Source organism: Lycium barbarum, chromosome 4 (assembly GCF_019175385.1).
Source record: "Lycium barbarum isolate Lr01 chromosome 4, ASM1917538v2, whole genome shotgun sequence".
In the NCBI taxonomy this organism is placed as follows: domain Eukaryota; kingdom Viridiplantae; phylum Streptophyta; class Magnoliopsida; order Solanales; family Solanaceae; genus Lycium; species Lycium barbarum.
Genome location: NC_083340.1, coordinates 12,249,036 through 12,313,524, shown reverse-complemented (window position 1 = coordinate 12,313,524; position 64,489 = coordinate 12,249,036). Strand labels below are relative to the sequence as shown.

Here is a 64,489-nt window from a genome sequence, read left to right as displayed (position 1 = left end):
TCATCAGGAAAATTGTCATAAGTTCATTTCGTCTCTATTGAAAATAATTTTTTTATTTGTTTCACAAACTAGATATCTTGTTTTCTTTGCATTGTATTTATAATCAGGGAGAATCGAAGAGAAACTCTCTCTATTGAAGAAGAGAAGTAATTGGCAAAAAAGAGAAACTCCCTATAGCGTGAACTGACCGGATTCACACTCTCTTTACTTATTTAACGCGGTGGTAGTTTTTAGCACCTAGATAACTTCCTTCAAGTTTATATCCTCTAATTAAATGGGTTGGGTCAGTCCACATAGACGACCACGACCCAAATCGAATATTCAACATTTCGACGTACACTATTTTTCCTTAAGAAATTGTTAGAGAACAGATTCCTTTGTTAATTGTTACAGGGAGTCCAATACATGTTGTTGGTCACATTGCTAAGATGGTTACAAAGCATATTCTGAATGCATCAAACATTAAGATATTTGGTTCGCGCATAATTATTGCTAGTAGGAACAGGCCAAGGCCAACTAATATAAGGACAAGAAGAAATCATAATATAGGAGTTTTCCAAGATTCAATATTGTATTAACCACTTTTGATTGTGTAGGAGGTTTGGTAGGCCGTTTCTCTTCTCGCCGACCTCTTGTATATTCTTGTTAAAGTTTCAAGAAGTGGGTAGTTTAATTCTAATTAATTTGAAACAAAGTGACGTTGTAGTACTGGTGTCACCATATGTAACGTCAGTTTGTGACAATATATGAATTTAGGGAAAGATATGAAGAGATACAAATGTCAATAAAAAATCTCACTTTTTTGGTGCTTTAATTTGGTGAAAGTCAATCCACCAGACCCAGTAATTATCAAGTGTGGGAATGCATTGGTCTTCTTCCTGGTTGTCATTACGGCTTGTATTTTTCGTCTTTTGCATCCTTGGAAGTTGGAATATAATTATTTTCTATAGGAATCTTTTTACGAGTCAGATTCAGAATTGTCTTTTTAGGAGTACCTAAGTTTTAGGAGTCGTGCCTCTTTTTCCCAACCCTTTTCACATACTAATATTTTACCTTTAACATTTATATGCGAAAAAATAAAATACTATCATTCTGATGGGATTATCTTTTCGATTTTCTGTTTTTCCAGTGAAAGCATTTTATCTATTGATTCATTGAGGATATAATACGTTCAAAGGAACGCATAACATTATTTACGACCTAACCCATAAATTCATTGTAGGAATAATTACATGACATAGCAAACATATAGTGGGTATTAATATTTAATAGCTATAATTTAACTTAATTACTTCTCATAGCAAACATTTGTGTATTGATACATTTAGTAACTATATATATGCACACACAACATAGAATACTCATCACACTATTCACTCCCAATCCATCCCTCCCATCTCCCCCCCCCCCCCCCCTCTTCTTCCCACTGCTCCGCCGCCGGCCACCGCCGCCGGAGCTCCGGCGAAATGCCATGCCCCTTCACTACCGTCACTGCCAAGGAAATCTAGAATGTGAATAGCACCACCGTAAGTACCAAGTGCAATCATTCGTCTTCCACTGCCTCCCATCAGTTGATACTTAAGCCTTTTGGATTATGTCATCTGTCTTTTGATACGTAAGTACCAAGTGCAATCATTCGTCTTCCACTGCGATTGTACACTGCCTCCCATCCGTTGATACTTAAGCCTTGGTTCATATTCATCTTCTTCTATTTCTTCTTCATCGGAATATCCATCTCTTTCATCGTCAGATCTGAAAAAACTAAGATCTATGCCGGAGAAGATGAAAAAAACTCAGATCTACGTTGGAAAAAAAAAGTCCAGATTTTCATCATATTCACCGGAATTTTTTCCGGTCAGATCTGGAAAAAATCCAGATTTTCGCTTTATTTTGTTGTATATTTACCGTGTATACAATGTTTTTCGCTTGTATTTGTTGTATACATACCGGAAAATATGGCGTATTTGTTAATTTTTTGGTGTATCTATGTTGTATACAGTATTTTTCGCCTGTATTTGTTGTATACATACCGGACAATATGGCATATTTGTTAATTTTTTGGTGTATGAATGTTTTATACTGTATTTTTTGCCTGTATCTGTTGTATACATACCAGAAAATATGATGTATTTGTGTAATTATTGGTGTATATGTATTCTGTTTTTACTCGTTGTATTCATGAATACAATCAAGCCAATTTATGAATACAGATAGTTATTTTATGAATACAGTGGAAAAAAATTGTTGTATTCATGAATACAGCTAAAAAAAAAATTGAATACACACGTGGGAGCTAGGCTGATTTGCTACAGAACGTAAATATTGAAACATTAGCCATGCAGTTTGATTAAACCCCAAATATTTGCTATTTATGTAAAATGCCCTTAATTGTATTTTCCAAGAAAAATTATGTACTAGAGAAATCGAAAACTTAGCTAAGTTATAAGTAACAAAACTAAAAGTCCTAGCTAGGAATATGTACAAAAACAACTTGATCTAAGTACAAGGACATGTTTCAAATATATTTACAGATTACATTCACATCCCAATTTAGTATTCACATTTTTTTTTTTTTTTCAACCAGTCTACTACACCTTGCACATAAAAAAAGTTTAAAAAAAATTCTCCCACCATAACGTATTTTTTTCAATGCTTCAACAATCATGAACCAACCAACGAACAGAATTAGAGATCCATGGGCATGAAGTATTAACCCTGTTGTCGCCTGTCCATAGCAAACAAATCAATGCTCCTTCGACCTTCGTTGTTCAACATGCGTGTAGCCTTGCACTAACAGATATTCATCTTCCAGCATTGTTAGTGAAGGTTCTTTTTTGTTTTTTGTAAATTATTATTCGAGGAATTGCAACCAATTTTTCAAGATATCCATTATATTGTGATAAAGTTTTTGCCACAATATCCGGGGAATTAATTAAGTCACTATTAAAGAGCATCAAATATTTCTAGACTTCCGAATATATTAAATTGACATTATAGTCAAATTCAACACATTAACAAAATTACAAATAAATTTCTTCCCGTCGCATTAATTTTTCTATCGACAAATTTGTACCTTTAGAACCGGTCTCCCTGTTTTTTAAGGTCGGCAGCCATTTGAGCTACAATGAATGGGGTGTACAACGGGTGGCTTAAAAAAACAAAGGTCCACTATGTAATTACATTTGGATATAGTCAATAGCCACCTTATGTATTCAACTTGTTATACTTATAATTGTTACACTTACAAAAGGAAGCTAAGGTTGTAGGTGAACTTGAATAAACAATATTAAATTTGTTTATCGTCTCCATAAACCATTTTTGAATGCAGTAACAAATAATTAAAAAATTACTTTGTAATTAATCATAAGAAACTTCGTAATAGTAAACTACTAAATGGATGGACTAGTCATGTGTTTGGTTGATCCTACGTGTTATTATTTTACTAAATACAGTACCAAGCGACTCACGGTTTTGCTCTTCCTTACTAATTAAACAACTTAAGTAAAATTAAAACTATTAATTTAAGATGTCGATCGGAAGTAGGGGTGTACATGGATCGAGTTGGTTCGGATTTTTAAAATACCAAATCAAACCAATTGTGTCGGGTTTTTAAATTTATACGCCAAACTAAACCGAAAAAATTTGGGTTTTCAACCTCGGGTTATTCAGTTTTCTCGGGGTTTTCGGGTTTTTTCCCGGAAAAGTCTTCATACAAAACATATAACTTTTACTTCAAATATTTCTTTAATTCTAGTAAGATACAACTATATAATTAAGGTGTTTCTTAAGAAAATAACACAAAATGTGAGATGAGTGATGACATTGTATTAAAATATTCAATAAAAAAGATAATAAATTCGGTTAAGATAAATATTGCTAATGAATAAGCCATAAAGAAAATGGCCATAATCTAAAAATTCTACGTTATGCTAAAATAAGTACGACTAATAAGTTTTAATTACAAGACAAAAAAAAATTAAGTTATGTATTTTCACTCTCTAAACCAATTATGCAAAACTAAAGAATAGATATCCAACATTATTGTCATTCCTAGTCGTAGAATTGAATTTCTTTTGTTAGCATTAGTGTTGAGTTGGTTTTGTTTTAGACTTTCTTTGAGTTACTAACATTCATGGGATATAAAACTTATTGACATTCAAAATTCTAAGTTCAAGCTTGAAATAATATGATAATACACAAAAAACTATGAAAAATTTAAGAAATATTTATAAATTACATTACAAATAAATATTTTAATATATAAAATATTTTAAAAATTGAATAAATATAATGTCAGGTTGGTTTAGTTCGGTTTGACTTTTTTAAACTAAAATCAAACCAAACCAATTATGGTCGGATGTTTTTTTTCAACACCAAACCAAGTCAAACCAAACCACTAGTCGGGTTTTTTCTAAGTTTGACTCGATTCATCGGTTTGATTCAGTTTATCGGTTTACTTTTTACACTCCTAATCAGAAGCACGAAACCCGTGGCAAAACTAAAGCTTAGTGTGTACCCAACAGTGGCAAATTGAAATTTTCATCATTTCTAGCTTTAAAAAATGTGACTTGCATTTAGTAAGCAAAATAAATAAATAAAATATGGGAGCATATCAATCTTGTTGGTAGCTATTAGAGAAAAAGATAAACTTAAAATAATAAATTAAAACGGTTAAATTACTGGAACATGACATGTTAGCAATGACCTCACCAAATGTATCGGTCACCTCACGTGGCAATTAGTTAACGAAGGAGATTTTTATAATGCAGTGCCCAAAATTCTTACTCCCTCCGTCCTATAATAAGTATCATCTTAGCAAAAAACACGCATATGTTGGCTTTCCCAAAAAGACCCCTATTGGCTAAGGTGACACTTAGGGCCTGTTTGGAAAGCCATCCAAGTAATTGGAATTGGGTGTAATTGCTGTAATTACACAATTTGGTCTGTTTGTTTGACCAGGTAATTACACAGTTAGGTGAGAATTAGGTGTAATTGAGAGGGTGTAATTACATTCTCTATTCTCAAGGGAGGGCTGAGAATTGAGTGTAATTATACCTTGTAATTACAGAGTTACTTTTTAGTTTATTTCTTTTTAATTTCTTTTCTTTTCTTTTTTAATTTATTTTTATTTCTATTATTTAATTTCTTATTTTATTTTATTTTAATTTAATTTCTTTTCTTTTATAATTTATTTTCTATTTCTATTATTTAATTTCTTTTTTATTTTTACTTTTTAATTATTTGTATTTTTTAAAATATATTTTTCTTTTTATAGAATTTATATTTTATTTCCTTTCTTCTCATTCCCAACCTTTACTTCTTGTGGTTCCATGTAGTTGCTCGTATTTTTTTTAGTTTTTTATTTTATTCATTTAGCATAACCGTGTTAATATTTTAATTTTTGAAACTACATCTCTTAATATTAAAAAGAACGAGTCATTAGCAAACTTAGCATATAAAAAGTGAAGTTATTAAAGTAGAATTTCGTTGTGAACGAGGTTATTGACTTATATTTTCCCTTTCTTTTGAATTATAGGAGTATTTATTATGTTACGTTGAAACTTACTTATGTAACGTTAGAATTTGACATAAGAGTATTATGTTAAAAATATTCTTTCGGATTTTGAATTTAGGTTATATTTTCAATTTTAAAAAGATTTGCTTTAGTACTATTGACTTGTTATTTCACATTGCATGTTATTTACTTTTCACTTACAGTTGATTTATTATTATCAAACATTTGAATAGTGTTATAGTATTATATTTATAAATATTCTTTTTTTGTCAAGCATCCAATCCCATGATGTTCTCACAAAAAAGGTATGCTATTAATTTTTATAATCAATTAAAATTAAAATATTATTAATTTGAAATTATATATCAATTATTTTTTACAATATTAGTTACAAATATATGATTATTAATTAACATATTTTCAAGAAACAGTGTATTATTAAATAACTAATTTAATATCATGTATAAATGCACACATTTTTTAAAATATTAATTTTAATTTTTTTATAATTAAATTTTATTTTTAAATTAAACTAACTGTGTAATTACACTTGTGCAACCAAACATCACGCTTGTAATTACAGTGTAATTACATTATGAAAAACAAACAGGTCGTTGTAATTACAATACTGTGTAATTACTAGGCTGTGTAATTACTAGGGTAGTAATTACACCAATTCCAATTACCAGGTAGCTTTCCAAACAGGCTCTTAATTGAGTTAATTAAGATAGATCAATTTAGGCTAGACGAATATTCAGCAAATGTTGATACTCCTAATCGGTTGGGAAATTAAATTAACGAAAGATACTTTTATAATGCAACCCCTGGATTCTTACTTTTAATTGGTGCTTTCACCATTGTGAAGGTCAATCTACTTAATTATAATTATCGCGCATGAGGTGTCTGATCTTTTTATTAATTGTTATTTTATCCTAAATTTTTTTGCCTTTTGCATCCTTGTTCAGTTGTTTTCAAATTTTCGTAGTGCAATTATAAAATATGTTGTTTTTCTCTTTTTTTTTTGACAGAGGCACTTGTGCTTGTGTTAGGCTTCTACATTGAACTGATGGTCAGGGTAGAGTTAGAATGTAGGAAGCGGGTTCAATAAAATCTAATGATTTTGTGTCAAATTATGCATTTGTCTTTAAAAAATTGTTTAATATATATTAATTTAAAATCCAATAACTTACAAGACTAAATTTTCAAACTCATAGTTTTCGACTCCGGTCTCCAAATCTACTTATAGATCCACCTAGATTAGTGAATTTCACACTTTTTAAACTTTGGAGTAGTAGGTTAGCGTTATTTCATTTTATTAGTTCTCATATTAGTTCTCAAAACTAACTGTCACCATATTAGAACTATCAATATTTTTGCCTTTCACTTTTTTTCTTTTTTTTGGTTATATTAGATGCCCCTCTATAAGTTAATTAGATACATCTATTGAGAATGTTGTCTTTAAAAAAAAAAAAGAATTGATTTTTATTAATCAAATGCTAGTCATTCGTACAAAGCAGTAGAAAGCCTCATTGACAATTCAAGATGGGAAGTTTTCACGCCAAGGGACTTCATCAAATAGTGATAAAGAAAACACAGCTAATCTATGACTACAAGTACTAGCACGTCTACTTATGTAGGTAAAGGTTACATCATCCAGATAAAGTCAGAGATGCCAAATATCCTCACAAATAGTAATCACATCCCGAGAAAGAGCTATTCTCCTATTTAGCATTTGAGTCATTGTTGATGAGTCTGACAATATTTGTATGTTCCTCCATCTTGCTACACCGCAATTTGGATTGCTTTCCAAATTGCTATTGCTTAAGTTATCACGGCTTTTCCAACAAAATAAATTAGACTGCCATAGGCATGAAGCACATGACCATTAGCCTTCAAAGCTACCATCGCAATACTCGCTTTTCGAGTATTTAGAACCAAACTTGCATCAACATAAAGGAACACATTTATTCAAGGAAAAGTCAGTGAAGTTGGGCCATTCACAACATGTCTCTCCTGGCGGATAGGGTTTGCACCATTTATTTCATCTGTAAACTCATTAAAATTAGATAAAGCTTTTGATAAAATATCAGCATCACTCCACAATAAGGAACTAAACACATAATCATTTCTAGCTTTCCAAATCATCCATAAAATAGATATTGACAATTGCAACAAAACATTTGTATCTGAAAATTTTTTAGTATCCAAATATAGTTTATACCACCATGCAGAAAAATTTGAAATGAGGTGCAAGTCTGGCCAATGAATAGGACTACTTTTTCACACCTTAATTGATCTCGATCATTTAAAAACCATGTGCTCTAGTGTTTCAAGTTCCATACCACACATAGGACAAGTTGAATCTGTGGTCCTAATTCTTCTTGTAATAATATTTCTAACAGGTATAATATTTAAGATACGTTTTCGTAAAAAGTGTTTCAACTTGTTTTTAATTTTAAAGGACCAAAGATGATTCCAGAAGGATTGAGGAAAACATTAAGAACAACTTTCCGGTGGACTGGCCAAATTTTTGTCATTTGATAAGACTAATTCTGCAAGACGATAACCGGATTTCACTTCATAGTTACTAGAGTTTGTAAAGTGCCAGATAAGTCTATCATTGCTTCCCCTAATAGATATAGGAATGGCTAGAATTGTTTGGACATCATCCTCATTAAATAAAATATTCAGGAGTTGGGAGTTCCATGATTTAGAATTATCGTCTATCAAATCTGCAACTTTTAAGTTTTGGTCAACACTACTTATCATACTAAACAGGTAAAAAAAGCTTTCTCTAGGCAGCCATGGATCCTTCCACACTCTCACGGATGCACCATTTGAGACGTTCCATCTAACACCTTTAAGTAATATATCATGTCCCCATAAGATGCTTTTCCAAAACCAGGAGGTATACCTATGAGACTGTACGTGTAACAAAAGCCTCATTGGAAAATACTTATTCTTTGGCACTTGGGAAATTAGCAAGTTAGGTTCAGTCAAAATTCTCCAAGCTAATATGGCTAGAAGAGCCATATTAAAAGCTTTTAAATCTCGGAATCCTAAACCACCTCTAAATTTTGGTTCACATAACTTTTCCGATCTTTCAAGATGAATTTTACACTTCTCATCATTTTGACCCCACCAAATTTAAAAAAAAATACTAGTAATTTCCTCGCGCGAGCATTTGAAAACAGGATAACACATAAGAAGGGATAGCTGCTAAAATAGATTTTAATAAGACCTCCTTCCCAGGCTGACTCAAAAACTTTCCTTTCCAACTCTTTATTTTAGACAAAATTCTCTCTTTTATCAAAGACAACATTTCTATTTTTGATCTACCTACGACAATAGGCAATCCTAAATAAGTGCCCCTTGTACACAATCTAATATTACCAAGTGAGGAGCACATTCTTGATTTTTCCTCCTCTGTAGTATTCTTACTAAAAAACGCGACAGCTTTCTCAAAATTAATCACTTGTCCCGAGCATCTTGCATAAGTATCTAAAATAGAGTTAATTTGAGAAATACTACTGATATCAGCTTTACCAAAGATGAATAAGTCATCCGCGAAGAACAAATGTGAAACTGAAGGTTCACTTCTTCCTAACCTCTGGGCTTTTAAAGTCCCTTGTCGCTCAGTTGAATGCGACAATGCTGATACCCCTTCCGTCCAAATAAGAATCAAAGATTTCTAGACTTCCGAATATATTAAATTGAAATTATAGTCAAATTCAACACAATAACAAAGTTAGAATAAATTTCTTCCCGTCACATTATTTTTTCTATCGACAAATTTGTACCTTTAGAACCGGTCTCCCTGTTTTTTAAGGTCGGCAGCCATTTGAGCTACAATGAATGGGGTGTATAACGGGTGGCTTAAAAAAACAAAGGTCCACTATGTAATTACATTTGGATATAGTCAATAGCCACCTTATGAATGCAAATTGTTATACTTATAATTGCTGTACTTACGAAAGGAAGCTAAGGTGGTAGGTGAACTTGAATAAACAATATTAAATTTGTTTATCGTCTCCATAAACCATTATTGAATGCAGTAAGAAATAATTAGAAGTATTACCTTGTAATCTATATATAATATAAAGTTAAGCATAAATAAGGTGATGTGGCACCTCTCTATGGCTAGCATTCTTATTTATCTTTTTTCTCCTTTTTTTACATTTTTTGGTTCATTTTTGTACATAATCTACTAAGTAAATGGACTAGTAAAAGCTTCATAAAATTATTGAAATCATACCCACATAGCAAATAACCAAGGCTATCATAAATCTTTGCAATAAATCCAATTTACCGTTTGTATAAATCAGCCCACGTAGGAACAATAAAACCCACGTATAGGAGCACTATAACATGACCGTAATGGCAATTAAATTACTATTGATGCATTACATAAATTTTGCATATTGCAAGTGCTATATGTATATCTATATTCAACAACACACTTTTAGGAGTAAACTGCAATTTAGATGAACATAAATTTTCTACTCTCTTCCTTTTCTTGTAGAACAAACTTTCTTTCAATTGAAGATGTTGTTTCAATACATTTCAATTGAAAATCGGTTTTGATATGAAAATAGCAGCATGAGGTTTAAAGAGACCTTAATCAACTACACAAATCATCCGGCTTACAAATTTTGCAAAAGGATTGAGAGTATAAGATGCTACAACAATTTGGAAATCATTCTTTGATTTCTTATTCCTTCTTGAGCATCAGATATTGTAAATTAATATTTTTTATTTCACGAGACTCTATCTAAAGTTGTCCTTTCATTTTATATTTGAAGTAGCAATGTCGTTATATTTATTACAGTATTATTCATGCTTTAATTTGACTTGAAGAAGAAGAAGACTCTTGAATGGGGATCAGCTTGTGGTAGTGGATATCGACAAGAACTCGAAAAGAAATTATGTATTAATTTCAATTTTCTTCTTCTATTTTTAATGATTAAGGTCGTAACAATGATGTGAGTATTGTATTGTTTTCTTCTTTATATATCTTTTCCGTATGTTCTCTTTGTGATTCCTCTTTAGCTTGATTTGTATATGAATTTTTTATTATCGTAAGTGTATAATTTCTTTTGGTTCAAAATAATTACTTATGATTTTTTTGGAATGCTGCTAACTACTAACTAAATTTTTCCTCTATGGAATCAATTGTACATCAGCGTATTTATATAGAAATGGCCAAGTGAGTGATTTTTTTTTCCTATTTTACATTCTTTTTATGTAAGGAGAAACTTTCGAAAAGTATTTAAGAAACTTGACTTAGATACATATATATTAAATATATATTATTACATAAGAACATTATTACTTATATAAAAAAGGACATATTTTTCTTCAAACTTTAAGAAAGATAAGTGATTAATATCAACTTTAAAAATATAATCCATTTTTATAAAAGCCGGGCATTTGTATGCTTTTATAGACAACTTTTAAGACATAATAGCTCTTAAAGCATGAAAATTGTCACCAAATTACAGAAAGCGCTTTATATTTTCGATTTAGCTATTATAAACAAATTATATTATCTATATATTATAAATACCTCTTCTATCTGTATTATATATAATAAATTATCGGTGTTTTTTATCACTACGCGAAGCGCGGACAAATTCACTAGTTAACCATAAGAAACTTCGTTATAGTAAACTACTAAACGTATGGACTAATCGTGTGTTTGATTGATCCTACGTGTTATTTTAATAAATACTGTACTAAGCGACTCATGATTTTACTCTTCCTTAATTATTAAACAAGTTAAATTAAATTAAACTATTAATTTAAGGTGTCGATCGGAAGCACGAAACCTTTGGCAAAACCAAGCTTAGTGTGTACCCAACTATGGCAAGTTGAAATTTTCATCATTTCTAGCTTTAAAAAATGTGACTTTCATTTAGTAAGCGAAATAAATAAATAAAATATGGGAACATATCAATCTTGTTAGTAGCTATTAAAGTCTTTAATTAGAGAAAAAGATAAAATAATAAACTAAAACGGTTAAATTAGTAGAACATGACATGTTAGCAATGACCTCACCAAATGTATTGGCCAGGTCAAGTGGCAATTGTATTGTTGACAGGCTACAACTCCCTTCATTTAGAAGGAGAATCATACATGACCCCTTCTCTGTATATAGGAACATTGCTAGATTCTATACTTTTGATGTCCCTTAACTTGTTTTAGGGTAGAGAGGTGAAGTATCTTTACATAGTATATACCATTTTTTGAGAGCTAATCCTACATCTTGTGAATGGAGAGTGTCCCATTTGGTAGGTATTTAGGCAGTTAATACCCCTTTTGTGTACTCTACTTTGATTAATAAAAGGTCTTGATACTTTGATTTTTTTTATTTTTATTTTTAAAAAAGGTCACGTGGCAATTAAGTTAATGAAGAACATTTTTATAAGGGAAAAGGGTCAAATATACCCCTTTACTTTATTTTATTAGTCAATTTTGCCCTTCATTAGTGAAAGTAGTTAAACATAACCCTGTGTTAGCCAAAGTGTACACATGTACCCTTAAGTGGATGGAAATTCCCAATTCAACTAAAATTAATCATTTAACTAAAACTACCCATGCCCCAACAGTTGACCCGCCCCGATCCATCACCCAATAAGTTGACCCAACCCTAATATAGCCCTCTACGGTTAGACTTACTGGGGGACTTATAATTTTGGATTTGGAGAGCACATAGAAAATACAAACATCAAGGGTAACATCATACTTGTCCACAAACTTACTAGTTTCTCTACTAAATAGGCTCATAACTCTCGAACAAATTGGCGATACAGAGTCCCTGTAGTACTCGCTAACATTGTTTACCCCGAATTTGGATAATCAATTAAATTTATGAGTGAGGTATAGGATATGTGGTTGAACTTTGATCTATTTTGGTTGAGAGAAAATAGAGTAGGATCAGCTATAAATAATCTAAATAATAATTGATGATTTATACTAAACGTGTATGCCAATATATTGAGTATCGTTTGATTGAACAAATCTAAAGAGGAACACAATAAATCTGGACCAAAATCAGATGTTAAGAGGGAGAGATTTATATATTTTTGCTATTACAAATCTTCTAGAACTCAAGAAGTGACCCTTAAAAGTAGGGTAATGATCCCTATTTATAGTTTTTGCCTCATGGGCCTCATACAATATAAGCCCTTTTGAATAAAGAAAAACCCTAAAAAGGATAAGGTTGGGTCGTACGGTCTGACACCTGTACGATTGATAGTACAATGTGGCAGAACGGTATTGACGCGTGGCAATTATGTAACGGATCATCCGGACTAACGGCCACGATCAACCGGACCAACGGCCACAATCAACCGGGCTAACGGCCAGGATCAGCTCGGCTATGGAGAAACCGGACCAAACGATGTCCTTCGCTTTCTTCGGATCAAGCACTCCTCCGGTCCCAAAAGAAAGTCTTTATGCTCGTGCTTGTTTCTTTCTTCGCTCGGTCTCCGGTCTCACCGGTCTAGTATATATCCGATTTTTACCGTATACAGATAGTCCCCACACTTTCCGGACCGTAGTTTTACCGGAGTAACGGGAAGTGGATGAATCAAGAAACCGGTGGCTCCATTTGTCCGTTGTTATCTTTTCATTTTGGCGGGAACAGTTGCGTCATGTCCCTCTGTCATCGGCCACGTGTCTCATCCCGGATGGTCAATTCTGACAACCGCCGTAATGCACGTCGTTTCAAGTCATTTCTTATTAATTATGGGACACGTGGCATCCTCCTGTTGGCTGGGGTTTGAAACCGCCTCGATCCCATATCTATATAACGCCATTTTCCTCCTCATTTTTACATTTTACATTTTTCATTTCACTCCTTCTCTGCTTCATTTCTTCATTTCATCACTTCCAATCATCCTTCATCCGAAGTTTGTTGCTGATTCAACCATTTATACCCTTTGATCCATCGCTTATATTACGTGAAAGGGAACAACTCTACCAACTTCTTCACTAGCTGTTCTTGTTTTAGAGTGCGTTGCTGCTGCTTCCTCTCGTTCTTTACCATTTTTGAATTCTTTCTTGACTGTTCCCTTCTCCTTTTAACTTCTTTTTCGAATTCACCCAATCTCCTCTTCCATATTTTCAAATGTCTGCTAACACCGAAACCTTCTCCCACGATGTTCCCTCGGTTTCTTCTCAAGGAACCGAGCAAACTTCTCAACCCAAGGGGAAGGTCACCTTCGAACCGACTGCTTTGGACATTGTACCGTCTAAACCTAACTACAACAAAGATTTCGAGGTCGAGAAACCTTCTCTGGTTTCCGATAGAGGGTTTGACGTAAGGCGGTATCCCTCGTCCATTATTAAGGACAAACTCGATTTAGTCCGGACCGATTGCGGATGGGATAACCGTCCGGTTCACGTTTTCACCCCCGGACCAGATGAGTCAGTCACCGACCATCGGGAGGGATTTTTGTACGTTTATACTTATCCTTTCACCCCCAAGCTCAACCCTCCGGTCGATCCGGTCATTTTAGATATATGCCGGACTTATAATGTAACCTTGGCCCAGATTGGTCCGATTGTTTGGAGGACCGTGGCTTGCCTCCGACTGTTGTCCAATAATACGAAAAAAGAGTTCACACTGGCCCACTTAATACGGTTACACTCCCCGAGGTTGTTCCGGGGTGGTGTAATAAAACTCGCTAAGCGTAGCCGGAATCTAATTTTTTCAAAAATGGACGAAGATAGAGACCGGGGCTGGTTGGAGCGTTACGTCCGGGTGAGAACCACAGACATTATTCTGGACTACTACATGCCCTTTCCGGAGAGGTAGAATGATAATCGTAAGTCTCAGCTCTTTTAATAATTGCTTTTGTATGCTTTGCCAAACACATTCTTCCACATTCTCACTACTTGTCCTCTTATTTATACTAGTTGTGGGTTGGATACCTCCGGCTGTCCGGAACCTCAACGAATGGGTTACTGCTCTCCTCAGCCAACATAGCCACGACGATCGGACATGGGGACTCCTTTATCGAGGCCGATGGGTCGCTCAAAACCACGGTAATATTTTGCTTCTATTGGTGTTCATGACATTTTCTACCTCTCCTTTGTGTAACATCTTCGGCTTTCAGGTTTGCCTAAGGGTACGGTGGACCCGAGACCGAAATTAGTAGCTGAACCTGCTACGTTGGCACCCGAGTTCGACTCAGCGGGTACATCTTGTATCCTTGCTGCCGCCAACAAAAGAAAAAAGCCCTCGGACAAAGGGCAGAAACCGAAGAAAAGGGCGAGGAGCGTCGTTAGGACTTTAAGGGATGAAACAGAGCCCGAGCTCCTCGTTCGGAGGATCAGTGTGGCCCCTTCCGTGGCTCCCATTCTGGAGGAGAGTATCACTGTTTCACCATTTCCTTCAGCCGGGAAGGACCTTCAGCTCCAGCATTACACGCAGGTGGGGAAGAAATTCATTACTCGACTCCTCTAAGGTCGATTGAATTCGTTGATATTTCAGGTGATGCTTCTTCCGAAGAAACCCCCCTGCAAAGGACAAGAAGATCCGGGAAGGCAGCTGCTGCTGAAGCTGGTCAAAGAACTGAGCCGGTCCTCGAGATCGAAGTTCCAATGGCCGTTGGCCCGCTGCCCGACTATGAGACTGCTGCAACTGCGGAGATCCCTCCCTTTGCCGAAGCTGCTGAGGTCGCTCCGAGTTCTCCAACTCCGACTTCGAGGTCGGATGAGTTTGAGGACATGTTCTCGGACACTCCTCCTGCAACCGGCGAAGCTGCTGGTTTAGGACATCTCCCGATCCCTCGAGCCACGAGGGCGGCCAGCCGGACCACCGAGACTGGAGCTAGGGATAGCCTGGTGCGTGTCTTCCCTGCCCCAAGCATGGAGCCCCGGAGGACCAGATCGGTCGTAATCACCGTTCCCGAGGATTGTAGCTTTTTGTCTCGCTCGGTGGAAGTAGCAAGCTACCTAAGGCCGCTCGTGTCTGACTCAGATAAATGAAAGATGAATGGAGTCCCCTGGCAGTGTCTCATTAACGAGGGCATGCACGCGGGCAATCGAGTAAGTTAATCACAGTCCATTCTTTGCATAATTCATTGAGAATTTTAGTTTCTCGCTTATCCGAGTTTTAACTTGCTTCTTTTACAGAGTGTGGTGCTCGTTAACGAAGCCTTTGTCCGTGATCAACAAGAGGTTGACGATCTCAAGGGCCAACTGGATGACCAAGGTCGAGAAACGGAGAAGTTTCAGCACCTTCTACAGGTGAAGGAGGATGAGCTGAACTGAGCAGTTACTTTTTCCAACCTCTAACCTGAGCTCGATGCGACGAAGGCCGAAAACCTTCGATTAAAGGATCAGCTGGCCGAGATGGTCGAAAAGAACCGGCTACTAGAAGCGGACAAAGTCAGCCTTAGCCAGGACAATGCTCGTCTTTCCTCAAGGCTTGGTGAGCTCAAACCCACCATCTCTCAACTCCGGGGGAAGCTGGATTCGGTCAAGTCCGATGCTACGAGCATGGCCGAGAGGCATCGGTTGCTTGAATCTGAGAGTGCCCGGTACAAAGAGCGTATGAAGGTGTTTGAGGAGAAGGCAGAGAAAAGGGCCCGGATATGTGATGAGCTAAAAACCGAGCTCGAGGAGACGACTGATGCTAATGACCTTCTCAAGGCAGAGCTCGAGTCGGCCACTCAAATGCAAAAGGTCCTCGAAGAAGATCGGGACGTACTGGTGGCAAAGTTAGCCCAGGCCGAAGCCGATTTGGAAGAAGCCCTTAAGAGTGTGGAGGTCGTCGAGGCTCATACTATTATTGCTGTGGAGTATGAAAAGTGAAAGTCTCGGAGGATCACCCTTGAGCAAGCCGGGCATGGCTTTACGGATCTTTCGGCCCTGATACTCGAAGCTAAAAGGGTCGAGGAAGAGGCTAAGGGATCCCTCAGGGCTGACTCCGAGCGGACAGTGTCCGAACACTCTGGATCCAGCCATACCGGATAGACCAGGGCCTGTACTTAGCCTTTTGTTTTTTGCCTTTGTAGGGGTTTCCGATGTAAAAAACCTTCGTATAAATGGAACATGTATTTTTCTTGATTTTCTTTATTCTTTTGTTTGAATGTTAGTTATGACTTTTGCCCAAATTGTCGGTCCGTTTTAAGGACAAGCAGATTCGGGGTCATTATTCCGCACTGTGCCTGAATTTTGGCTTTTTCTCTTCGTCCGGTACGATTTGTCCGGGGATTTGATCGAGTTTTTGCCCATGGGACTTATCCTATGCTTTGTGAATTCAGACGTCTCCGAATCACGATAGGCATTTTTAGGGCCGGTATTTTTCGACTATTTTTTAGGGCCGATGTTTTTCGGACACCTGGATCCCAGCCTTGGCAAAATATGATATAGCAGTTCCCACTCGAGGGAGTTTAAAGACTTTAGCTCGGTTCATTGTGACCTTGTTGCCCTTGTCAAATTTTGACCGTAGTGCCCGGAATAGGGTATATGAATGAAGTAATGCCAAAATACAGCGATAATCACAGGGGTAGGGTGTTTTAGCAAGAAAACATCCGAAATACCGTAATCCGAACTTTCGATAATTTTTGTATTGCAAGTATTTGTACATACATGATATGAGAATTTGATTGCCTTCTGCTTTTGCCGCAGCAAATACTTAATGGACACGATTCATTCTGTCGTTTGGTCCTTACATCGAAACCTAATGCAGAAGGTCCGGTCTTGGTTTTGCCATAGCAAATACTGAGTGGACACGATTCATTCTGATCGTTTGGTCCTTACATCGAACCCTAATATAGAAGGTCCGGTTTTGATTTGTTGAGCTCCTCCGTTCTCCACTAATCGGGGTAAACCTCGATGTGGGTATAATAGTCCCCTAGTGCTTGTCCGAGCTGCAAGGTCGGGCAAGCGCTATTAAGCCCCTACTCGTAGGCCGTGACCCCGTGTTTCCGGGCGTTTGTCCTTATTTTTGTCAAGTAACACGTTGTACTTGTTGCCTCATTAAAAACCTTATCGGAAAACCTATTTTGGGACAAAACCGTACTAAGGAAAAGAGTGCAACACGTGTTTTCAGACCTAGATTCTAACTTTATCCGGTACTTGACTTCCTGCAAAAAAGAAAGGGTTAATAATAAAACACGAGATGCCCATAACTTAGCAGTAGTATCTCTTCAAATGGGCCACATTCCAGTTATTGCGCAACCGTTGTCCGTCCATCGATTCTAGCTGATACGATCCTTTGCCCGTTATCTCGGTTATCTTGTACGGTCCTTCCTAGTTCGGACCTAGTTTCCCTTCGTTTAGGTTCCTGGTGTTCAAGGTAACTTTCCGAAGCACCAAGTCCTCAATTTGGAAATGTCGAAAATTGGCTCTCCGATTATAGTATCTTTCCATTCTCTACTTCTGGGCTGCAATACGGACCAATGCGTTTTCGCGAAGTTCATCCGTGAGATCGAGTTTTATGGCCATGGCCTCCTCGTTTGACTCTTCGGTGGTATACCTGAACCGGAGACTCCGTTGACCAACTTTAAACGGGGATGAGGGCTTCGGCCCCGTAGACCAACGAGAAAGGTGTTTCCCTCGTGCTTGATTTCGATGTGGTTCTGTAAGCCCACAATATCTCCGGTAGTATTTCCTTCCAGTGATGCTTCGACGCTTCAAGTCTTTTCCTCAGATTTTGAATTATTGTATTATTCGTGGATTCCGCCTGTCCGTTCGCACACGGGTGGTATGGAGTTGATACGATTTTCTTGATTTTCAACCCTTCGATAAAATCATTGACTTTGCCGCCCACGAACTGAGGACCATTATCACAAGTTATCTCGGCCGGGATGCCGAAACGACAAAGGATGTGGTCCCATATGAAGTCAATGACTTCCTTCTCTCTAATTTTTTCGAAGGCCTGCGCTTCAACCCATTTGGAGAAGTAGTCAGTCATAAACAAAATAAAACGGGCTTTACCTGGTGCCCATGGCAGTGGACCAACAATGTCCATTCCCCACTTCATGAAAGGCCAAGGTGACACCACCGAATGCTGCAACTCCCTGGGTTGATGAATCATCGGGGCATGTCTTTGACACCCATCTCATTTCCGGACAAAATTATTCAAATCTTCCTCCATCCGGTTCCAGTAATAACCAACCGTGATAATCTTTCGGACCAGGGCTTCAGCACCGGAGTGGTTGCCGCAGGTTCCATCGTGCACCTCTCTCATCACATACTCCGTTTCTCCGGGACCTAAACACTTGGCCAGGGGTTCGAAGAAAGACCGTTGATATAATTGGTCGTCTACCAAGTAGAAACACGCAACTTTTGTCCTTAGTGACTGTGATTCTTTTGGGTCACTCGGGAGCCTTCCATCTCGCAAGTAGTCGATGTACTTGTTGTGCCAATCCCAAGTTAAACCCATTGTGTTTATTTCAGCATGTCCGTTTTCTATCGCCGAATTCATCAAGTGCACCATAGTCCCGGGGTTGATCTCTTCCCCTTCGACTGAAGATCCCAAATTGGCCAATGCATCGGCTTCGCTGTTCTGCTCCCTCGGTACATGCTGCATGGTCCACTTTTTAAACCGGTGTAGTATCACTTGAATTTTTTCCAGATACCTTTGCATCCGTTCGTCATTGACCTCGAAGACGCCATTCACCTAGTTGATGACCAAAAGAGAATCGCACTTTGCCTCGATTATTTTAGCCCCCATACTCTGGGCTAACTCCAAACCTGCAATTATAGCCTTGATAAGTTGGTATTTTACCAACTTATTTCTTCTTTAAGCTTAGAATTTTGCAATGTTTGATTGATAAAATAGTGCATTTAATATCGTTTACATCTATTTTACAGGTTTTATGTGATTTAGAAGTGATCGGAAGAAACCAAGTGAAAATTAAGTCAAAAAGAGGCCAAATGGGACAGTTTTGCAAAACTGTCAAAACTGGGACAGATTTGCAAATCTGAAAATATGGGCTGTTTTGGTCATATTTTAATGTGGGAATATTGGGAGCTATAAGAGGATGACTTGGGAGAAAATATCATTATCTTTGGCCATTTTCATACAAGCTTGGAGGCTAGGGTTTCATCAACACTATTGGAGGAGAAGATTGGAGCACCTTAATGAGATATTTCTTAAACCTTTCTTCAATTCCTTGTTTTGTATTGAATATTTAAGTGTGTAGTATTTTCTTCTTTCACTTGAATCTTGTTTATGATATTATTCATTATCAAGTGTTGGATGAAACTGTTATGCTTATGTATTGAATGATTTTTATTTCCAATGAAGTGGGTTTATTGTTTCTCTATTAACTCTTCAACCTTTAATGTCCTTTAATGGTGTACAACATTATTTGTGCCTAAATACCCATACTTTGCTTGGAAAAGAAAGTAGAGGTTAGGAAAAGAGTTAATAGCAAGAATTTGGGGCATAACCCTCATCTAATAACTTGAGCTAGGAATAGAAAAGTTACTTGAGATTCAATTGGTTGTGCTTGATACCACACTCTAAGGCTTGGAAAAGCTTAGAGTGAAATTCATTGATTTGGTTGGAAGACTTTCAATGAGATTTTAGAAACCATTATCTATTAACATAAACCCACTCATAGTTGTAAAATCATAAACTACATTGGATCGTTACTTGAGAGTAATTTCCCTTGTATCCACGCTTGTGGCCATTGATCATTTTACTTGTTTTCTAGGTTAGTTTATATTTTTGCATTAGTTATAATTTTATCAAAACCAAAATATTATCAAGTGTTTGGCTTAGTGTAGAAAGTGAAAATTCCTTACTTGCTTGATCGCCTAGTATATTATTCCTTGTGGGATTCGACCCAGACTCATAATTGGGTAATTATATTGCATACGACCGTGTACACTTTCTCTTTGAGGAGTGGATTTAGACGTTATCAAGCCTCATACTCGGCTTCATTGTTAGTCAATTTAACAGTTCTAATGGATTGTCGAACGGCATCCCCGACCGGGGTTCTAAGGACGATTCCTAGCCCAGAACCTTTGAGGTTCGAGGCTCCATCCGTGTATAGCGACCAAATACCTGAAGCTTTTCCCGAGGTTAGCAGAAGTTCTTTCTCAACCTCGGGGACCATAGCCGGGGTGAAGTCCGCCACAAAATCGGCCAAGATCTGGGACTTGACGGCCGTCCGAGGCTTGTATTCGATATCATATCCGCTAATTTCTACGGCCCATTTAGTTACTCTACCAGATAATTCCGGTTTATGCATGATGTTTTTTAGGGGTTAAGTAGTCACTATACATATCAGAAGACATTGAAAGTAGGGCTTGAGCTTTCTAGAAGCACTTACCAATGCCAATTTTTTCCAAGTAGGGATAACGGGTCTCTGCATCCCCCAAAGTTCTACTTACATAATATATAGGGAATTGTGTGCCTGATTCTTCGCGGACCAAAACGCCACTTACCGCTACCTCGGAGACAGAAAGGTAGAGAAAAAGCTGCTCGTCCGCTTTCGGTGTGTGCAACAGCGGTGGGCTAGACAAGTATATTTTTAATTCTTGTAAAGCTATTTGACACTCCGGTGTCCGAACGAAATCGTTCTTCTTCCTCAGTAAGGAGAAGAAGCGGTGACTCTTGTCCAAGGACCTCGATATGAAACGACTCAGTGTCGCTATCCTTCCGGTGAGCCTCTGCACTCATTTGACGTTATTCACCACCTCAATATCCTCGATGGCCTTGATCTTGTCCGGGTTGATTTCAATCCCCCGATTTGACACCATAAAACCCAAAAATTTACCAGACCAGACACCGAAGGCATATTTTTCAGGGTTGAGCCTCATGTTATACTTGCAGAGCACATCGAAGGTTTCCTGCAAATGCTTTAAATGGTCCTCTGTTTCCAGGGACTTGACCACCATGTCGTCAATGTAAACTTCTATTGTTTTCCCTATTTTTTCTTCGAACATCCCATTAACTAGGCGTTAGTAAGTTGCACCGGCATTTTTTAATCCAAAAGGCATGACATTGTAACAGTAAGTCCCATATCGGGTAATAAAGGATGTTTTCTCTTGATCCTCTGGGTGCATCTGGATTTGGTTATACCCGGAGTAAGCGTCGAGAAAACTTAACATCTCATGCCCGGTCGTCGCATCGATCATTCTATCGATGTGAGGCAATGGAAATGAATCCTTCGGGCATACTTTGTTCAAATCCTTATAATCAACGCACATTCGATATTTATTACCTTTTTTCGGCACCACTACTACGTTAGCTAGCCAGTCCGGGTATTTTACCTCCTGGATAGAGCCAATTTTACGAAGGCGTGTTTTGCCTCTGCCATAGGCCTTCTCTTCTGCTTCACCGGGGGAAACCTCCCGTCTAAGATGAGCTTGTGAGTTGTTACTTCTGGTGGCACACCTGTCATATCTATATGGGACCATGCGAAGCAATCGACATTAGCTCGAAGAAATTAAATTAACTTGTTCCTGAGCTCCGAGGTTAACCCCGTGCCCAGGTATACCTTTCTGTCCGGTAGATATTTGAACAAGATGATCTGCTCCAGCTCCTCTACTGTTGACTTGGTTGCATCCGAGTCATCAGGCATGACGAATGATATGGGTACACCGAAATCATCCTCTTCATACCCCGGTTCCAACCCCGAGTGCTTTGATTGCTATTTGGTGTCCTTTCATCCGGTTGAATCTTCTTCCTTTTGATCCGATTTTTTGGGCTGAGGTGTCGTTTCCTCAACCGCGAACATCTCCCTTGTAGCGAGCTGTACACTTCAGATGGTTTTTATCCCCTCCGGAGTCGGGAATTTCAGCAGCTGATGCAATGTCGACGGCACGGACTTTATGCTATGTATCCAAGGTCTACCCAGCAATGCATTATACTTCATATCTCCTTCGATTACATAAAACACCGTTTGCTGGATAGTGCCGTCAATGCTTACCGGCAATGAGATCTCCCCCTTTGTGGTTTCACTCGCTATGTTGAACCCGCTAAGTACCCGGGCTACCGGCACGATCTGATCGAGTAGCCTTAGTTATTCGACCACTCTCCACCGGATGATGTTGGCCGAGCTACCTGGGTCAATCAAAATACGTTTAGTTTGAGTTTTAAAAATAAGTATGGAGATTACCAATGCATCATTGTGCAATTGGATGATGCCTTCTGCATCCTCGTTGCTGAAAGAGATGGAACCCTCGGGTAAATAATCCCGGCTGCGCTTCTCACGCACAATAGAAACGTTGGTCCGTTTCATCATCGGCCCTCATGGGGTATCGGTACCCCCGATTATCATGTTGATTATATGCTGAGGTTCCACTGGTTCTGCCCGTTTATGAGTCTCTCTTTCCTTGTAGTGACTTTTGGCTCGTTCACTTAGCAATTCTCGGAGATGGTCATTCTTCAATAATCGAGCTACCTCCTCTCTTAGCTGGCGACAATCCTCAGTTCTGTATCCATGGGTCCCATGATATTCACACATCACGTTTGGGTCCCGTTGACCCGGGTTTGACCTTAGTGGTCTCGGCCATCTTACATCCGTGATACGGCCAATAACCGAGACGAGGTCTGGAGTGTTGACGTTGAAGTTGTACTCTGATATCCTCGGCAAGTCTTTGTTGCCGGCCGATCTTCCGGCATCGCTCCTGATTGAGAGACCTCGACTGTTCGATGGGCATTCGACCCGTTTATCACCCCGACCAGAGAAATGACTCGGGCCAACCCTTGATTTTTCCGACCTGAAGCTTGGTTTTTCCGAATGAGAATATGGCCGATACCTTTCCCTTGACGATCTGGCCTCCGGTTCGTAATTTTTCCTTGGTCTCTCCAAACTTTTGTTCATATTTATTGGCCGTGGGGGAAGCTCAAGTTGGTCATCCTCCACCCGAATCTTTGACTCGTATCGATTATGGACATCCGCCCAGGTCACAGCCTCGTATTCCAGCAAGTTTTCCTTTAATTTGAATGAAGTTGTCGAGCTCCGAGGATTGAGCCCCTTTGTGAAAGCTTGTGCAGCCCATTCCTCCGGAACCGGAGGGAGCTCCATTCGTTCCCTTCGGAATCGGTTGACAAATTCACGCAGTAACTCATCGTCTCTTTAGGCTACACGAAAAATATCTACCTTACGGGCCTGCACCTTTTTGGCACCAGCGTGGGCTTTTATAAAAGCATCGGCGAGCATTTCGAAAGAAGTGATCGAATGCTCGGGCAGATGGACGTACCAAGTCAACGCTCCCTTTGACAGAGTTTCCCCGAACCTTTTTAGCAACACGGACTCAATTTCATCCTCTTCCACATCATTACCTTTTATAGCGCAGGTGTATGAATTCACGTGTTCCTGAGGGTCCGTTGTGCCGTCATATTTCTGGATATCCGGCATTTTGAACCTCTTCGGGATTAATTTCGGAGTCGCGCTTGGAGGAAAAGGCCTCTGAATGTACCTCTTCGAATCCGGTCCTTTCAGAATAGGCGGAGCCCCCGGTATTTTATCCACCCGAGAGTTATATGTTTCCACCCTCTTTTCGGTTGAGTCTACCCGCTTCGCTAATGTTTCGAGCATTCTCAGTACCTCGGTGGATGAACCAGCTCCGGACCTATTGCTCTCAACCATCCGTGCCTTATCCCTTTTGGGTTCAGCAACACCCTTCGCCTTCTCCGGGGTCGTTTTATCTCTTCTATTTTGCAATTGGGCTATTGCGATTCCTTGTTCGGCAATCGCTGCTCTCTGTTCCTGCAACATTTCAAAAATTAAACTTAAGTCAATATTAGCATCCGGGGTATCCGGTTCTTTCCGGCCCTGTGTCCGGGACAAAGTAATTGAATTGTGAGTATTTAAAGGATCGGTAGCCGGCTGGGCGGCATTCTCCTGGTTCACGGTGTTTTGCCGGTTGAGGCCCTCCCTCGAATTAACGGGGTTCGGGTCAGCCGGGTTCGCTGGTAATCCTCGCGGTCCACTGTCTTCATTTTCGGCCACAATTTTGTTGTTGTTGACGTGACTAGATTGTCCACTGTTAGCCATTTTGTCCGTTTTTACAGAGATGAACAAAATATATTTTCGATTCTGACGGGTAAAGACAGAAATCGAGATCAAAGACCACTATTATCCTGGCCCCACGGTGGGCGCCAAACTATTTACCCCGAATTTGGATAATCAATTAAATTTATGAGTGAGGTATAGGATATGTGGTTGAACTTTGATCTATTTTGGTTGAGAGAAAATAGAGTAGGATCAGTTATAAATAATCTAAATAGTAATCGATGATTTATACTAAACGTGTATGCCAATATATTGAGTATCGTTTGATTGAACAAATCTAAAGAGGAACACAATAAATCTGGACCAAAATCAGATGTTAAGAGGGAGAGATTTACATATTTTTGCTATTACAAATCTTCTAGAACTCAAGAAGCGACCCTTAAAAGTAGAGTAATGGTTCCTTTTTATAGTTTTTGCCTCATGGGCCTCATACAATATAAGCCCTTTTGAATAAAGAAAAACCCTAAAAAGGATAAGGTTGGGTTGTACGGTCTGACACCCGTACGATTGATAGTACAATGTGGCAGAACGGTATTGACGCGTGGCAATTATGTAACGGATCATCCGGACTAACGGCCGCGATCAACCGGACCAACGGCCACAATCAACCGGGCCAACGACCACGATCAACTCGGCTATGGAGAAACTGGACAAAACGATGTCCTTCGCTTTCTTCGGATCAAGCACTCCTCCGGTCCCAAAAGAAAGTCTTTATGCTCGTGCTTGTTTCTTTCTTCCCTCGGTCTCCGGTCTCACCGGTCTAGCATATATCCGATTTTTACCGTATACAAACATATCAAAAATAATTACCATCAGAATTAAACATTATGTATGTAGCCATGTAGGATTTGATATTAGACCATGAGACCAGAAGTATTCTGCCCTCGAATTAAAGTCAGTAGCGAATTCGAGAACTGGATTTCCTAGCTGCAACAAAATAGAAAAAGAAAACAACAAATGGGATTAAACATAATTTTTCTTTTTAAATTTCTTGATGACATGTAATTTCAAACACAATGCATATAAGCAATAAAGAAATACTTATGATCTGCAGCTTAATTTTTAAACAGTACAACGCGTAGAGGAGTATATTAGGGTGGGGTGAATTTATTTGGTGATGGTCGGGGCGGGTCAACGGTTAGGGCATGAGTATTTTTAGCTAAATGGTTAATTTTGGCTGAATTGGAGATTTCCATCCACTTGAGGGTGCATAACACTTTTGCTAACGGGGGATATATTTGACTACTTTCGCTAATGGAGGGCAAAGTTGACTAATAAAATAAAGTAGAGGGGTATATTTGATCCTTTTCCCTTTTTATAATGCAGCGCCCAAAATTCTTACCGAAAATTCTTAACTTTTAATAGGGGTCTTTTTGTGAAAGCCAACATACTTGATTATATTCATGATTATTTGGCACGAGTAGGATATCATATGAGCAAAGTTGAGTTATATTTAGTGTTTGAAAAATAGTTTTTAGAAATGGGAAAGAAATAAATTGATTTTGACAGGATAATCGTTGTTCTTAAGAAATTTAAACCTCCCACTTATATCGCTTCGAGAATGATGATAGAATTCTTCCAAAATTTTACAGAGCCACTGAAATTCGAGTTTTGGACAATTAACTCGAATTCACACAAGAACATAATTTATGATTCGTAGTGAACACTAAGAGAGGAATAGATGAATTTTAATGTCTTTCATTTTTCGAGAATACATAGGTATTTATAATAATTTCAGAGTGTGTTGGAATTAACAAAGTCAACTCTTACCAAATGCCACCTTTTAAAAAGGAATAGCCAACTAATTGAAATTAAAAATTATTAAAAATGTTTTCCAATAATTAATTAAAAATTGTTTTAAATAAAATCTGGTAATTGAAAACATTTGCTATACTTAAATTCCGCCGATGGCTCAAAGTGCCCATTTTTACCTAAACTTTTGGCTTTTCTCCAAAACTTCCCTCAAATGCTTTAAACCAAATAAGATAAGAAGTGCATAAGAACATATATTCTTTTTGTTTAGTCCTTTTAAATATCCCATCAAACACTAACTAATTTAACATTTATATAGATTAAAGCCGATCGAATCAATATATATATTGAGCCATAACTTATTTGAGTTAATTACGATAGATCAATTTAGGCTAAACGATTATTCAGCAAATGTTGATACTCCTAATCAGTTGGGAAATTAAATTAACGAAAGATACTTTTATAATGCAACCCCTGGATTCTTACTTTTAATTGGTGCTTTCACCATTGTGAAGGTCAATCTACTTAATTATAATTATCGCGCATGAGGTGTCTGATCTTTTTCTTAATTGTTATTTTATCCTAAATTTTTTTGCCTTTTGCATCCTTGATCAGTCGTTTTCAAATTTTCATAGTGTGATTACAAAATATGTTGTTTTTCTCTTTTCCTGACAGAAGCACTTGTGCTTGTGTTAGGCTTCTACATTGAACCGATAGCCAAGGCAGAGTTAGAACGTAGGAAGCGGGTTAGAACGTAGGATGCGGGTTCAATAAAATCTAATGATTTTGTGACAAATTATGCATTTGTCTTTAAAAAATTATTTAATATGTATTAATTTAAATCCAATAACTTAAAAGACTAAATTTCAAACCCATAGTTTTCAACTCCAGTCTCCAAATCTACTTATAAATCCATCTAGATTAGTGAATTTCACACTTTTTAGACTTTGGAGTAGTAGGTTAGAGTTATTTCATTTTATTAGTTCTCAAAACTAACTGTCACCATATTAGAACTAGCGATATTTTTGCCTTTCACTTTCTTTCCTTTTTGGTTATATTAGATGCCCTCTAAGTTTAGATACATCTATTGAGAAAGTTGTCTTTTTTAAAAAAAAAGGATAACTACATGGCATAACTAACTCTACTACATATTTATATTTAGTAGCTATAATTTAAAATAAATACATTTCATAGCTAATTATAATATGTTAAATACAACTTATAGCTACATATATATATAAAGTAGAATACCCATATCACATTATTCACTTTCAACCTACCTCTCTCATCTCTCTTTCTCTTTCTCTTTCTCACTTTCACTGTTCTCTTCCCTCTTTTCTCTCCTTCTCTCTCGCCCATCTCTTTTCTCCCTCAATTTTCTCTCCTTTTTCCCCTCTTCTCCCTTCTGCCATTGGAAAAGGGTAATTGAAGTAATTAATGTTCTTTCACGGACTCATATAACCCCCAGCTGGTTGCTAAGTGATACAAATAAGGCAAGTAGAATGATGATGGAATTAGAAGGGATTCTAGGCTTTAATAAAGCATGAAAAGCGGAGCAACCAAAATCCATTGATGACCAAGATTGCAGCTTGGCACTCAATTCTTCGAGATATGTATTAACCAAAATGGATGTTGCAATTTTAATATGGTAGCCTTAAAGAGAGCCTCTAGATCTGGCCCCCGACCACTAGTGTTGCTTCCACTGAATCCGGCTCCGTCCGCCAACCACGGTGGCGCATAAGGGTTGTTGTTGTTGTTATGAAATTTCAAGCAGATCTGGCCGGAAATCGTCTCCAGATCTGTTCGGAACTAGTGATTGTATTCATAAATACGGCGATTGTATTCACATTTTTGAGTTTTTTTGTTAAATTTTTTTATTGTATTCATTTTTTTAGTGGTGTATTTGTTAATTATTGATGTATCAATATTTTTATGTATTCAGTTTTACTTGTTGTATTCATTAATACAGCGAGCTTGTTTATGAATACAGTGAAAAAAATCATCATATTCATGAATACAGCGAAAACAAAAATTGAATACAGCGAAAAAAAAAATTGAATACAGCAAACATAAAAGTAGCTACGAGCTGTAAATCAGCAAAATGTAGCTATGCCAGATTTTTAACCCTCAAAATGTAGTCATTTATGAAATTTTCCCAAAAAAAAAAATCAACAAAATTGATTTTTATTAATCAAATGCTAGTTATTCGTACAAAGCAGTAGGAAGCCTCGTTGACAACTCAAGATTGGGAAATTTTCACGCCAAGAGACTTCATCAAGTAGTGATAAAGAAAATGCAGTTAATCTATGGCTACAAGTATTAGCATGCCTACTTATATAGGTAAAGGTTACATCATCCAGGTAAAGTCTGAGATGCCAAAATATCCTCACAAATAGTAATCACATCCCAAGAATGACCTATTCTCCTATTTAGCATTTGAGTCATTGTTGATGAGTCTGACAAAATTTGTATGTTCCTTCATTCTTTGCTCCACCACAATTTGGATTGCTTTCCGAATTGCTATCGCTTCAACTATCATGGCTTTTCCAACAAAATGAATTGGACTGCCATAGGCATGAAGCACATGACCATTAGCCTTCAAAGCTACCATCGCAATACTCGCTTTTCGAGTATTTGGAACCCAACTTGCATCAACATAAAGCAACACATTTTTTCGAGGAAAAGTCAGTGAGGTTGGGCTATTCACGACATGTTGCCCCTGGCGCATAGGGTTTGCACTATTTATTTCATCTGTAAACTCGTTAAAATCAGATAAAGCTTTTGATAAAATATCAGCATCACTCCACAATAAGGAACTAAACACATAATCATTTCTAGTTTTCCAAATCATCCATAAAATAGATACTGACAATTGCAACAAAACATATCTGAAATTTTTTTAGTAGCTAAATATAGTTTATACCACCATGCAGAAAAAGCTGAAATGAGGTGCAATTCTAGTCAATAAATAGGCCTAATTTTCCACACCTTAATCGATCTTGAACATGTAAAAAACATGTGCTCTAGTGTTTCAGGTTCCATACAACACATAGGACAAATTGAATCTGTGGTCCTAATTCTTCTTGTAATAATGTTTCTGACAGGTAAAATATTTAAGATACATTTTCGTAAAAAGTTTTTCAACTTGTTTTTAATCTTAAAGGACCAAAGATGATTCCAGAAGGATTGAGGAAAACATTGAGAACTACTTTCCGGTCGACTAGCCAAATTTCTGTCATTTGATAAGACTAATTTTGCAAGATGATAACCAGATTTCACTTCATAGTTACTAGAGTTTGTAAAGTGCCAGATAAGTCTATCATTGCTTCCCCTAATAGATATAGGAATGGCTAGGTAGGCGGCCGGGTAGGCACGTAGCTGTGCATCGCTACTGATCAGTTGGGCAGAGATGATGTTGTGATGATGAGCTCACCCTACAGAGGGATTTATTATTATTGTTATATGATATGATATATACCTTCACCGTGAGGAATGATTTTACGAGCACGCATTTACATTTATGTTGTGGTTATGGTCGCCCTCAGTGACTTTGAACAGAGTTTCAGGTTATTTGTAAATCTCTTCTTATATTATTTACATTATTTGTGCTTGTGCTTACCGCCCTACATATTCAGTACATATTTCGTACTGACTCCTTTTGTGCGCTGTATTCATGCCCACAGGTGCTGATAGACAGGCCGGTGTGCCTCTGCAGTAGGACACCGAGATCAGCGGTTGAGTGTCGCACTCCACTTCTTCGGAGTTGCTGGTTGTGAGTCTATAGGTACAGATGCATATGTATATGTATATTTTTGGGGTATGTCGGGGCCCTATCCCGACCTGTTGATATTGTGCTGCTCTTTTAGAGGCTTGCAGACCAGTTGTTAGTGTATATATCTTTTGCATGGCCTTGTCGGCCCCTTGTACAGTTGGCATGACTATATAGTCTTGTTGGCCTTAGCTGTATATATATGTAGGTTGTTGTTGGGTTCTCCTGCGTGCAGGATTATACATTTGGTTCTTGTTAGTGTCATATTGCAGCCTTGTCGGCCTACTATTCATATTACATGTCACAGATGCCATGGTTGGTTCGCTCGGGCCTTCGGGTGCCGAGTGCCGGCCACACTCCCCAAGGTTAGGGTGTGACACTTTTGTTCTAAACAGGTAAAAGGTGACCAGTCTCAAAGAAACGTCTAACCGCTTGGCATATATCATGAGAGATTAATGACCAAAATTGCTGAAAAAATAAAGGGGTCATTCCATCCACTCCCGGCGCCTTAGTAGGTTTCATAGAAAAAACAACATTTTTTATTTATTTATTAGAAACTATGTAACACCCTATATCTTGGAACTAAGGTTAGACTCTTATTGTTAGAGTTTTAGTGGAAAAACTGAAGGTTTGAACGTTTTGCGAAAATGGTTGATAGGCCTACTTCGGGCAGCCGTAACTCCTTGATAGTTAGGAATTTGGGAAGGTACCCTTAATGAAAGTTGTAGTACGTAGAAATACCTTTCTAACGATATAAGTAACGGGCCAATCAGAGGTCGGAGCAAGGATATATGATCGTCTAAATATGGCTAATAGTAAGGCACCTAAAATTCTATAGAATCGACTAAGTTTTCGATATGTCTGCCTTCCAGTCAAATTTCGTGAAAATCCGTTGGGAATTTGAGGAAACTTAAACATGAAAGTTGTATCCCTTTGAAATAGATTTCCAACGGTATATTGTGGAGCCCAAACAGAGCTGTGTACAATAAGTTATGTCCATTTTACCGAACACTGCGCAAAACCGACACACGCCGCTTCTCGGGGTGCGTGAGAGAGCGTGCGATGGCCTCGCTTCGGGGGCCGATCGCGCAACTCTGAGTAGTGACCTGCAGAATGTTGCGCGATGCACCCGCATCGCGGACCCATCGCGAAATAGGTCAATTTCGGGTTAAAAGTTGGGATTTCGCGTTTTAAGTTATATTTAACCTTGGGGTTTATTTTCCTAACAACCCTGGTCACGAAAAATCACCCTAAAGTCAGAGGGAGAAAGTTCCAAGCCTCAAGAACCATACAAGGTAAGTTTTATCATGATTCTTGGTTGAATTCAAGTCCCTAATCTCTTTCTAACTTGAGTAAACCCTTCCAATCAATAGAGTTGTGAGTGGAACATTATTGTTGGGCGTGGAAACCCTAGAATCAAGAGGATTGAACGTCAAAAAGGTAATGTTTCTAAACTCTAATAATTCCTAATAGTGAATTAATGAGTTCTTGAGAGAATAGTAAATGAGTTTAGTAAAGAGAATTACACGAACTATAGTAGGGTTTTGGATTGTTGACTTGAGATTGTTATAATCATATGGGTGATGGAAATGATGTTAATTACATCTAATTAAGATTGTAGAATCACCTAGAAGTAATAGAATGGAAATTGGGTGAAGAAATCACCATTAATGGAGACTGTGGAGCTTCATGCCCACTAAGTGTTTGATGAAATGCTTAGATGACCAAAGCATGAATATTATTGCTAATATAGAATCCCTTTGACTTGTATTGATATAGATCAAAGTTGAAAGGGTTGACGAACGTTGTATTGCGCTCAAAAGCTGGAATTAAGGTATGTGAGGCTAACCATCTACGTTAGGGAATATTCATGATTCTCCCTACGCCTCATTCTTCATACTTGTCAGCAATTTGACTTAGAATATAGTTAGCCCTAGTTTCATGATATGATATAGAACCGTTATCTTCTAAGGTTGCAGTTACAGAATTCGTTCATGGTTGTCACTTTGAACATCATGAACTCAGCATGTAATCTTTATAGACTTATGCATTATTATCACATGAGTCTCAGTCAGTGTATAACCAGTTATTTGCAAGAGTCCCATAATCAGAAACAGTTATCATGCTATCAGCTATAGCCAGTCTCAGTTTTGTAAATTGTTAATGTTGAACACCTGTATTTGTACTTTTGGGTCGTAGGCCACAGTTTATGCATACGTATTGCTTGGGCCAGAGGCCACAATTTTTGTGCACATTATTTGGGCCCCAGGCCACAGTTATATTTACAGTTTTACAGGCGATTCTTCATCTAAAACAGGGAGTACTTCAGCTTCTTGCTTTCCTGTTTAGTTCAGTTTCAGTTCCAGTTCTAGTATTTTATTGCTTCGGTTGCTTTACATGCCAGTACAATTCAAATGTACTGATGTCCCTTTTTATTGCTTGTATGATATACAGGTTGACGAATCAGCTATCTAGGAGTGCACGTATCAGCTACTAGTGAGCCCCAAATTCTTTCGGGGCGTTGTCAGCTATCCAGTCATTCAGTTTATAGACAACTTTATTATTGAGTACTCTTAGAGGCTTCATAGACACAGTTCAGATAGTCAGATATGTTAGCCTTGTTGGCAGTTGTTCAGTCGTTTTGGTTTAGCCATGTTGGCTACTTTTAAATATATTTCAGATTGTCTAAGTATTTCCGCATTATGATTTCAGTCAGACCTTTAGTATATCAGCATGTGTTTAGTTGTTTCCACATTCAGTTATGTTTTGATATCACATGTTGATTCAGTCAGCCAGTTGGTTCGCTCGGTCACATGCAGTCAGGCACCGGGTGCCGTGTTACGTCTAGGCCCAGGTTCGGGGCGTGACAAACTACACCAAGTATGTCTTGATTCATGGCATCTGTAATAGAGGATCGGATGTGTTGCAACACTTGATGTAGAGAAGAAGGATTAGTAGTACCAAATAATTTTTTGTAAAAACCCTCAACTTCCTTCACTATACCAGGTTTGTCTTATATCCACTGCTCTTGCTCGTTTTCTAATCCTTTAATAAGGTTCCTACGTCTTCTTTGGACTGTAGACATATGAAAAAAGAAAGTATTTTTATCGCCCTCATTTAACCATTGAATCCTAGATTTTTGCTTCCAATGGATCTCTTCTTCCTTATAAGCAGCACTCAGTTCTTTCCTCAACTTCAAAATGAGAGAAGAATCGGGTCTATTTGGATCATATGTTACTCTATTGAGCTGATCTTTTAAAGACTTAATCTTTATTTTTGAGTTCGACTCACCTTTCCTACTCCAGTCAATTAATACTCTCTTACATTTTCTAATTTTTGAGTTTACCTGAAATTGGTTATCCCCATTAAGTTGTTTACCCCAGGATTGCTCAATTAACTCATGAAAACCATTAGTAGAATCGTTTTCTCTACCTATCATGAAAACCATTAGTTGTATAGATATTACATGATCTGAGGCCTCATTTTAAATATGCATAACAACAACATGATCATATTTCAATCTCCACTCATGTGAGACTAGGACTCTATCTAATCTTTCCTGGATCACACCCTCATCTATTCTATAACACGACGATGTCCAAGGTTTCTCTCGATATCCCAGGTCTACTGCTCTAGCTTGGCCCTACCAATTCCCCCTGATTTTCCATTCATATCAATAATTTCATTAAAATCTCCTAACAGTACCCAGTTAGTTCCCAATTCACGGATCAAGCAGTTAATTCAAACCATTGTTTTTTTCTAATATTTCTATTTGTGCTAGCATAGACAAATATGCAGTAAAAATCAATTTTCTTATCAGCATCATGTATAAAAAATTCAATAAAATAGGATGAAGAGAAGATATTGCGTATCTTAAGTTCCTCGTTCCAAAATAAAGCAAGTCCACCAGAGAGTCCCACTGGATCAACAATATAAGAGTTCTGCATCCCAGTTTTATGTTGAAGCCACTGAAGTTTTGGTTGTTGGTTTTTGATCTCACATAAAAGTATACATTTCGGGGAGTGGAAATACATGATCTCATTTAAACAAGGAATTTTCAAGAATTCCCTAACCCTCGACAATTCCACGCCATTAACTTTATTGCATTAAAGGAGACCATTTCAGGCCGATCTCCTGCCCCATCTCTTTCTTTCGGCGTTTTCCAGTAGTGTTTGGTGAAGCCGTTTCCTTTACTTTTCTCTTAATCCCCAGAGTAGCAGAATCATTCATAATTGGCATATCAATTAGCATATCATGACCATCTAGAGTAAGTGTTGTGCTCCCAGTATCATTACTCTCACATTCTATGCTTTTGTTTTCCTCTATAACCTTTCTTTGGTGCTTCATAACTTTAGGTGTCTCCTCTTTGACTTCCTTCTCTATATTCTTTGTGACATCCTCAATAGGTATACCTTTATCATTTATAAATTCATATTGTAGGTGTCTTCCAATATCCGTATAACACCTCGTGCTTTCGGGCTAAAGTTTGACTCATAAGATGATGATATAATGAAATCAAGATGGGAGGTGTATAAAGTGCTTTGAAATCTAAACAAGTCATAAGAAGAGTCTCAGGACAAAGCAAAGTCAGAATCTACCCTACAAAACATGTTTCCAAGTGAGTTTGCACAGGGTCTCACTTCAAGCGAGTATTCGAGAAAATATATAAGGAATTTAGGAAAACTTCCTTCATGAAAGTTGTAGATATTTGAAATTCCTTTCCAGCGATATATTATGTATGTCAAGTGGACATCTGTACAAAAAATTATGGCCGTTATATTGAAGGGTCGCAGAGCAATTAGCAGGACAAGCTTCTGCAATGCAGAACGCGAAATGCGACGCAAATGGCCGTATGCGACGCATTTGCCAAAGTATTTGGGCCAAAATTTCCATCCCGAAGTTACCAGCATTCTGTTTTCAATACGCTTTAGCATCTGCGACCGCCGAAGGCCATCTGCGGCGTAGATGCCAACGCAGACAGCCCCGAGGGTCATTAAAAGTTAATTAAAACACGTGTATTTTTTAAGGATATCATTTGGACACTGATTTAAATCACAGTTAATAAATCATTGCATTTTTCATTTCAATTGTAACCAAAACATTGACAATATAACCAGATTAAGATCAATTGCTTTTAAACCACTCTTTAAAATGTAACCAATTTGCTATTCTGGCGTACAAACAGATTTTGACTTTCGCACTTGATTCTTGCACATCACGTTACCGCTCAAGTTCGGGCTACTGTAAGTTGGGCAGGGTCAAAAGCGACGACATGATTCTTACACTACCTTATGGACGCTTTTATACTTTTATTCATTATAATTGTCTGAGTTTATGCATAACTAAAATAAAATTATATCTTTTCGAACTATTCTGATGATCTCAATTTCTCTTGAGTTTCATTTTTTAAATTAATTTAAATCGGAAAAGTTCCAGATATTCCCAACTTTAAGGTGGGGTTTAGCCAGTATTAAATCCTTTGCGTTATTCACTGAAATTACCATAGAGGACCCGAATAAGTATAGCTCCATAAGGTAAATCTCAGGGCAAAACCGTCCTAATAATTTCTCATATAAAAACCCATCTTATTCCTAAAAAAACCTTCACCCAATCAAACCCACAATCTACAGCAATTTTCAGCAGCAACACAAAGCAATTGAATCCCACGCGCCGCCGCAGTTAACCGTTCTCCGTCAATAACACCGTCAGCTCAACAAACGAATGGAAGAGTAAAGCAAACAGAGTAAAAAAGTAAAGCCTTTAAATGGCTGCATCTTCGCCTGCCCTAAGTAATCACAGCGCCGACAGCGCTCCGTCACCGTCACCGTCACCAGCACCAGCACCGTCCGTTTCAACCGCAAACGCTACCGTTTTGTCGAGCCTTCCGACGACTACAAACGCGTCGAAAAATCTACGAGGGCTTAATAAACCTAAGTGTATAAAGTGCGGCAATGTTGCTCGCTCAAGGTAAGTGTTTTTTTTTTCCAGTTTATTCTATTGAAATTGAGGTTTAGAAACCCTAATTCCCTGTTTTATTTGCTTCATTAGTGTAAATACAACGTTTGTTTTGATTGTTACCTTAATTCTATTGTATCGTGTCGTTGTAACGACGAAAAGTCCCATTTTATGTAACGACCGATTTGGTGTTACATCGTTGCGTAACGACTAAAAGTCTCATTTTATGTAACGACCGATTTGGTGTTATCGCGCTGTTACGTTATTTTTTTTCTTTCTCATTTTGTCTTTACTAATTGTCTAATAATAAGATTTTATCCTTTATCATACCTTTTAATGATAGCTCTACACTGTGCCCTACTTTTCTTGTCGATTTCTAACATTATGTATTGACCAAAACAATACAGTACTGTACAATACGACACAATACGATACATTACGAAACAATATATAATAACCATCGAAACAAAGTGTTACTCTACTTGTGTGAACTCATAGAGTGTGTTACTCTACTTGTGTGAACTCATAGAGTTTAAAGCGCTCGTTTGACTTATGTGTTATATTAGTGTTAGTGGTGCCGTATTAAAGTAATAGTTGAATAGACGGTTTTATAGAGGGGACTAATTTTCATATGTTAAATGAATTTGAGTTTCTGAACTAACGATGTGGCCTAGTGGTCAACGAAGTGGGTTGAGAACCATAAGACGTCAGGTTCAAATCCCAGCGGGACAAAAACACTAGAAATGATTTCTTCGCATCTGTCTTAACCTTGGTGGGCAGAGTTACATGATACCTGATGTTGCTGGTGGGAGGTGGCAGGTATCCCATGGAATTAGTCGAGGTGCGCGCAAGCTAGCCCGGACACCATGTTTCAGAAAAGCAGCCTGGAAATCCGAGTTAGGCGACTCTGTTGTTGCATTGGCCATCTATTGCTGGCTTCACAGTAGGTGCAAATTTAGATTTTAGAGGGTTCTCGAGGTATATCTGGAAGATTGTGTTTGGTTGGATGGAGTTACATAAGGCAGATTTAAGGTTTTGCTCGGGGAAAAGAAGTTTCGAATAGGGGGAGCAACACGTATAAGATACTTGTTGGAAACAAAATTTGGTGCGACTGACTAAATTTTATAAATCAGATCTTTGCGGATAGATCTTTGTGGGTAATTTGGAAAGAGAGAAATAGGAGGGCTTTTGAAGGGATGGAGCAAGATTTTGTAAAAATACAAAGAAGTGTTTTGTCTTTAGTTTCTTTTTGGTGAACTGTCGAGGTCCTTATTTGTATAGAGAATTGGATATCTTTTGTTGAGAACCATATTTTGATGTAGGTTCTCTTCTTTTGGTATACGGCTTGTATACGGGGATTCCCCAATTGTTAATAAATTATTTACCTTATCAAATCAAAAAAAAAAAAAAAAGAATTATTTACAGCCATTTTATTTCAGAAGTTAGTCGGGTAGATTATTATTTTGAGCGTGTCAGAGATCAATCCGGATTTTGCTTCCTCTTATTAACAACTTTGAAGGGGAGCCTTGGCGTAACTGGTAAAGTTGCTGCCATGTGACCAGGAGGCAAGGTTGTGAAAAGCGAGCGCTTTTGCGCTTAAAGCGAGAAGCGGGGCGCAGCGCAGCCCTTGCGCTTTTTTGCTCTGAAGTGAGGCATTGGTAAATAAGTGCGCGCTTTAGCCACAGAAGCGAGGAAGGCGAAGAAGCGCGCGCTTTAGCACCTAGGGTTTTTTTAAATAAAATTTGTTAAGTGTTTTAACTTAAAACACTCTTCCCTCTTCTATTTGGACTCCTACGACTGCTTCTCCTCATCTCTTTACGCCTCTTTCAAGTCTCAAGGTTACTTTTCTCTTCTCTTCTTCTCTTCCTCTTCTTATTTTCTCTCTTTTACCTGCTGCTACGACTGCCAGTTTTTCTCTTCTTTTCTTTTATTTTTTCAGTTCTTCACTGGGTTGCTCTTTTTTCTCTTCTTCTTTTCTATTTTTTTCAGTTCTTCGACCGGGCTGCAATTTTTTATCTCTGTTTTGTAATTTCTTTCACTGTTCTGCCCTGTTTTTTGTCTCTGTTCTTCAATTTTTGTCTATTATGTAATGTTTTTCTCTGTTCTTCTCTGTTTTTTCATCTCTGTTGACTTTCTGCAATTTATTTTTTTGTTGTGATTGTAGTAAATTTTTTCATCTTTGTGATTTGGTTTTGCATTTGCTTAATATGTTATGACTTATGAGGATTATTGACTATCTAGTTCTAGTATCTATTATTTACTTCTTAATTTAAGTTATTTATATATGCCTATTTAATATTTTTTATTTTTGTATTAAATTGCGCTTCACATGAAAAAAGCGCGCGCTTCGCTTCACTCTTCTCGCTTTGGTGAAGCGAGGCCTCGTCGCTTTTTTCCGCTTCTCGCTCTCCAAAACCTTGCCAGGAGGTCACGGGTTCGAGCCGTGAAAACAGGCTCTTGCAAAAATGCAGGGTAATGTTGTGTACAATAGACCCCTGTGGTTCTTCCCCCTGACCCCGCACATAGTGGGAGCTTAGTGCACCGGGCTGCACTTTTTTTATTAACAACATTGTGCATTAGTTATTTGCTTTGGTATGTTACAATATTTCACATTTTTCTTGGCCATCATATTTTATTTATAAAACGAAAATTATGGTTTTCTGACCAGTTTTCCCCTCTTTTTCCCCATTTTGTTATGGTATATTTGGAGAGTATTGTGAAAGGAAGGTACTTTTGGGTAGGAAACATGATCAGATAGTGTCACTATTCTAGAAATAATGCAGAAAAAGAAAAGCATTACAAGATGACCGGATAAACTTTTCGTTGAGCCCATCTTAGATATATGCTTCTATTAACAGAAACAAGAAACGAAATATTACTTGCATTATCAATTACTTAAATCCAAAGAAAGGTTATGATCGTGTAACATTTTTAATGGATGACTTAACAAAATGATTGTTTTTTCCATCCGATTCAATCCTTAAAAATTCTCGATTTCAGTAGCACGGGAATAAGTATCCTTACAGCTTGCAAATTTGCATGTTTTATTTCTCTGATCATGTAATTGCGGACTCACCTTTTCATACTTCAGTGTGTAAGTTAATAGGTATCAAAGTTAAACTACCACTTTTTACTTGTATAGAATATAAAAAAGGAGTCCAACTACCACTTTTTCTTCATTTTGAGTTTTCTCCTCCCCTTCTCGGTTACAGTTCCTTTTTATCATGAACTGGTGTATTCTCTTTAGCTCTCTTAGTATGTACAAATTAAAATAAGATTTACCTCTTTGAGCTTGTAGGGGAATGTTATTCTTCACTTTTTCATGGTCAGATGTTCTAAAAGAGGTAACGTCAGTTCTTTTCATCAAGAGCTTGTGTGGTCTCTTTAGCAATCTAGTACTTGCACTGAAAACTAAGAAGTTACTTGTTTAAGCACTAAGGAGGTGCTATTTCTGCTTGATCACCCATACTATTTTACATTCACAAGGCGACGACCTTTTAGTGAAGCTGCAGTCGTAGGGGGTATGATTTTATATAGCAATTACTTCGCAATTGAGAAGGGGGCTACTCTTTCACCTCCTTTCACTTTTGCAAACTGCTTTTAATTTTTCATGAAAATAAAGACAGGTTATTAAATTTTAATCTCTCTCTCTCCCTTAAAAGTGGGGAAAAGTTATATTTCCACATGAACTTTGAAGCCGTTACAAGTTACAACTAAGACTTCTCGTCATTCGACACCTTAGGCTGTCTTCATTATGACAGAATCTGATGCATGATAAACTCGATTAGTAGCAAGATAGTCAAAACTTGGCGCAAGAGAAGTTCATTAACTTATTAATCAAAAAGGGAATAGTTCATTAACTTTCATTTTCCATTATGATACATCTCGAGAGGTTGTTGTCATGTATGGTGGCTTTAAATAGAGAAAGTAGTCTTACATTTTATGTGTCTATTTACCTTCTTTCCTCTATTCCTCCGCCCCTCTCTCTATCCATGTAAAAAACTTATAAAAAATCAGTGTGAGAAAGAAATGGAGGAAGATATCATCTGTGATGCATGCAGGTGATTCTGTTTCTAAGCTTCAGATAGCAGTACTCCATCACCTTTTACTGTTTCTTGTATCATTTTGGCAGATATTCGATCATCTGCTTTCTAATCGTTACTTGTGTATTCTTTTCCATTCTATAAGTAATTTGATGTGTTATTTCTACCACAAATATTTCTAACCCTCGTATTTTTTATGGTATCCTTTACTTTTAAGACCTGATTCTTCAAGTTTACACGAAGTTTCTGTCTTGCATGATCTACGAAGATATGTAAAGCTACCCTCGTGATTTATGTTGACCAATTAATCAAATTAGCATCACTATATCTCATTGATCTTATTGGATTGCTTTTATATACTACTAGATTTTTATCCTTTTTAACCTATTTTCTCTCATTCCTACTAGTTTATACATTTCTTTATCCCCCTTCCCCTCTCTTCATATGCTGTCTTACTAATTGGCGAGAATCGAATGTGCAGGTGTCCATTCCAGTCATGCAAAAACTGCTGTGCCAAAGCGCAAAATCCCTGTCATATACATGGTATAATCAACTTGAAATTTTTTCACAGCTGATGTCACTATTCATTAATTCTAGTTTATAATTGCACCTATGCCTTTTTGTTACATACGGTGAAGAATCTGCTCTTTCCCAATATCATTTTTCTTCGTCATTTTTCTTTAATCTTGTATTTGCCTTATTCTAGTTGCAGTGGCTTCGATAGATTCTTTTTGTTTCTCCAGTATTGCTGTGATGAAGATTAATATCTAAAGATATGCACAGTGCTTCATTTGATATTTTACTTGCTTTAAAAGTTGAAAAAGTTATCTTCAGACTTGGGCTAGAGGCCTGGTTCCTAAAGCCTTCCCCTTTAAGATAACTTTTGCGTTATTGCTGCACTGAGAATCTTTGAAACTGGTTGCCATGGGATCCCAGATGCTTACTGGATTAGTTATTCGCTCACCAGATGTTAGTTGATGTTGGTTGTGACTAGTAGAGAAACATGCCACCACATGTAGACAGGATTAAAAATTTGGCCTCCAACTAGAGTCAGATATCTGTAAGGGAGAGTGTGGGGTACCTGATACCTGGCCATAGTCTTTGGGGAATCATGGGTTAATGGTTTAAGTATCTGTAAGATTTTTCTGCAATAGAGTAATTTTCGCAAGCCAAAAAGAAAAGGCATATGCATATATGCACTTATGAAGTGTCTGTGGCATAAATATTCACTGTTAACCGTGGCATTAACATTTGGTGTAAAACTTTGTTTTGACATCACTGTATATTTTATGGTAATGAACTGCATTTGTGGTTTTTGACATGTATAAGTGAACTTTTCATTGACTGCCTGGTTCTGTAAAACATTGGAAGGAACAAATATTTTAAAGTCATAAGATGAAAGAGTGACAGCAGGGACTTTAGCACATCTCTTCTGTAAGGCAATTTTTTACCAAAAGGCTGACTGATGTTCTAATGTCATTCTGTAATTCATATGTATCCTTGATTTGACATTGTGCAGTTTTAAAAGGTGGTTCAACTCTTCCAGAAAAGATTGCATCTTCCGGGTCTCCTGTGGTAGATCAGCAGTCCACTGAAGCACCTCACTCTGGGTAAGTTTTACTAAAGCATGCATGATTGCATTTATATATGACAGCCTTAATGAACAGTTTGACTGTTACTGGACAACCATCTATGATATAAAGTGTAAATCACAAAATCATCTGCAGTCAGTTAACAATCCTTCATAAGGTTTGTAGTACATCACTAGAAATGTGCTTCTGGCATTTTGAAGTGATCTCTTCTGCATTTGCTTTGCAAGTTCTTGGCGCCCAAAATTTTATTATGCTATTTGGTTGTTATATTACCTTTTGTGGAATAATCTTTTGAATTACTAGGGTTCTTTTCACGTGCATTTCTGTATCTCTTTGCATACTCCCACTCCCAGATCTGCTGTTCTAGGCGGATTACATTGCTGAATGCTGATTACCGAGCTTCTTGCTCTTTATTTAACGGACTTGTGTTAACTTCTATTTTCTTCACTCAAGGAGCTCGCACAGAGCTACTTCACTTCGTCAACTCTCCTCCAATTTTGCACAGTTCAATAATTTGCAGACCCCAATAAGGTCGAGGAAACCACTGACCAGAAAGGTATGTGGAGTTCTTGTATTTTCTCCTTGAGTTTATAGCTTTATTCATTTTATTTTTTTAGAAGTTAACCTTAATGATAAACTACAGGACGCCCAGCTCATAAACGAATGGAGGTTTATGAAGTTAAAGGAATACAGGGACAGCAACATTGCAGCTGAAAATGAAGCTTTTGATCGGTACATGCAGAATGTTGGTCTCCTGGAGGAGGTGTTTGCAGTGAATTCTGCTGAGGATGATCAGAATGAGGATGAGAAGAATGAGGGTGGTTCAACAGAAGATGATAATGAGGCAATGATAAACCGGTTGAAATTACAGCTTAGATCAGATCCAGCTAGAGCTGAGAATACCAGGAAGAGGATGCAATATATTGTAGATCAGGGATTAAGGAAGCTGAGGAAGTTGGAGTCAGGTGACAATGCTACTGACCTTAGCGATCTAGATGCACTTGGCAAAAAGAAAAAGGCCAAGACCGCTGAAGCTGAGCATGTTGCAGCATTCACTGATCTTATTGATAAGTTGAATAAAGCTCGAAATGAGGAAGACCTGAAAGCTTGCTTGGAGATGAAGTCCAAACTGTTTAACCAACCTAAAAAAGAAAAGCAAGCAGAGTCTGATGACACAGAGGCATTTATTGAGCAGAGTTCAAAAGCTAGTGCTGTCCCGCCAACAATGCCATCGGGTAATTCTCCACCGAAGTGGTTTAGCACAGCTACCGTTGATGATGAAGAACTTCGTCGACTTAATGCAGAGTTTGATTCACTTGAGGATATAGAAGAACTGTAACTTAATACAATCTTTAGGTGTCGGGTTGTAGCGTGTAGTCTATTAGTTAGAGGCCCAATTTCGCGGTCTGATCTTTATGTTTCTGAATCGAATCTACTAACCTTTCATGTTGTTATATAGTGACTAGTGAGTGAATGATAAGTTATAGTGCCTGTTGCCCAGCTAATGGAGGCCCATTTAATGGCATTGTAAGGGGAATCAGTCTTTACAACCTATTTGATTGGTTTTCGTCAAAGTTTTAGGCGGCCGTTTATTTCACATTTTTTTTTTTTGCACGGATGCCCTTCATTTGGGGTGGTCTTTAATTTTTGTCCTTCAAATTGGTGGTCTTTAAGTTTTACCCCTTACCGAATACCCCAAGGTTGTGGGTTCGAATCCTAGCTCAATTAAAAAATAAAAAATAAAAAAATGCAAGGCAGAATTAAATTCTGTCCCAGGCAGAATTTTGTAAATCTGACCAGCGAAATTCTGCCTTAAGATAGAATTTGAGCAGCACAGGCAGAAAATTTTTGCAGCAAAATTTGCATGGGCTGAAATTTTGCCAGTGCCATGTAAATTCTGATTGAAAGACAAAATTTAAAGACCACCATTTTGAGGGATACACCCCAGCGAAGGACAATCTTGCAAATTGCTCTTTATTTCATGCTAACTGGACTTTGGCCCATATATGGAAGTCCAACTCAATTATATTTTGAACCTTTCGGGGCTACTCCCAAAATCTAGCAGGCCTTTTAACAACTCTATGCCCCAATATGATTACAAAGTAGTTCTGAACAAATGTTTTAAGGGCAGTCTCTGTTCTGTGGGTTTAGACCATTCAAGTTTACCCTATGATGATCTAAGGGAAAATGCTTCCTACAAAAATCTAGTCTTTTGTGCTTGTCCTTTATCTAACCATGAAACTTCACCAAAAGATATTTAATCCGTCCATATCTAATGTATGCTTTTTAATGGTTAACTGACCAAATGCAAACATGAAATGACTTTGGATTGGGGTCATCACACTCTTTTCAATTTTGACTTTCAAAGGGCAAGTTCTTGGGTTTCATGTGCTTAAACATACTTTGGGCAACCAGAAAGCTGTCTGTTTGGGCCAAGATATTTTGGATATAATGGCCCTAGAAATATTTTAATAGGTAATTGGGTTAGCATTTTATTAAATTTTTGCATCTTCTACGTTATTGTGCTTTAATATTCAAGAGCCCCAACTCACATCATGTTCTTTCAATAAAAATGCTTCTTTGGAAGTTTTAACTCCAATATATCATCTGTTCATATAGTTACAGACTAACTTGTCAAATTATTTTTGTATTCAAACTTGTTTTTGTATCGAACAAGTTATTATTCTTATCCGCCAAAGTCTCTATGTGGCATCAAGCATATAACAACCAAAGTTACAATTTCATCAATTTCTTTTTAATTGGGCATATGTAGTAATTGATAGTTGGTAGTCTAGAGAGGAAATCACCACTAGTAATGGGAAAAAAGGAAAAGTGAAAATGACATAATATCCACTTACTTTCAACAAGAAATCCAAATCCACTACCTCAATTACCACCAAAGTCGATAGAAAAAATATTTACTGGCCACTTTTTGGTTTTATTTTTTAAAAATACTCATAGTTATAAAATTTCAAATTCTAGAAGTGAAACTTCATTTGACAAAAGGACAAGAAGACGATTCAAGTGTTGCTCCATCAGTAGCTTGGGTTTTAAAGATTCAATCTAGAGTTTTCTATTTCCATTATAATTGTAGAAATAGCATTCACTGGTCATTTTGACCTTTTAAAAGTAGCCACTATCATGGAGTTCCATTTTAAGCTTTTGGCCATCATCCTGAAGTTTATTTGAAGAATTTAAAACTCCATGACAATCAATATTTTTTAATTACAGACGCTAAAAAATAGTTATTTCTTCAGTATTATTTCTTAATGACGTGTTTGAATACTTTAATTTGTTTTTAAATTTCTTAATGAACTAAATATTTTTTTCCTAAGATTTAGATATATCTGCTTGTTGATCGACTAGAGTTTTGATTGTTATCTTTTCGATTATTTTTCCTTTTCGTTTACTTTGCTTCAGTTTTTCTTAATCACCAAATAAAGGCTAATATTTTATGTTGAATTTTTGCACCAAATCCAATTTGACTTCCAATATACCCTTCACATTGCCAACACAAAAGTACTCTTCTTATATAGCACTATCAAATCTCTTTAATGACAAGCCAATAGAGCATCAATCGCCATATTCTAAGCCTTAAAAGTTGGTCAGACATGGACCTAATCCACAACATGGCGTGCATAGCAACAGTGGGTAGTCACATACTTCTTTTAAACAAATAATAGATTTAAATAAAGAAAAAAAATTGACACATAAGATAAAATTGTGCAATTATAGGGGGAAAACATTTCTTTTGAGAAAAATGCATTGACGAGTATGTTCTTCTTTTACTTTTTATTTTTATTTTTATAACGATGGTGTTCGGGCTAACTATCGACTATTTCACCAAATACCTTCTACGATTATCTCCCACTGACTAACTTTGTTCGCCAAAACTTAATATTTTATTATCTCTTTCCATTATTGTAAGAGTAACTTAAGAAAATACAGTCAAATCTGTGGAAGAGGAAACCAAAGATGTGTTGACTAATTTTTATCTTTAGTTAGATTCTTGAAATGCTTATAAAGAAAGTTCCCCAAACTTCACCTCCTTGTTTAAAGTAGCATCCCAATCAGAACCCATGAATGGCCACACACAAAATACGAATAGCAATAATAATGTGATAGTGGCATAGCATCCCAATAAGTTCCTTCATATCATGTGCACCAAAAAAGTACGAGTCTCCTTGGAACAACCAAACAAATAAAAAGGTCCACGTTCCTTTGTTTTTATCGAACTCACTCATACTTCCATACATTAGTCCAAAGGAGTGGACGGAAAAGAAAAGATTAAAGAGAAAGAAAGGAATCCCAAAAAAAATCTCATTAATTATGACAAAAAAGTTTCACGTTATTTTCCCCTTGAAACAATGTCCTCAAAATCATCAAGAATTGTTTGGTTGCTTAATTGCTTCATATATTCTTCATGTGTACCTCTAATTTGCATGACCTTTTGTTTGGTGGAAGTCCTTTTTATGCCAATTTGTTCCTTAAACAAGGCTTTCAATAGTTATTCACATCTAAACATCAACTTTTCATTGCCTTCTTTTAAGATGATACACATTAACAATATTTTTTTTTTATATTACCTGTGTGGTTTAATGTGTAATAACATGTTAGATATTCGTTTTACAAAGTTACAAACTAATGCCTAATAAAAGTTGTGTTCCAAATTATATACAACGTAAATGTAAGAAAAGTTTGCACTACCAGATCATCTTTATATCTCTTACAATAGGTAACTTGTCTTATCTGTAAGATTATAAATTTCACATTTTAAGGAGGCTTATCCGTAAATATCCTTTGGATGACTTGATAGTGTAATTCTTTTACACTGACGGTGTATATAAATTAAACTCATAAAATTTTACTTAAAAGGTCAAGTGACCTGATTATGTAATTTTTTTACATAATCAAATGTATAGAACTTAGGTTCTTCTAGTTTTCTAGTTCATTATTTATAATTTTATATTCCATCATTTTCTTGGCCAACCCAAGTGCTTCAAAACCCTTTCGTATTAATTATAAATCATAATGGTTCCCTCCTTTCCCATTACCATTCATTAACTTGGATAAACTATTTAGCCACCAAAAAAGACAAAGGGCTGCTAAATGCTAATTAGATAGCTATGTATATCATGAAAGTGATTTTAATATAAAATGCTTTCTTGAATATATGAAATTGATTTAATTAGTTAAGTGAAGACACTCGGGGGAGCAACTATGATTTATTATGGTGGCAATAAGCCTTAACTATGCCAACACTAATTATTATGATCATCACAATTATTGTTTAAACAAGAAGATGCATAATAACCTAATATTGTCAACTGTGATCTAGCTATAAGCCCACTTAATAGGCAGCTATGCAGTTCTTTTAAAAGGAAAAAGAAAGATGATGTGACAAATAATTAAATTAAAGAACGTGTAGTAATGTGGAAGGAAGTTTCATAGTTATGGAGATTGATTATTCTTCCCTTTTAGAAAAGTTTGTGCATGTGTATTCTGCTGCGAAGACTCATGTCGTGAAATAATTATGGAGTTTGTACAATTTTAGGGTGGAGTAGTTATGGAGTTTGTACTTTTAATTTCTGTCAATTATTTCAGCAGGTCATCTGCTAGGTATATGGTACCATTTTTGCTTTGTCAAGTCCCTCCTCCAAAAGGGTCACCATCACATGTACCCAATTTCTTTAATTTGGGTATACTTTACTTTGACCCTTATCGAAACAGTCTCTCTATCCCCCAAAAGATAGAGGTCAGGTGTGAAGTCCCCAATCATAGCCTAGGCGTAATACGACACTCAGTGTCTTGCTGCATGTGATCAAGCGAACCACATGGCTTGCATGAGACATAAACTAATGCGGAATACACTTTAAAAAAACATCGATAGTCTGAATAGCATGAGTCATTACAATACTAATAAAATACTATTTAAACATGATGCGGAAATAGTCTGAAAATATAATAAGTACTGAGCCAATGCTGGCTATACGACTCTGAATATCTGACATGACACAACTAAACTAGTTTATGAAACCTCTGACATGAGTCTGACTGCTAAACTGTTTACCGGGACAAGACGCCTGGCATACCTTAACTGCATAACTAACATGAAAGCTAAGTAAAGATAACACCCCGAATGAAATAGGGCTCACCAATAGCTGATACGAACAAAGTCCTAACGAGCTGATCTGTCGTCCTGTAAATCTGCATCGTAAAATGCAGGCCCCCCCAGCAAATAAAGGGGATGTCAGTACACTTGAATTGTACTGGTATGTAAAACAACTGAATGAAATAAGCATGACACATGAAATAATAAAACTGAAACTGTAAGCTGAAAATGAACATATCTGACATGAATATGTATATAACATGAGTAAAACGCTTTTAAGTGGGAGAGCCTTAGTATAACCGACATGTAACCATCACGTACGTACGTGGCGTCCGATCTCTACCCGACCAGCTAAGCTATCTTGTACCTTGCGGGGGTACAAGACATGAACATGACATGAATTGATCCAATAACCCGCAATGGGTAAACATGAAGGAATCATCCTAACTGTGCTGAGCGATCCTTATCCTACACTGGCATACGTAGTCAGACTGTCTGAGCCTTCTCGTTTATCTGAGCAATTTGTCAAAACATGAACGTGGATATAATTGGCATAGTAGCCCATGAATTATATAAACATGATTCGTGATTGTATTATAACATGAAGCTAGATATCTAGTATAACTTGTATGAAATCATGGAAGCATGCATAATTTCATGAAAATAAACATAAAAGTTCATATCTTGCATGTAAGAACCCATGGAATGCAAAATATGTGTTTTCATGGATTGCGGATAGATTCTCAATAACCAAAATGGACTATTAAGAACACAATAACGAATTATTAATACAACATGATATATCATGGTACATGTACTTAGGGTTATCATGAACATGGCTGGAAACCCTAGTTTTGGTGAAAATTTGTATAATCATGGCAGAATGTGGCGTGGGGAAGAACAATGATGTTCCCACACGTAGATAGAAACCCTACATACTTGTAACGCTTCAAAACTTGTAACAATGGTCTGAACTTGGAGAAGAAATCCAAAAGCTTGAACCTTGAGATGGGTTTTCTTGAAAACCCTAGGTTAGAAACAATGAATTTCTATTTAGAATTCATGGATATATGTCAGAATTCACTAGGAATATGTGGAATAGGCTTACCTTGATGTATTTTGAAGGTGGGAGGAGAGAACCTTCGTGCTAGGGCTTGAGAGTATGAAAAACTAAATAAAAGACTGAACCCATGAAGATGTCGGAAGGATTTACGGTCCCTTTTTACGGTCCGTATAATATTTACGGTCCGTAAAAAGTGGTCGTAAATTGGTAACAGTAATTCAAAATTTTTCCACAAGATTTACGAACAAGAAGTACAGACCGTACAAAATATGCGGTCCGTATAAAGTGACCGTATTTCACATGTCTATTTCCAGAAACTAAGATTTCCCCATGCATTGATACGGACCAAAGTACGGTCCATATTATTTATACGAGGGGAAGTACGGTCCCGTAAAAGTTATACAGACCATATAACTTGGGCGTAAAAACTTAAACTTCACTGAACTGAAACAAATTTAATTCTAGCACTCCCGTCTGATTTCCTAAGTCCTGAATCAAGAACACAGGTTAGTTTTTAAAGTTATGAGGTGTTACATCAGGTTTGCATATATCCTACCCTCCCCAGATCTCACTTGTGGGATTACACTGAGTTTGTTGTTGTTGTTGTTGTTGTTGTTACTTTGACCCTTATTTGATCAATATCTTCTTTCCAAGGATAAAAGTGAAAGAAATATATATTAACTTGGTGTAGTTAAAAATCATTTTGTTGAGATTGTCTTGAGAATCGTCGTGAGTCAGCTTGCTCACATCATTGGTCTCAAACTCAAATAAGAGAGGAGGATTCCGATAGATTGATAGCAAGTATAAAGCTTGTTAATTCACAATGGATTCTCATAATACAAATACAGATATTGTTGGGATGTGCCTACCTAAAACACTCATTATGTTGGCACCTGTATGTGATGAAAAATGGGCAAGGAGTTTGATCACATCGTTACCTGGGGTTTGAGGGAGCGAGCAAGGACTCCCACATCATGGACGCAGATAAATAAGTTAGTTCTGCCACATGAGCGCCCAAATGTGGTGAAAAATATGAAAGTGTTCTAACTTCATGGATGGATATGGATTTAAAAAATTAGTTCTGCCACATCAATGCCCGAATGTGATGAAAAATATGAGAATTATCGCATTATGGACATATGAGGGTAATATAGCTAGTTCAAAATAGTCGGATTCCGATAGCTGCAACATAAGCACTTTGACAAAAAAATCGATGCAATTAGGGGGAGATTTAAATGGTCAGGCAACTATTAGTCCATTACAATTACATACACACTAGTTAGATATATAGATCAAAGTGCTACATGTTGAAGAAGTCTTGCAAAATAATTGACAAAAACATTCCAACTAGGGGTGGGGTGGGCATTGTTTGGGCCAACCCAAAATTCGAACCGAAATTCAGTTTTTTTTTTTGAATTTTGGAATATGGATTGGATTTTGAATTTTAGTCTTACCATATATCTAATACTAACAAGCCCAAAGGTCAAATACTACTATACCCATTATAGGGAAATTTGCACGATTGCCCTTATTCGAGGGTGGTCTTTATTTTTTGCCCCTCAAATTGCTGGTCTTTAATTTTGGTCCTTCGCCTAAGGCAGGCAAAACTCTACCTTATAAGACAGAGTTTGCTACCTTAAGGCAAAGTTTGCCTTCAGGCATAAGGGTAGAGTTCGAATTCAAAACTCTGCCTTGTGATTTTTTTTTAATTTATGACTGAGCGGGATTTCGAACCCGGAACCCATGAGCTTTTAGGCGAAGGCCAAAAATTAAAGATCAACAATTTGAGGGGTAAAAATTAAAGACCAGTGCCTTTGAAGGGCAATCCGTGCAAAAAAATTGCCCATTATATATTAACCTATGATTTTAGTTTCTTCTAAATATAACAATGAGTATGAAAACAATAAATCATTTGTGGTTGTTAATAAAAATGAGGTACTTTTCTCGGAATTAATATCCTTCCTAATAAGCTAGCCCTAAATGTTCAAAAGTCAAAATTGAAAATTTGAAATATCCATACCGATTAATTCAAAAAGCGAACTTTAAATTCAATTCAATCGGAGTCATTTGAATTGAATTTTTTTCGATCCGAAAATTGAAAATTCAAACCGAAATTTTCATATCAAATGGGAATGCCCATCCCTAGTTCTCACAGAGGAGAACCTTTAAATATTTAATAGATATGGCTTGAGTAATATTATCCAATTAATTTAAACCATTTACTTCAAGAAAAAGTCATATTTTGTCATTTGTTTGGAGTATAATCATTCTTATCCCCTAATAATCGTTAGCCGACTCTTGTGGTATTTAAAAGTTAAAAATAAACAAGAGTGAAATGATTACTTTTTCAAAATCTTGATGTGGAGCAATTACGTTGGACTACAAAAAATATAAAATGCTAGAACTGATGGATAATCCGAGAAGACAAATGCGCTTCCCTGTTTCAAGAATGAAGCATCTAAAATGGAGCATCCATTAATTCTTGAGTGCTGCTAAATGGCATAACCCATTTTGGCACAACTGTCACAACCCATGCCAGGTCAACGTAAAATGATCAATATACCCTTACCTCACAAGGCTCCAAAACAGCCTATTTCCCTCCAAATTTCCCCTTCAATACAATGTAATAATTGCTTAAGGGCAGCATTTTTTGCTATATTTAAAATTGATACATATACCTAGAACATATACATACACCTATAAATCTATATGGTCTACATAACATACAATCTACATAATTTATACAGTGGGCCAATTTAAACAATATACAAAGCCCTAATTGTTTTTTTACAACAAACCCATCTTTTCACTATTCATGTGAGACTATTTTATTCCTTAACAAGTGGACACTTTCTTATTTTAATCGTAAACTAAAAATGCAATGTTAAATTTAACATTTTTCCTTCCCTAATTAAAATGCTTAGCTAGAAACATAAAAATAAATAAGAACTTAAAAAGTTTGCTTTGACTATTTCTTTTACTGAAAATTTAAAGTGGACTATTTCTCTAAAAAAATATTTGATCAAATATTCAATTGCAAAAAATGTAACTATAACAATCATCGTAGACAATTAGATTTAGCTATGTGTTTATAAACTAGTTATGTGTTTATAAACTAGCTAGTGTTGGTCCTTGATCATGTAAATGACCTTATCTATTCTATTTAATTTTAATCATATATTAAAAGAAAAAAAATGCTATTAGAGTTTAATTTTTTAATAGAAGTTCACACATACAATGTTATTTCTGGGCGGTTATTTAAAAAAATTAAACTAAGATCATATGTCGAGAAATTAACAACGATTATTTAGAAAAAAAAAATTCCTCCATTATATGTAGAAATTGAGAATATTGAGATTGCAAATTTCTGTGTATTTCATTGAAAGAGAAGAGCACCTATGCTTAAAAATAAAAGAATAATATTTAATCCTATACAATTTTGTCCAAATTCTATTGGCTAGCCTATAACTAATTTTATGAGATTGCAACAAACCTATAGTTTGCATTGAATTTCCTATTAAATATTGAAAAGTTATTTATTTTACTATTTTGCTCTATTAAAAAAGGTAGCTAAATAAATATTCGTTCCAAGAAATGGTGAATGCTATTGCAGAAAAATTGATCAAGGTCCACGTTTAGAACCTTTAGGTCCCGAGTTCGAGTCTAGGTACGCGCATATAGTGAAAAACATTTTTTTTTAATTATTTTATTTCACTTAGATGATCACCAAGCTTAAACAAATCAAGTACCATATTACTTTATACATTTTTGTCCAAATTCTATTAGCTAGCATATAACTGATTTTATTCCCTTGCTATGTAATTAAAAGTGACTTGTCCTTGTTGATCAAGGATATTTGATCGTACGGCTGATATTGTTTTGTCAACTTTGTGTGACTGAGATGCAATGTTGGCAAATTTTGATATTGGGCTGCATTTCTCTTCTACTGAATATTTGGGTTATGGTTGTTTGGGCCCAATTTCTTTAAGTAGCCCAATGCATCTTCTTTATGTTCACAGTATATGGTGTTAATAATTGGTGTCCTATCAGGCGGAAGATGTTTCCATATATGCATCAGCAAATACTATATATCAAGAAAAAATAATGGTGTTAATAAAGTTGCATTCGAAAATAAAAACATGATTATTTGATACTATAACTTAAATGAACAAAGAAAAATACCACATCACCGATCTGTATGTACGATTTGGACATACCAATGTGAAATTTGAAGGTCCCATTTCAATAGAAGCCACCTCGCTTTGTGGTTTCATGACCACTTACAATTTTTTGTATCCCATGAGTGAACTTATATAGAGGGAAAAAGGATGAAATCTAAAACAATATCTTCTTTCCCTCCACAATTTTACGTTTCCCTCCAAAATTTAGTATAATCATTATCCTCTTCCTTGTTACTATCATAGCCTAGTTCATAGGGTGTAGACTTGTGAGTCTAGGAAAAAACAAAGTTGTAACTTAAGAAAAAAAAAACATATTCATTGCGCGAACCTAGACTCGAACGCGGGACCTATGGGTTCTAAGTGCAGAGCTTGACCAATTTTGTTGCAATAGCATTCGACAATTATTGGAACGAAAATTATTTTAGCTGCTATTTTGATCATCTAAGTGAAAGAAAAAATGAAAAAAAAAATGTTTTTCATTAAACACGCATCTAGACTCGAACTCGGGACCTAAGGGTTCTAACCGTAGACCTTGACCAATTTTGCTGCAATAGCATTCGACATTTCTTGAAACGAAAATCCTTTTACCTGCTTGTTTGAATAGAGCAAAATGGTCAAATAAATGACTTTTCAATATTTTAATAGGAAATTCATAACTTGACTACTTGTTACATCTATTATTTAAAAAAAATGAACTAATTGAATTAAATCAAAACATGTTATTTGTTACTCAATCATTTCTAATACTTACCTAAACTGAGATAATTAAATATTTCGATCAAGGTCAACCATTATCATAGTTTTGATTTACTTGTTCCGTAATAAAAAATTTGATGAAATTGAATCAACACTTGGCAAATATTTTACGAAATCTTAACTAATACTTAGCTAATTAGAGTTAATTCAATATTTCGGTTAAAGTCAACCATACTGTTGACTACTTTCTACATTCACTATTTTTGTTTCAATTGATCGAATTAGATCCAAACTTGTTATTTGTTACTCAATTATATTTAATTCTAACTAATTGAGATAATTTAATGTTTCAATTAAAGTCAACCATAGTATTGACTACTTGTTAAATCCACTATTTTTGTTTAAACATATTTATCCAAATTTGTTAGTTGTTACTCAATTATATTTGATACTTAACCAATTGAGATAAATCAATGTTTCAATTAAAGTCAACCATAGTATTGACTAAAGTCAAACATCTACTTCTTTTTAAATTGATTGAATTAAATCAAAAGTTGTTAATTGTTACTCAACCATACAATTGGCTAAATTGCAGCAATTCAGTGTTTCAATTAAAATCAACCATAGTGTTGACTGCTTGTTAAATCCACTATTTTTGTTTAAACATATTGAACTATATCCAAATTTGTTAATTGTTACTCAATTATATTTAATACGTAACTAATGGAGGTAATTCAATGTTTCAATTAAAGTCAACCATAGTATTAACTAGAGTCAAACATCTGCTTATTTTTAAATTGATTGAATCAAATCAAAAGTTACTAATTGTTAAATCCCAAGCAGCCAAAAGCTCTGACGTTGTGCTAATTGTCGTTGTGCCAAATATGTGAGGCAAATAGCCCGACACCTATTTCATTTTAACTTGTTTGAATTAAATCAAAAGTTTCTAATTGTTAAAGCTTGTTCATGCTGTCAAACAGCTGAGCAATGAATTTTAGGGTAATAAATAATTATTTTATAATGTGGTAAATTGTACTATAAATATATGACAACCACTAATCGACAGTTTTGATACATTACCGTAACACCTCGTGCATTCGGGCTAAGATTTGACTCGAAAGACGGAGGTATAATGAACTCAATTTGAGTAGTGTATAAATGGTGTTTGAAACCCAATCAAGACATGAGAAGAGTCCTTGAGCAAAGGAAAGACGGAAGCTACCCTATGGAGTGTGTTTTAAAGTGAGTTTGCACCATATCTCAATTAAAATGGGTATACGAAAAAATATGTAAGGAATTTGGGAAAATTTCCTTCTTGAAAGTTGTATATCTTTGAAATATCATTCCAACGGTCTATTATAAAGGTCGAACAAACATCTGTACAAAAAGTTATGCCTATTTTACTAAAATAGTGTTCTGCCGATTTACGGTGGAATCTACGGGCCGTAAAAATTATACGGGCCGTAGATTTGGGCAGTAAAACTGGTCTAGATAGCCCAAATCACTGTACTTGATTTACGGTGGGATCTAAGGTCCGTAAAACTTTTACAGGCCGTAAAATAGGGCGTAAAATAGGTCCGACGACAATTTTTAAACTTCGTTTTAAGGCTTTTTCACTTCATTCTTCACACCCCCAAGCCCTAGAACGACCTTCTATTCTCTCCCATCATCAAGAACACCAAGGTAAGCCCATTCTAATCATTCCAAGTCAATTCTAATATATATCCTTGTAATCTAAACAAGAAATCATCATTCCTAACCTAGGGTTTTCAACAAAACCCATCTCAAGGTTCAAGATTCAAGATTTTGGAAATCTTCTTCAAAGTTCAAGTCTTTAATTCAAGTTTTGGAGCATTACCAGGTCTGTAGGGTTTCTATCCATGTGTGGGAACACCATTTTTCTTCCCCGCGCTTCTTATTCCATAAAGTATGAATCTTTACGAAAACTAGGGTTTCTACACCATGTTCATGACAACCCTAGGTCCATGTCCATGAATAGGTTATGTATGAATTGATATTATTCTATCATTGTGTTCTTAATAACCCCATATGATTATTGAGAATCTATCTGTAATCCATGAACACGCATATCTCGTATTCCATGAGTTCTTGCATGCATGTTTTTAAATAAAAATGTTTATTTCATGAATATCCTACATGTCTACAAGTTTTCATGCAATGGTATTATATAATTATCTTCATGCCATGATTCAAGATACATACATGCTAATTACAAGTTATTTCATGAAACCATGATTACAAGTTATTTCATGAAAATATGTTTACAAGTTATTTCGTGAAATCATGATTACAAGTTATTTCACGAAAATCATGGGCTTCTTAGCCAACTATACCATGTTTATGTTTTGGGCAGTTGCACAGATTACCGAGAAGGTTTCATACCTGAAACTACGTATGCCAACGTATTATAAGGATCGCTCCGCCCAGTAGGAAGATTCCTTCATATTTTCCCTATTGAGGGATTTGGATCCATTCATGTCATGTTCACGTCTTGTACCCCGGCAAGGTACAGGACGACTTAGCTGGTCCGGCAGAGATCAGACGCCACGTGTCAATGTGGTGGTTACATGTCGGTTATATTAATGCTCTTCCAACTTTTTTTTATGTATGTTATATATGTATTTATGTCCATGTCAGATACACATGTTCATGACCAGGTTTCAGTTTCAGTTCCAGCTCTCATCATGTTATTTCATGTGCCATGTTTATTTTATTCAGTTGTTTTACATACCAGTACATTCAATGTGCTGACATCCCCTTTCTATTGCCCGGGAGCCTGCATTTCATGATGTAGGTACAGATACACAGGACGACGGATCTACTTCATAGGACCACCCACGTATCAGCTTTTGGTGAGCCCCATCTTTTTTGGGGTTTAGTCATTATTTACTTTATGTTAGTTATGCATTTAAGGTATGTTGAGGGCCTTGTCCCAGCAGTTACGTTTAGCAGTTCAAACTCATGTTAGAGGTTTCATAGTCTAAATAGTTATGTTATGTCAGATATTTAGAGTCGTATAGCCATCTCTGGCTCATTATCTATGACAATCCATATTCATGTTTTCTTAAAACAAGTATTTTATTTGATAATTATGATATCCCATGAGATTAGGCTCATCATGTTTATGTCGTATTCCGCTCATGTATGCTCCATGATGATTCAACAAGCCAAGTGATTCGCATACGATATTTTATACGCTTCTTTCCTCCAAGTTTGATGATTCACATCAGCAATAACACAACAACAACATCAACCTCTATATGCAAGAAAACTATCGTAACATTACAACAAGTTCTAACGTCACAATACAAATCTTAACTATCCTTAGTTCTCCAATTCCTCAAGAACAACCCCTAACTACAATTTAACCATAACAATGACAACCTCAAATAGCCATATAATCACATGAGATTTTCCACCAAAAACCTTATCAAAACAGCCCACAACAACAACAACATCAACGATTATATGCAAGGAAACTGCTCTAATTTCACAACAAGTTCTAACATTATTTAAACTTTCCTTTCACCTTTTACACATAATCCATAACATTAATAACAACAACCATCCATGTACAAGAAATTACTTCAATTTCGTTTCAATAGCAAACCCAAAACAGTCCATCAACACTACAACATCGAAATACAATTTTCGACCTTTATTCCACAAAATCACAAACACATGGAATCAAGTATAATTTTACCATTGACAACAGCCCCTATACATGTAAATAACCATATTTCCAGCCCTTCAACATAAACAAATTATCTACAAATATCATACCATACTAATGACAACACTAATCAAACTCAACCCAATTAAAACAACTCCAAATCTGCCCACTTTTAATGCCAACTTTAATCAAACAATTTTCTTACTTCCAACTTCACATAATACAATTTAATAGATCCATCAAAATATCATTAACTCCAATCTTATAACAAAAAAAAAAATGAAATCTTACCTCAAATTAAATTAGGACACCTTAGAAGCTTAAGTTGTTCCAAAAAACATCTGCCATGGCCGAACTCTCTCTCTCTCTCTTTAGGGTTTTTGGGAGCTCCTCTTTCTAAGGCATATGTTGGAAGATGAAATGTGATGATGTTCATCCATGTGCTATTTTTTTTTGTTATGGGCCTCCGTTGTGCTCCCTCACGTGTCCACTATGGAATGACACTAATTCATTAGTGCACAAATCAGATTTTTTTTTTGTGAAGTGTGGAAATGCCTCTCTCTCTCCCTAATTTCGAATTTTTTATGAAGTGTGGAAGTATGAGTCATCCACTATGACACAATATGTTGTCTCACCTCTCTCCAATTTTCAGATATGGGGAATGAATATTGAAAGTGTGAGTCATCTTGCATTAGACATTAAATGATGTCCCCAAAGTTGTCTTGTGCCCCACTATAGCATGGACCAATCAGATTTGGCCATGTTGTAGTGGGGTCCATTTTGTGTACTACTTAATCAATTAAAATCCCCACTTAATAATCTAATCGTGGTTAATTAATCCATAATCTCCACCAATATTTCTACACTAACTGCAATTAATTAACAAATCGTGCACTTATAAAAATCGGGGACTAAAAGTCCTTGTCTCATATCCCAAAATAATCTTGTCCTTGAATTTATGTCCATTAGCTCACGAATAGTCCAATGTGCAAAAATACGGGATATAACATAAATGAAATCACAATTACTTTACTTTATATTTATAATATCATTTAAAAGTGGTATCAGAGCTTATTTTATGTCAAACTTAGCTCTGATACCACTTTTATTTTTATTTTACTTACGTATTTTAGCAAATTAAAAGTTTTATTGCTTCCGTCTAATATAAAAAGGACATATGTAAACTTATAAATTCAAAAATATTACTATATATTAGAAAAGATTTGGTTTCGATCAGGGGTAAAAAGGTAATTTTGCCCTGCTCCCATTAATTAAAATAGGTCACATAATCATCACTTTCTACAATCTTCTACAACTTTCTCCCCTTCCTTCATTCGATCACTTTTTATTCCTCTCTTCCTTTAGTCTCTCTTTGATAAATTCATACTTCTATCTCAGTGGGTGTCGCCGCAATTTCAGGCATTTCTATATTTTTCCAAGATCGTCTTTCAGTTCTCTTTAGATTTTTCAGTTTCAAAGCTAAAAATTCATGGCTTTTGTTGTCAGGGACGGAGCTATAGTTATATAGGGGGGTTCGGCCGAACCCCCCAGTTTTTTCGTAGACCCTGTATTTGTATTAGAAAAATTAGTAAATATAGATAATATTTACTTGCGAACCCCCATATATAAGCAAGCAAACGGTTCAGTGGCTGGGTAGTGCCTAGCGAAGTACTATCCCACTCGTGATGCAGGTTCGAATCCCGCTAGCACCTATTGCTTTCTTTTTTGTTTTCTTTGATATAAAGCACTGCTTTATTTTTTCCCTTTTTTTTTTTAAATAAGGCCCCAAAAGGGGCTGATTTTATTAATATTAAAACAAAGGGTCCACAAGACAAAAAACAAAACATAAAGCAAAAAAACAAAAGGGAAGGTGCAGTTCAACGAACCACAAAAAAATGGAAATCTAAATCTATAGAAATTCTCCCATCTAAGCTCAGCTATTTGAGTTTCTTTCTTCAAGCTACTCCAGATCGGTACCCATTTAGCTCGAATGTTGCAGCTGAAGAACCCATTTTGCGTTTGTGTCATCCAGATTGTGCAAATATCCAGTACGGTATCCATTGTTATCTTCAATTTCCTCTTGTTTCTCTTTGAAATTGTTGTCTTATCCAGCAATTGTTGTTCCCTTGTTATTTGTTGTAGCTCCGAATTCCTGAATTTGACATGTATCAGTATGATATTTATCTACATGTATGATATTTATCTGCATATAAATTGTACCAACATAGAGTGCAATATGTTTCTCTTTAAATATGAGACCAAGCTTAAGATATTTTTTTGTAAAATAAATTACTTTAAGATTGTGAACTATGATTAATTAAAGAAGTGCAAATGCTGTTTTTAGATGAGTCTACACTAAGATTATTTGATTGTTAAATGTTAATAGCCTTTAAAAGCTATGGTGAACTACAACAGATTTATATTGCTTTTGTATGCTCTCCAAAATTTGAAGTGTAATTTGTGTTTTCTTGACTTTTAGGATCTTTAAGCAAAAGTCAAGATGCTCACGAATTTCTTCAAGCCTCAAGCTCCTTCAAATACTATTCCTAGCTCTCCTTTGCCAAGTTCTCATTTGCCAAGTTCTTCGTCGCTTGTCAATCTTTTCAATGCATTGGATAATGACAAAGTGTTGGCTGATTTGGATCTTAAATCAGATCCTGCTGAAAGAAAACAAATGTCGAAATTTTCTCCTAATATACGTGACCGAGTGAGGAGATATTACATACTAAAGAAACCTTGCCAACCTGAAGAATTTGAATTTCCAAGTAGAGATATTGGAGGAGAATTACGTCATTTTAATCCCGATTGGTTTGACGATCCATATTCTCAATGGTTAGAATATAGTGTTAAAAAAGATGCAGCATTTTGCTTATGTTGTTACTTGTTTAAAAATGAGCTTGGAGGATATGGAAGAAAAGTAAGTGATGCTTTCACAACGAAAGGTTTTCGAAATTGGAATAAAGGTATAGAAAGGCTGAAAAAGCATGTGGGAGAAGTGAATAGTGTTCATACTCGATGTTTCATGATGATGCTAGATTTGATGAATCAAGAACAATCTATTCTAACTTCATTTGACAAGCCTTTTGAGAAATTTAAAGGTGATTATCGGGTTCGCTTGAATGCTTCGGTTGATGTGATAAGGTATCTTTTAAAAGAAGGAATGCCTTTCCGGGGTCACAATGAGTGTGTAACTTCTACAAGAAGGGGTCATTTTCTAGATTTCTTAAAGTGGTATGCCGATAAGAAGGAAGATGTGAAAACTGTGGTACTAGAAAAAGCTCCAAAAAATAACACCACGACTTCTCCCGATATCCAAAAAGACATCGTGAATTCTTGTGCAAAAGAAACAGTGAATGCAATTATTGAAGACTTGAACGAAGATTACTTTGGGATATTGGTTGATGAGTCTAAGGATGTTTCTCATAAGGAACAAATGGCTCTTGTCTTGAGATATGTAAACAAGGAGGGTAAAGTTATTGAGCGTTTTCTTGGTCTTGTTCATGTGAAAGATACATCTGCAAAGTCATTGAAAGAAGCGATCTATTCTTTGCTTTTAGACCATTCTTTGAGTCGATCTCAAATACGGGGACAAGGTTATGATGGAGCTAGTAACAAGCAAGGAGAAATTAATGGTCTTAAAACTCTGATTCTGAAAGATAATTCTTCGGCATATTGCGTACATTGCTTTTCTCATCAATTGCAATTGACTCTTGTAGCCGTTGCAAAAAAACATCATGATGTGAATAATTTTTTTGACATTCTTGTCAATGTTTTAAATATCGTTGGAGGTTCTTTTAAGCGTAGGGAGATGCTTCGAGATGATCAAGTTGAAAAATTAGAGGAATTACTAGTGCTCGGAGAAGTTCATACGGGAAGTGGATTAAATCAAGAACTTGGACTTCAAAGGCCTGGTGATACCCGTTGGGGATCTCATTTTAAGACGGTACGTAACTTCATTTCCTTATTCTCATCAATTGTGCATGTACTTGGAGTTCTTGCAAATGAGGGTGCAAATTATCATGAGAAAGCAATGACAAAAAGTCTAGTGGAAGACATTAGATCTTATGAGTTTATCTACATGTTGCATTTGATGTTGAAAATTTTGGCGATTACATATGATTTGAATATGGCTTTGCAGCGAAAAGATCAAGATATTGTTAGTGCTATGAAGCTTGTTGTTTTCACAAAAAGAAAATTGCAATCAATGAGGGAATCTGAATGGAATTCTTTGGTAGAAGACGTCTCCTTATTTTGTGAAAAGAATGGTATTATGATCCCTGAAATGAATGAGAAGTATGGTCTTGGAAAGTCGAAGCGTAAAAGCTCAAGTGTTATATATTCTCATCATTTGCGTGTGGAAGTTTTTTATGCTGTTATTGATTTGCAATTTTCAGAGCTTAACAATCGTTTTAGTGAAGTGAATACTGATCTACTTCTTGGCATGGCTAGTTTGAGTCCCGAGAATTCTTTTGCAAATTATGATAAAAACAGGATCATGAAGCTTGCTACTTATTATCCAAATGAGTTCGGTGCTTCCAAGCTTGATGATCTTAGTTTTGATCTTGACAATTATATTTACTATGTGAGAGAAGTGGACAAAGCTTTTTCAAATTTGAAAGGACTTGGAGATCTTTCGATGGCGTTGGTTAAATCAAATATGCACAAGACATGGGGACTTGTTTATTTGCTTGTGAAGTTAAGCTTGATATTACCTGTGGCTACTGCAACAGTGGAAAGAGCTTTTTCCTCAATGAAGTTTATTAAAATGACTTGCGAAGTAGAATTAGTGATGGCTTTTTGAATGATTGTTTAGTTTGTTATATAGAGGATGAAGTATTTGAAAGTGTACCTAATGATGCGATCATTGATCGTTTTCAAAAGATGACAACTCGTCGAGTGCAATTGTAATGATAATGCTTATATTTATGTAGTGTATAAGTAGTTTGTCGCCTTTTTGAATATATTAAATACCGATACTTGTTCGTTAGTTTAACGGTTGTTATACATTAGCTTGAGGTCGTTGTCCTGTCTTATGATTCGAACCCCCAGACTTGAAATCCTGGCTCCGCCTCTGTTTGTTGTCATTAATTTTGGTCAAGCTTTTCTAATAATCCCTTTCCGAATTTCAAATTTAAGTTTGATCTAAGACAGTTGGTGATGGGATTTTGGCAGATATATGTTCGTTTTCTCAGTTTAACTCTTTGTGTTTTTTGGCCTATGTGATTTTGTGCTATTTTTTCCTTTTTTCTTTCTCATTCATTATTTTACTCATTTTATTGTTATGAGATTTTGATAGATGACTCTTGATTATCTTTTTTTTTTGACATTTAAATGTATAAAGATTTATTATTTGCTGTCAAATTCAAGTCGTTCTGTTACACTGAATCTTGCTTTCACAGTTACACAATTTTTGAATGTTAGGATATACTGATCTTGAGCCTTTGCTTCTTGGATAATCAGACATCTGGCAATCCCTAGATTATTCTTATCAAATAACTTATCCATATTCAGGTGAATAGCTTTTATTACTTTACAGGTGAATTGCTTTTGTGTTGTGTGCTTGTGTGTAATTTTGGATTCTCCATTTTCCTCTATGTGTTCTGATTGTTTTTCGTCCTTGCTGTACGTGTTTCGCTTTAACTTTGGCCCTGCAGTGTCTCAAGAATACTTCAGAATTGAGCTTTCGTCCTCTAGGAGTTTGACAAAATTCTTCATTGAATCTAATACTCTATGTAGTTTCGCATAGCTAAAGAATTTTCTTGATGAAGAAACGGTAGGGATGTTCTCTTCCATCTCTTTGTTATTTGATGAAGTAGACGGTAGGGATGTTCTCTTCATCTCTTTGTTTAGTTTTGTTCTGATTTGAGTTCTGGTAATTCTTTGCTAGTTGCACCTAGTATTTATGTTGTCTTAATTGCACATTATTGGTCGGACAATTTTATATATGCATGTGAGCTGAAGTTTCTCCTCTCTTTTCTAGGTGTGTTGAAAATAGGTATCTAGGTGCATATTTTTTGTTTTTAATTTCGGTTATGTATATTGGTATTTTGAGTCTGAAAATATGTCTTCAATTGTGTGGATTGAGAGTGAAATTGGTGCTCAGAAACAAACCAAATTACCTAATATATTTACAAGCTCAAGTTTAGGAACTATCAGAACAAGGCAACTATAAATTAAAAATACTTTCTTTTCGCTATAACAAGAAGTTATTATTATCGGTTTCATGAGCATGTAACAGCTTTCGGACATGTTCTTCCATGATGGGAATTAATATTTCCAAGAAATTCCTTTTTGTGACTGGACGTCTAAAAGGAAACCTGAAGTTTTCTTTTGAATCCTTTTTGTAGAAGCTTTGTCAATGATATGATGGTCTTTTAGTAAATTGCATCAAGCCTTGCTTCTTGGGTAGAAACAGAGTAGTACTCATGATATCCATTAGTTTAATAACTCCACAGACTTGGCAAGGCATATCAGACTGTTGGAGTACTCTCTGAAGTTCTTTATGCTATTAACAAGGCTATGAATTTTGAAGAAGTTGCTCTTGAGATATACTCACTTATTCAGTAAAGTGAATTGTAAATTGCAACGTCTCCTACAAAATATTCTAAAGTTCAGGCTATGAGTTGTGTCTGCTATCTTGGGATCATTATCAAGTGTTAATTTGACTTCTATGTTTCTATAAATAGTGCTTTTAAAATCGATACTGAACTTATATTATGATTTTAAAAAGGATAGGAATGTGTGAAAGACTATGGTTGTTCATCTTTCTAAAGTGTTGTTTTTACCCATAACTGCTTGTTAAAGTATTTTGCAATTTTCATAGCTATTGTGTGTCATTCCTAGGACGTTAGTTCTTATAGTTAGTTGTGTAGTTACTGCTTAGAATTAGTAGTGAAACCTTTATGGATTATGTAGCTTGAAACATAAAACTTTGCTTCTCCGAAAGATTATAGGACTTCGATAGAGTTTTTAAAAAATAAATCTTTTTACGACCTTTTTTGTGCTTCTCACCAGAAAATTGGAGAATGTCATTGAATATATATTGTTAAATTAGCTCGACTGTACTTGTGCTCTTTCTCATACTGTAGCACTTTGTTTACTTCAAAATTAAAAAAAAAAAAA

The 64,489-nt window shown here is 36.3% G+C and overlaps 2 protein-coding genes across 3 annotated transcripts; both read left to right on the top strand.

Annotated features, from left to right (window-relative positions):
- The first annotated feature begins 35,624 nt into the window (after positions 1–35,624).
- LOC132635223 (uncharacterized) lies at positions 35,625–43,216 on the top strand. 2 transcript variants are annotated; one of them, XM_060351517.1, is made up of 5 exons: positions 35,625–35,998; positions 40,511–40,572; positions 41,549–41,639; positions 42,078–42,177; positions 42,265–43,216. In XM_060351517.1, exons 1-5 carry the CDS (start codon positions 35,796–35,798, stop codon positions 42,958–42,960), a joined length of 1,152 nt encoding a protein of 383 aa, XP_060207500.1. In that variant the 5' UTR covers positions 35,625–35,795; the 3' UTR covers positions 42,961–43,216. The 2 variants fall into 2 exon arrangements, with proteins under 2 accessions (XP_060207500.1, XP_060207499.1); XM_060351516.1 differs by having other exon boundaries at positions 42,075–42,177.
- A 16,651-nt stretch (positions 43,217–59,867) lies between these two features.
- On the top strand, positions 59,868–62,168 carry LOC132637161 (uncharacterized). Its single transcript, XM_060354299.1, has one exon. It carries the CDS (start codon positions 59,868–59,870, stop codon positions 62,166–62,168), a length of 2,301 nt encoding a protein of 766 aa, XP_060210282.1.
- The last annotated feature ends 2,321 nt before the right edge of the window (positions 62,169–64,489 follow it).

Bases quoted from the DNA above. Each gene is read 5' to 3' on its own strand.
- LOC132635223 (XM_060351516.1), top strand. From the start codon at position 35,796: ATGGCTGCATCTTCGCCTGCCCTAAGTAATCACAGCGCCGACAGCGCT. The intron at 41,640-42,074 runs GTAAGTTTTACT...TCTTCACTCAAG, and splicing joins ACTGAAGCACCTCACTCTGG to GAGCTCGCACAGAGCTACTT. The intron at 42,178-42,264 runs GTATGTGGAGTT...GATAAACTACAG, and splicing joins GGAAACCACTGACCAGAAAG to GACGCCCAGCTCATAAACGA.
- LOC132637161 (XM_060354299.1), top strand. From the start codon at position 59,868: ATGCTCACGAATTTCTTCAAGCCTCAAGCTCCTTCAAATACTATTCCT.